Here is a 56,863-nt window from a genome sequence, read left to right as displayed (position 1 = left end):
GAGAGAGCAAAGCTTTATTTAATTGAGAGAATGAATCAATAACAGCTGCGGCGCTTTGTCAGAGAAGGCCGTGCGAAATGAGCAAGTAATTTAATGTGGACAATCCAAGGCCAGGTGGATGGTTGATTGAAGGAGTGTATTCGTGGTGGAAGACCATCAGCTGTAGCTAGATGCAGGTGGGCATCTTAAAAACTTAACAAGTTACAAGGACAAGCACTTCCATTGACGCTACGTTTTTAGTTGTGGCTGAGAAGTATAGCTGTTCTTTCTCCTCACTAGATGATGACAAGATCACTGGCTGCTTCTTTGTCTCTTAACATATCTTGACCAAATATTCTTAAATCCACAATTAAGAATGTGAAGTTTCAGAGTATCCATCCAAGTGATGCCGCTTTAATGGTAAATAACAATCCTCCACTTCATCCTGATAGGGATATTTTTTTTCTTCTTGATCTAAGTTTCTGGAAACTCTTTTTCTCTGTTAGAACAGTTCTTACTGTTTATAAGTAGAAAGAAAAATAGTTTTTCCTTGCTAGTTACATCTTACAGTTCAGTTTCATTGTTGCTGGATGCTGGCAAATGTTTTTTTTTTTCTTCAGATCTCACGTATGCATCATTGCTCTCAGGCCATCACTGAAATCCTTTCTAGAAAAATCAATCTTTAAGGTAAATTAGTCTCCCTGCGCACTGGCAGGCATCCCAGTATGTAAATTCATGTGCTAATTCACAACATGATTTCATTTCAACTTTCAAGCAAATGAGATTTTAATTGAAAATGAGATCTTCCATAGAGTTTCTCACTGGAGATGTGCAGCAGGGGAATGGTACTTTTCGCAGATTGTTTTAAGAGGCACGAACACTTTTGTTTTTAATCTTCCGAGCCATTTTGCAAAAAAAAAAAAAAAAAGAAAGAAATACACACACACACACACACACACACACACACAAAAGACATTGCACATTTCTCAGCATTTCCTCCACAACCTGCAGGTTGGCGAAAAGGCAATGTGAAATTAACATTGCGCTTCAGCTCCTTGTCCGTATGAAAAGGTGGGCTATTAGCGTATGTGTGTGTTTTCATTATGTTAATGGTGTTAACACATGGCCGCAGATTGCCACCAGTGGTGCAGTAATTTTGTCTTGCTGATCATAAAGTGTCCGAGTGGGTCATTTTGATTATGACACGCTAATTACATATTGCTTTGCCTCTTTGTGTATTCTTCCCCTCAAACTCAGAGCGACCTACAGTCTTTAATGGTAAGCTTTTATGCGTTGGAGGGAAGAAAATAGCAGGAAAAGATCTCTGTCTATGTTCCTGACGGCTATGCTGCATGCATGCTTCACTGCTTCCCTTTAAACTTCCTAAATTGTGTTTCACAATAAATAGATGCCCAAGCCCTTAACTGCCAGTATTAGATTAGATACCATTAGATGTAATAGAAAATTCTCTCCCTGTAATATTTTCATAAGAGTTTGAGGCATTTGATTAATCTGACCACATTTTATTGCATTAATGATTTTTTTTCCTTCCCACTCTGCTGTAAAGACATTGTATACAGGCTAATGCTGTTTTCTCTCTCCCCACTCTGCTCGCTCTCATTCATCCTCAGCCGTTATTGCAATGCATTGTTGATGAGGTGAGTCGGCGTCTTATGTGCTTTCACTCCTAAAGTCATTCCTAATGGAGTGGAAACCTTATATTTTGTTTCCTAATGAAGCACAGGAGTGGCAGACAGCTCCGCTTGGGCTGTCCTTTGGCTGCCTGCAGGTTGAAGCCACCGGGCCGAGCCTCGCTGCTCTGAGGGAGACAGCGGGGGATGCTGGGCCGGGGCAGCAGACAGCTTATGCATGAACTTATACACAGGATGCGGGAAGTCTTAAAGAAAAAAATCTTTTAAAATACTCCATTGGAAGTAGAGGTGCGGATTTAGAATTTAACTTAAGTAAACATATGAACTTCAACACTCTGGTACAGTGGTTAGCAGCGTGGCCTCACAGGAAAAGGGTCCTGGGTTTGAATTCACCCGCCAGCTAGAGGCTTTCTGTGTGGGGTTTGTATGTGCTCCCTGTTTATGGGAATGGGTTCCCTCCAAGTTCTCCGGCTTCCTCTCATAATCCAAAGACATACATGTAGTGTTAACTGGTTATTCTAAAACATCATTGGGTGTGAATGTAAGCATGAATGGTTGCCTGTCCAAGGTATACTGTGCCTTTTGCTCTATGATAGCTAGGATAAGGTCTAGGCCTCATGACACTTGACTCCTATGACCCTGAACTGGTCATACTTGGTTGGCTGGATGAAAGTGTGAGAGCAGCATCAGCAAAATATGCGTTAATTATGAGTAGTTAAAGAAACCATTAAATAGCAGATATTTTTATGAGTGTCATGTTTTAATGCCATAATTGGATGATCAGATGTTAATCAGATTTTGTAAACGAATCTGTGGTTTTGTGTCATATCTGTCTATTACATACATAATGAAGGTACAGCCAACATGATTTTACTTTAATTGAACTCGAACGCTGGGGGAAACAGCTAACCTTGCGTTGGAGAACAGCATCTCTAATTTAATTGGCACTAAAACTGAAGTGTAAAAATAAGTTGGCGCACTCACACGTGTTCTTTGTTCGTGCTAAGCTAAGCAAACTAGCTGCTCAGTCTAGCTGCAAGTGCCTTAATTAACTCTCTGATAACTTGTAGCTGCATCTGTCAGATGCTGTAACATCTCCATTTTAAACAGTGTAGCAAAGTAGAACACAGAAGAACTCAAGTGAAGTACAGCTCGCTTTAAATCGATATACTTTCAGCTATCAGAAACATCTGTAGTTTATAAAGGAAAGAAAATACAAGAAAAACTGAACCGTTGAGGGGTCGCTGCCTTTTTTTTTTTCTTTGTCTCTGAAAATTAATGCAAAGTTGTTCTGAGTGATCACCTGCTTCCTAAAATTAAACATTGTATTTAACACAGATCCCACATCCTGTGGGAGATAACGGATACCACTGTCCACAACAATTATCCAAAAATCCAGTGAAGTATCATCTCCTGAATAGTTCACATAATGGACCAACACCTCACTAACTAACTTTATGTTGTTTTTTCCCCCTTTTTTGTCACCTCTCTGCGCATCAGTGCATTAACACATCGGATTATTCATTCAGATCTGCATCAGAAATCGAGGATTTCGTGACCCCAGTCGCTGCTTTAATGCTGTGTTCAGCCAGAACTGAAGCGGTGATGGCTCTGCGCACTCAGAGTCTGTGGAAAATCTGAGCTATTCTGAGCTGAGGTTTCACAGCAAGGTCACTTTTAAAACAAAATGTCTCCCCTGCTATCTAGGTCACAGCACATTCTGTTACTTTCTCCGAAACTTCCTCCCTTCCTTCCTGCAGCTTATAATTAAACACACACAATTATCCCAAATTTAATGGGATTTCAGAACCAGGCTTTTATTTAAGAGGTAATGAATAATATTTTAATTGCATATGTAACTGTGAGATCGAAATGTGCTCCTCTCATCACGTGTAATTACTATGCCACATTTTTCTCTTGTAATATTCTATGAATGCGATCAATAACTGATGAACATCTTTTTGTATCAGTTATTAATTATGAAATGTTCCAGGAGGATGAAAAAGAAGAGGCATAGGTGCACTGAAAACATATGGACTGAGTCCTTTTGTTTATTGATCTCTGTAATTAATGATATAATGCATGTCACTGAAGTAGTTTGACCTCTGAACCGATCATTATTCGGAGTGTAGCAGCATCAATCAAACTGCGCTTTTCTCAGATCTATTTCTGAACACCCCCTCAGGGACAGACAAAGCACCCACTGTATCCTCATTTCTATTTAGCTGACCGTGGCCTTAGTATGAATGATTTAGACATCTGTACATCAGACACAGACAGTATGAGAAGCAGTAATGTGAGATTTTACAAGCCGCTGCTGAAGTTCATAAAGAACACAGTGTTTGCTTCGCTGCCTCAAACTCCCAGAGAAGAAAAAAAATCATTTCCTTTATAGGACTTTGGTGTATTTACTGATTTGTTGTTCTCTCTGTTCCACCTCGGAAACAACATGTATTTACTCGTCTTGGCGAGATGTTGTTTTTGTGTCCAGTAATGACAGGCTTAGTGGTGTTATTCGCCCTCTTCACATCATAATGACTATATGAATGTTTGCCTTTTGGATAGAGTGGCGGCCAGATTGTTTGGGCTATCCGGAAAAAGCGACATGCATCACCGCCCAGCCTGGGGTCTAGAGGTGGTGTGTGGTGTTTATGTCCCACTCCAGCAAGCGTCCCAGGCTCTCCTTGGGACGGGTGTATTAGAATAAGTCATTCCGCTGTTAATTTAAATGGCTTAATACATCACTCTAAGGTGGCAGAGAGATGTGAGCGGCAGAGGGAAGGAATATGAGAGAGAGAAGCCAAGGGGTGTTTCTTCAATATCAAATGAAATTGAATCCTGTGTTACCTCACTTTTGCTGTTTCTCAAGCAGCTCCCAGGCTATTAATGGAAACCTGGAACAGGATTGGTTCAGTCTTACGGTTCTTTAATTTCACCACAGCTCCCAGATGTTAGGTCTTTGTCTCATTGCTGATCCCTTGCTGATCTATGCTGTTGTCTTTATCCCGCCTCCAGTCCGCTGTGGCTGTGTGTTGTGTTATTGGGTCAGGTGAATCTATCAAGGACGGAGAGTTGGGCAGTTCACACACCAGGGGGATAATTACAGGGTGATTGGTGTCCTCACGCTCTCTGCTCTCACTATCTTTGTCTCCTCCCTGCTAGCCTCACCCTTACATGAACGCACACAGCATGCCTGGTATTGGAAGTCGACCAAAAAAAGGAAAAAAAGAAAAGCTTCTTAGTCCCGGGATCCCGGCCCTCTTACCTTCTAGATCTCGGGGGCCCAGTTTGAACCAGCTGTGTTTGTTTGACAGAAAACATGCGCGTCATTGTTTACAGATGTTTTGCACTTATTTACACCACCTCATTGTGCAGAACACAAGAGACAGCACACTGGATTTCTGCACTACCTCCACATCTGCTGCTATTATTACCCTAACCTCCTCCCATGGATAATTCATCACCCTTACCTTCCAACCACATTCTCTTTCTGTCTTACTCAGCCTTGATTCCTCACATCTGCACGTCCTTTCACGGTCATAATGACACACTGCTCAAGTTGAATTAATTACTTTGTAAAACCCATTCCAGTTTTCACTCTTTAAGGAATAGGTTGTCATTTTGGAGGATACCCACCTTTGCGGCCCTGGTGAGAGTTAGCAACTTAGCTTAGAGGACCAATGCCGCTCTTCTGTCTGTCATTCAGACTTGAAGCTAGAGTCTAGAGTCTTAGCTTAACTTAGCATAAAGATCAATAATAGCTGGCCTGGTTTTCTCCAAAGATAAATATACTCTGAGTGTGTTTCTAGTCAAGACACTTTCATCTGTTACCACGTGGAAGGTCAAAGATTCATGAGAAATTTTCAGTTGAGTCACCAGCATGCTCACTTTTAACTCAGGGAAATAGTGAAGAAACTTAAAGCCATGCAATAATTATTTGTTTTTATTTCAGTATGAACATACACAAGCCTAACCTCTTCACAAAATATACTGGGTCAGAAAACCCACCAGATAATGAAGTCGAAGCATCCCAGTGCAATTAAATATCTCTTCTGACTATCAACTACAATACAAATATTGTGAGGTCAAATAATCCCACCACCAGCTTGTGTGTGTGTGTGTGTGTGTGTGTGTGTGTGTGTGTGTGTGTGTGTGTGTGTGTGTGTGTGTGTGTGTTGTATTTTGTTTTCTTTTTTTAATATGTTTAACAAATACTTAGCTAACCGTGGTTAGGACCCCTGTCAGTCACGTGACCAGGCGGAGTCTCTGGTTTGTACCAGCTGCTTCCTCACCTTTGCTGTGCCGGTTTTATAGTGACAAGAATGTAAATCATGCACTTAAAAAAATGTTGTCCTGTGTTGTCCTTTAAGCAACACCTCTTTACTCTCCTGCGTGTTGGATGCACCTTGTATTTCATTGTATATTTATTCGTGCGCTTTTCAAAGTTTGTAACCTTGAAAACACGCTTTCTTTGGCGAGGGGAGGGAGGCTTTTATATTTTTGTGTTAGACATGTTGCTGACAAGTATGTTGCACGCCCTCTCACCTGCATGTGATCTTGATGGAAATCTCTGGTTTTTTGTTCACGCATACGCGCGCACACACTTTGCACTTCCCGACTTTGAAAACTGCCAATAGAGCAACAGCAGGCTGTTTCAGCACTCTGGACAGTTCCTCCACAGAGACCCGCGGGGATGTTTGAACCGGAGGCTCTCCTCAGCAACACCACCACTCCCACCCAAGTAAGACTGGGGACACCAAGGCTGAGTCCAGCACTGAGATTTGCCACTTCCAGATCCTGATTGTGTGTGCGCGCACGCACAGATGACTCCACTGGAGTCACACAACCCTTCCCCCACATACGCATATCATCCACCCAGAGCTATTCTATCTGTATGGAAATTTGGGCTCCACAGCTGGAATCCCACAAAGCACTGTCATCTACTAATAGTTATTATCGCTTTGGCCTGCTCCCTCACAAAAACCCTGCAATACAAGCACATCGCATCTTTATGGTAATGCCCTACAATAACAGCCCCAAGCTATGGTGCATAGACCTTTGTTATCATTACGATAATTCCCATTCTCACTTGACTCCTCATTACACTATTGAAACTGCTCGGGGTTGGATATAGACAAATTCCTGTATCTCCCTTTATTACACTGTAGCATACAGTGATAGTGCACAGAACTTAGGGTCCCTAAATACTCAAGCAGTCCCTATAATGGCAATTTAAGAGTTGTTCTTATGAATTAGCAGCAGAGAGATCTGTTTGCTATAGCATTAAGGCGCTTTTGAACTTGGTTCTTGTTGGGGATGAACAGCGTGGAGTTTAAATGCAGATTGGATTATGTTTGACAAAACTCTGTTTATTTTTATTATACTGTAGAAAAGAAATAGCAAAATTATTTTGAGGTCAACTGCTTTCTTCAAGGTCAATTTTACTTCACACATTAAAAAAACTTCTATGGTCTTCTATGGTTAAAAATGAATTAATGCATATTAGGTTGTTTCCAATGTAATTTAACACATATTTGCTACAGTGTTAATATCTAGAATATATTAGTATATTACTGTCTTTTTGTCAGCATTATTTTTCGGTACTGGTGGTAAATATAGCTTTACATATCTGATCTCAAAGTTAAGTTAAATGCTGCTACGACCGTTTGATTTCTTTGTGTATTTTTTATTTTTCTTCCTTGGATTTTTCTATTTTATTTTATTTTATTACTTTTTTGTCCAGCGTCGACCAAAATCTTCATTCGCTGCCATCAGGATCGTGAACTCTGTGCTCTGAACTCTGCATCTTCATTCATGAAGCTCATTGCCTTTAGTGACTGCTTTAGCTGCATGCTCGATCTAATTATATTACACATATTAGTATGGGCAAAATGCATCTTTGAATCAGTGTGATGTTTGCTCTCTGATGGGTGCAGAGTTCATCATGAGAAAAAAAGGATTTGAATTTGCCAGGTTTCTCTCTCTCTCTCTCTCTCTCTCTCTCTCTCTCTCTCTCTCTCTCTCTCTCTCTTGGCCTGTTTTTTCCAAAACAGACGAGTCTGTGATTTACGACACACGCCTTCTACGATGCGCTTCAGGTCAGCTCTATATTGCAAGCAAGGCTCAGAGAGACATGGCAGCTTGTGTCCTTGCATCTCTCCATGAATGCCCGCACAAGGCCTCTGGATTGCACAAAAAAGTAATTGCGGAGTGATGGGCACAGCTTGTCCCGTGCAGCCTGTGTCCCACACTTGAAGGCTCTCCTCGGAGCACCCTCATTGTCACATAGCCTTTTAGCACCTTTGTTCCTTCCTTCCCTCAGGACCTCACAGCTCACCATTGGCAGATGAGTCCCTGTCTGTGACAAAAGGGTCCCTGCGCTCAGCCTCATTTGATGCTGTGATGAACTCCCCCCCCCCCCCCCCCCCGCCCCCCCTCACTCACACTCAGCACACACACACTGCACACCTCCTCCTGCGAGAAGAAATGTTCCGTTTAGCGGTGGAGGATGTGGGGGTCAGGACCCAGGGGTGGGCTTTTAGGAGACAAATAAACATCAGAGCAGGAGAGGGGTGATGACTTGTTTACACATTAGCGAGCATTTAGCAAGTCTCACTGTTTTCAGCGCGTCTCTCCGGTGGCCTCTCAAACAGCTGATCTTTCTCTTTTGTTGTCCTTCCAGCTCACGATCAACACCGGTGGAATCATGTTGAACAGTCTCAACTTGATCTTGATGCGTACCTGATCAGTCCTGGATCACGTGTCTTTTATCCATGAATTACTGCGCATCGCCCTCTCAGAGAGAGCAAAACCGGGAAGATCCAGAATAATTAGCCTGCAGCACTTTTGCCAGTGATTGTCATCAAACAGTCTCTTGCACATTTTGCGCTGCTCTTACCCTTCCAGTGTTTTTTTTTAACCTAATCAGGCAAACACACACATACACGCATTTGAACACACTAACTCACAAACTGCATCTTTCTAATACCATCTAATGAGGTGATGACCAACCACTTGTTATAATTGCTTCAGTCTCCTTTTAATTTTCAAGCTTATTAATCATATGTAGAGTTATTTAAGAATGCATAAATTAATCTTAGATTAAAAAGCCTATCAAAGCTTCAAAACAATTAAAGAGTAAGGTAAGATTTCCCCTGGGCTGGCACTTTTATTTTAATAGAGTGTTCAGGTGATTATCATACTTTGATGCAGCACTGTGATTAATGCAGACACACTTTTAAACGAGCTGTTCTGGCTTGCACACATAAAAAGGTAGAATAAGCACGAACCTGACGATGACCTCACTGACTTTTTTTTTTTTTTTTTGGAGGGTGGGCTACTTTTCCCATTTCCTCGCCTGTAGGTGTGGTTGAAAATCGCTTTTTACACACCACTTCCTGCAGAGAGGGAGTCCTGCGAAATAAGTCTGTAGCATTAACAGGAGGTCGTTGTCAGTCTTTTGAATACTTGAAAGCATGCTCATTTGGAGTGGTTCAGTCTGTCAACACAACTTTTGATTCATCTGAATGTAACACCGGCTGTTAACGGGGTTTACTCTGCTGCTTCAGTGATCAACGGATATTGCCATTCAATCTGAATCTGGTTACTCATTTGAGATGAACAACACCATCGCATTCTCCTTTTTAGCAAAAATAAAAGAATATTTTTTTATCATACAATGTGGACATTAATCCCATTAATTTGCATTCGGCGAATATAAATGTTTCTACTTCCACATTTAACGCTGACTGGACAGAAATCTGCATTAAATTCATAATTCTGATATCAGTAATATGCATTTTTATTAGCATTTTGCAACTGTTTTATTATTATTATTATTATTATTATTATTATTATTATTATTATTATTATTATTATTATTATTATTATTCGCGTGGTATCACATGGTACACCTCTCAGAATAAGTGAACAATTACAGATACGTTGTTATTACCGCTCTGCCCCACTGGGGTCGATGGGGCCAACGGGATCGTGTCCTGTTACCTTCATTAATATTACATGACTGCCTGTCGCAGCACTTGTGCCAGATGAAAACAATTAATCCAAACCTTTATTGGCTTTTAAAGGGTAAATGTTGGTCGTTTATGGCACGAGGCTTCACAGTTTTCTTCTCGTGGATGCCTTTCTTTCAAAAAAGAGGGAAGGACCCAAGCGAGAGATCACCAAAGTGACCTTATAGAGCAGCTGGTGATTGTCACAGCGCGCGTTTAGGCCGGGGAGCTGGTAAACGGCGTGTCCGTGGGAACACAGCACATGATGAAGGCCTGAGCGCCGTATTCATAGGCGGACGCGCACAACAATGTGTTGGGGGGTCCCTGCTGTTTTTAGTGGAATGCCTGATCCCACTGCAGCCTCCTCCGTGCATAATGCCAAATAACCCTGAGAAGGAGCAAAAAATAATGAAACGCATGTAACCGACACCACATCATGACGGAATTATGATAAAATATTATATATTTTTTTAATTTAAATGTATTTTTATCATATTTAAAATATAAGAAAGCCGATTGCTTTAAAAAACAACAACAACAACAACAACGATTTATTCATTTATTTAATGTATCTTTTCTAAACACTTTACCCAATAAACCTCCAGGCTGCTTTGAGACTAAGCACTCAGATCAGCTCATCTTCATTGGTCATGAATCCATAGTTAATTCAGACTGCCTGTGTGAGTGGGAGTGTCTTGCCATAAGTTTTGCCGTCACTTGATTGCGATCGTTGTAGTGGAGTGGGGGGGCTGTACCACAGTCTGCCTGCCATGTGGACTCTGCTGCTGCTGGTGGCGCAACACAAACCATCCGCACACACTGAGAGGGGAGCAGAGAGGCGGGAGGGAGGCGGTGCTGCACGGACAACTGCGTCCCACTCCTAAAGCAAACATCTTCAAGTCCTCCAGCGCGGAGTTGTCATTGCTCCGACATTCACTTGATCACAGCTTTGTCGTTCACGGCGGAGGGGAGCTGCGCGAGCGTCTGAGGTGAGTTTGGGAACAGACTTTGGGCAGCAGATGCACTGAGTGTTTTTGGGGTGTTCCTTATTATTTACGCGCAGTCTCTTTGATATAATCGTGTTCATACACTGAAGAGGTTTAAGATATTAAAGCAAATATAATTCCGTGAACTTTAAGCGTGGAATAGCTTATATGATTTCTCTGCAATGTCCTAAACACGAGTGTCTGCTTTAAAGACTAATTTCTAAAAATAAAGCATCAGCTTCGTGTGTCTTAAATTAAAAACGAAGGCCTGCAAATGACTTGTCCTCGACCTAAAAACGCTGCAGTGAAAGCTAATTATAAAGCTGGAGTTTTGGCGTTCGTTTAACTCACGTGTTCATATCAAACCTTGCTTTTCTTTTTTTTTTCCCTGCAGCTTCTAGGCCTCCAAGGATGGACTCGATACCTGCGGGGCGAGACTCCACTTCCTCGCCAAACTCCAAACAAGAACTTTCCTACCCGAGCACTAACTTGAAGCCCAACCAGGTCGGAGAGACTGTGCTGTACGGAATACCGATCGTGTCTTTGGTAATAGACGGCCAGGAGAGACTGTGCCTCGCACAAATATCCAACACCTTATTGAAGAATTATAGCTATAACGAGATACACAACAGGCGTGTCGCGCTGGGGATCACTTGCGTCCAATGCACCCCTGTCCAGCTGGAGATCCTGCGGAGAGCAGGGGCGATGCCCATCTCCTCCAGGCGCTGCGGGATGATCACTAAACGCGAGGCAGAGAGACTTTGTAAGTCCTTCCTAGGAGCTCACTCGCCCCCCAAACTTCCGGAGAATTTTGCCTTTGATGTGTCCCACGAGTGCGCCTGGGGGAGTCGAGGCAGCTTCATCCCGGCCAGATACAACAGCTCCAGGGCCAAGTGCATTAAGTGCTCCTATTGCAACATGTACTTCTCCCCGAATAAATTCATATTTCACTCCCACCGCACGCCGGAGTCCAAGTACACGCAGCCAGACGCAGCTAATTTCAATTCTTGGCGGCGGCATCTAAAACTAACAGATAAAGGCAGTGCCATGGAGATTTTACACGCGTGGGAAGACGTGAAGGCCATGTTCAACGGGGGGAGTCGCAAGAGGACGCTGCCAGGCAGTGGGTCCGGGTCTAGCTCTCCTTTGAAATCACACGAGCCCAGCCGTCCACAAAGCTCCCCGGAGATCCCCGCAAAGATCCTAAGCTGCGAGGGCAGCCGGGGTGCTATGACGAGCACGCGCAGCTACCCGGTCATCCCGGTGCCCAGCAAGGGCTTCGGGATAATGCAAAAGATCCCACCGCCCCTCTTCCCTCACCCATACGGGTTCCCGGCTTTCGGCCTGTGTCAGAAGAAAGAAGACGGCATGATGGGCGAGCAAAGCAAAGGCGGCCTCCCGGGTGTGCTGTGGCCTGCCACCAAGGACAGCGCCTACCACTCCTTCCCCATGTTCTGGCCCGCGGCCGGCGCGCTGCCCATGCCCCCATATCCCCAAACCCACCACAAGCCCCCTCCAGAGCTGCTGTGTCCGCCCAGGCAGACTGACATGGACATGTCCGAGCACAGTGACCGCAGCACCAACACATCGAAAGACAGCGCGGTCGATAATGACCGATGCTCCAGCACTCAGTCTCTGCGCAACGAAGAAGACAAGTCAGGGGACGAGGGGAGGCCGGCGGAGGGGGTGCCGCTCCAGCCCCGGAAAATCAGCTACGTGTCGGCGTTCAGACCTGTCATCAAAGACGCTGACTGCATCGCCAAGCTGTACGGCAACAGAAGCGCGTACAACGGCTGTCGCACCGGTTACTTATCGCCCGACTTTTTAAGCGAGAGCTCGAGCTACCGCTCTGTGTCCCCGTGCGTAGACAGTGAGGGCGAGCCAGACGTGGACGTGGAGACAAACAAAACGCAGGACGAGGAAGAGGAGGAGGGCTCCCGGCCTCTGTCTTCGGTGTGTCCTCGGACTCCCCTAGCTTTGACACACACCGTTTCACCACACGATTCTGACTCTAAAGGCCTGCAGGAGAGCAGCCTGGTCGATTCCCAGAAAACGAGCCTGCACGTGGCCCAGTCCTCTGAAAGAGAACTGCAGACCAAGCAGTTATCAGAGAGCCACATAGCTGCACCTTTCACCGAAGTGAGTGACTTCAAACACGGGCGATAATTCAGAGCTGTAATTTTCCCCTGAAGATCGGGTTCTGTTCTTTTTGCCTGTATGTGTACGTTTCAGCAGAGAAATGTGTGCTTGTGGGGGAATTTCTGTCTATGTTAAAACAGTGTAACACAACAAAAGGCATTTCCACATCACTTAGGAGGGGGAATAAAATCTTTTATCGTTTCTCTAATAAAATATCTATACATTAATTAAAGGTTTTCATTATTCATTTTTTTTATGTTTTACTCCATTACAAATATTTTTTTTTTCACCAAACTTCAAAGAAGTGGTAATTCTTTTTCCTTTAGGTTTACACACCAGAGAGGAGTGAGCTGCAACAAAGGAGCAGTCCGTATCAATTCAGAGCTGCGAATTACCCGCCTGGAGTAGGCCTACTTACAACAAACGGTTAGACTTTTATTTTCCTGCCTTTGTTTAAAAAAAAAAGAAAAATGAAAAAAAAAGGGAGGGAAAAAATTATATCGACTTATTTTGTCTTAAGATGAGAGTGCAAGTAAAGAAGAGCCGTCTTCCACAGTGGAGGAGATCGAAACGAAATCTTTTAACGAACAAAGCAGCGAGGAGCACCAGCGAGAGCCGGATGAAGGTAAGTTACACCGAGGTCAGAAAAAAGGGATTTCAAACAAAACAAAACAAAAAGCTCAGTAGATGTGGGACTACATTTTTGCCGAAGAACTTAATTTATATTATGTGTACTCAGGCGAGGACGCGCCACCCAGAGCTCTACCAACACAAAGGGACATACAAAGTCTGGCAAAAGGTAAGCTATCTACTGCTTCTATTATTATTATTATTATTATTATTATTATTATTATTATTATTATTATTATTATTTACATTTGACGTAGCCTACATTATTGAGTTTTTCTCCATCACATACATTTATAAATATAAAAAAAAAAGCTCATGAGAGGTTGTAGATTAGCGGGCCTAAATTTTATAAATCAAGCAAAACTTGAGTCAGTTTCAACGTCCTGTCGCTCATCTGCACCTTCAGAGTCCTTGTATTTTCGAGGTGGAGCGACCTTTAATTAAAAAATTAGAAAAACTGAAGTTAAAGTTAATAAGACAACACCTCAGACTTTCCACTTTCATCTTTTGTTACATAAATGTGGGGTTTGGCGGGGGTGTCGTCTGCAGTCCAGGAAGACCTGCTCTGAATTTTCAGTGCAGATGATGATAATGATGTGCTCATCACTGTCATTAAAAATAGCAGAAGTGTCCTACATGGAAGCTGATGGGAAAGCCCTCATCTTTTCTCCTTCAACACCCGGCGTTTTTGTTTGATTTTGATTTGTTTCTTTTTCTGTGTTTATTTATTTGTTTATTTTTGCAGAAGAGCTACAAAAGCAGCTCTTGGAGCAGGTGGAGCTGAGGAAAAAGCTGGAACGTGAATTTCAACATTTAAAAGGTAAGCTAATCTCTGCCACGGTGCATGTAAAGGCAAATGTTCCTCCTCTCTGTGACTGAGGCCAAAACATAAGCCTTAATATATCAAATCCACCTCAGCAGTAGTTCCCATGTGCTGCAGCGGAACTAAATAACTGCTCCTTTTAATCTGATCTACCTTTGCCCCTTTTTCATATTGATATACTGAATATATGTTTTTTTTTAAATATATGTGGACAGCAGAAAAAAAAGGGTAACTTTAAAAAGTCAGTGTTTGATTTTTATGAAACACTAACTGAAAAATATCTATAATAATATAATTATATATAAAACGGTTCCCCATCCACCACAATGAAAAATGTTACAGAACATTCCCATCTGCAGTCCATACATTAAGACCATCTGGATATGACACTAACAGCTTCACACTGGCAATGTAAAGATCATGATTTTGAAAATGAAACTAACCATGTCCTCAAGAAGCAGCTGCATTCAGGTGATTAATCAGGTGAATATCAGGTGAGATATGAGCAAATATTTTTTTTGTAACTTAAAATAATTTTATCCACCTTTTCTTACAAACAAATAAATACCTTTTTTCTGAAACATATTATATAGCAATATGAATATTTGGCAGACTCATATAAAAATTGAGAATTGATGTAATACCCAAAATATGTGCACTGGTTGCAGTACAGGTAAAGATGAATAGAAATTAAGATAAACCTGCAAGAATGGAAACTAAACGATGTCACATACAGGTAGTTAAGTGATGATGAAGGCTTCCATATATAAAACTATTTGTTTTTCAAAATTTTTGGAAAGAAATTAAACCTATATGTGGCCCATTTAGCATATATATATATATATATATATATATATATATATATATATATATATATATATATATATATATATATATATATATATATATATATATATATATATATATATATTAAAATTATTATTAAAAATCTAGGGACAAGACAGTAAAACTTGTTAATGTTAACCCTGTAATATCATTAATATTGGAAACTTTTTAAAAAAATTTTTGATACCTAGCATAATCATCCTATTACTATATCTGAAAGTAAGACTGTTATGAATATAAGAGTGGTGAAGAAACATTATCAAACAAAAATCTGAGCAGATGTTATGATGTAACATATTTAAAGGGTATTCCGTTTATATTTCTCCTAATATAAACATGTCCTTGCAAATGCTTTTTTTAACTTTCATCAGTGGCATCAATATTTTAATTATAGGTCGGATTTATTTTCATTTAAATGCTATAAATAAAAAAAATTATTGTCATAAGAAAATGTTTTTGTTTCCAGCTGAAGGCATGCCCGGGTGTTTGCTACCGTTGATGCCCTTGGTTTGTAGCTTTAGCTTGAGAAGAGCGCCCTCTACTGATCAGCTGCCCGACAAGTTTAATACATGCATCTGTTATGAATGGCATCAGCCTCTTAAAAGCCTTAATTTATAAGAAACTATTGCCTCTCTCTAAACAAACATTCCACTTTGTTTGTTTATGCTGTGGAGGTTACATGATTGTTTAAAATGACAAAGATCAGAGGTGCAAACATTTCCTACATGGTTCTGTCAGTAACTTTGGGGACAGCGGTGGCTAAAATGAAGGGGGTTTTTTTCTGTCTGTGAAATAATTGTGGTTGGTTTACTGACTCAGATCTTTCATTTGCTTCTCAGATAATTTTCAGGATCAAATGAAAAGGGAACTTTCCTACAGGGAGGAGATGGTCCAGCAGCTTCACATAGTCAGAGGTGAGAAAAATAAAGCAAAGGCAGCGCGCACAACAGCGTTTCAAGATGTTTCTAACTGTGGGATTTACAGATATTTTATAGCTTATTTTTCATGTAAAATCACCGGCGACAGTCTATGTGCTCAATTAGGTTTATTTTACTGTTTTCATATATAACGGACAAGCCTGATTTTTCACATGATCTCTGTTTTTGGCATCGGGGGTGCAAAGTGGTGAACAGTATCATAACGTAACTTTATATCAACAGATATTAGTGGCCAGCTCTTGCCTCTTGCGTGCACACTTACCCCAGTGAATTGCTCCAGAAAGAGAAGGTCGAAGGGTAATTGTGGATGGACAGGCTATTTGAGTGGATGGTCCACAGCCTCTTTAAACGCTTCCAAACTACTTGTTTTGAGCAACTCCTACTCATATCATGAATCGATCATATCATCATTTAACTGTAAACGTGCAGTTGTGTTTAACTTGTCTTATGTAGGTCTAAATGTTTAAACAGCAGCAGCCTCTGTAATCCCCAGCAGGATGATTTACGCTCACATGCGCGTGCACTATTGATTGTTTGATCTCCTTCTTCATAGAAGCTCACGACGCTTTACACCATTTCTCCTGTAAGATGTTGACTCCTCGCCACTGCACCGGATCCTGCTCCTTCAAATCGCCTCTGCTACCACCGTGAATCAGACACAGGGGCGCGAGGACGCAGCCACAGCTTCTGTTAAAAACCACACCACGGGAGATTTAAAAACCACCATGGACACTCTGAGCCAAGCTGAAAGTAGTCTAAAGTGTAATTACCTGTAATATTTAAAAAAAAAAAAAAGTTAAAAAAAAGTGGATCTCCACCCTCAGCGTTTATGTATCTCGCATACAGTGATTTGTTTTATTGAAATTATCCCATCGATTATTATTATTTGTGGCAAAGTGCAATGACAATGTATGTTTGTTGTAAAGGTGGGTTATTATTTCTTCTTCTTCATTTTTTCCTCCCCCTATCAACAATAGCAGCTTTGATTAGACGGTTCATTGCTCCTTATCCTCTCAGTATTGTAAATAAGTCTACTAATTTTAATGTGTTCTTCCATGCAGGCCAGTAGCTCACTTTGGATGTTATGCACTTTAAAACGAGTGGTGGGAATTACAGTAAAAAACAAAGCAAAACAAAATACAAAAAAGCCTCCGCGTTGAAATACAGCATATTTATTTCTGTAGCGGTCAAACTATGCCTATTTGCTGTTGGAAATTTGAAAAACACAGAAATTAGTAGGCTGAATTAGTGCATCTGCGACCTTGTAAGCAGTGACATATCCTATTAAGAATAGTCTATTCCTCCATGTAATATTTGTTTTTGTCGCTAATGAATAAATCATTTTATTTAAAGAAGTGTGATTTATTTCCCCCCATATTTACATTTCTTTTTACCTTTTTGATTCCCACAACTTTTTTTTCTTTTTTTTTCCTGCAAGTAATCAATCAACACAGGATCTCGTGAGCCAGTGGACTCCTAATTTAGCAAAACCCACTTATGTGAGTGCACCTTTTACCTTTGTGAATGAATGAATGAAGCTATGTGCTGTAAGCGTTATTTAAATAACTGTTTGTGGAGGGGGAAATAATGCCATATCCATGAGAAAACAGCTTTCTACACGCGGAAAACAAGCAACCCGAGGCTATTTTGAGTGTGGAATATTCGTCTAGGTAATCGACGACTGAGACCTAGATCCAACTTCCCAGAGCCCAAGGAAACAACTTGAAATGATCAGGTGTTTAGTTTATATATATATATATATATATATATATATATATATATATATATATATATATATATATATATATATATATAAGTGATAAGACAAGGAAAAAGTGGCGGATTCCCAAGTTAAGATTGCCAATATTAATTACGTCTAAATGACTTAATTATAAGGATCAAATATTTCCATTGTCAGTTGACAAATTAAATAAAAGATTTACAAATTATAGCACGAATAAAGGGAAGAAACACTGCGTCTTAAGCCTAATTGCGACCCTGTTTTATCTTTACGTACTGCAGAGCAAGCCAACTAAGATCTGAAGGTGCGCCCTGCTTTTGTTCAAAGTAGTCTGTAATACCTCGGAGACGCCCTGTGGTCGTTTGTGTGCCAGCAGCGCCCCCTGCTGTGCACTGTGGAGAATGAAAACTGACTTTTTATGTTTCTTGAGGATGGCTGTTGCGCCTGCGCAACCAGTGTAACAAGATGGCGGAGAGTGCGGAACTGAAGGTAAAGCGAGTACATACGTTAGCTTGATAAATAAACGTTTCACACACTGAGATTTCAATTTCAGGTGTTAGCGCCGTTGACACTTAACAGTAGACACCCGAAGAGTGTTGTTATGAAGGCATATGATAAGAAAACAGCAGAGCAGAAACGACTAGATAGACAGTTAGCTGACGAGCTAGCTCGGTAGCACTAGCTTTGTTATTGTTGCACACTCTGCGTTAGGCTCTGTCTGTGGTTCACCTGCACTTATATAAGGTCGGATGTGGGCTTTAGCAAGAGATGAAGCTAATATTCCTGTCAGCGTGTGAAACCCACTGGCATTGTAATGTTAGCCTCCTAGCCTTAACAGTAGTTCGCCGTGCGAACCGCAGTGTGTGTTAAAGATGGGCTCTGTCTATTCCCTGGAATCCTAGTGCAGGTTAACTTGGATTGGCTATACTTTTGACATCTAGTCCAACAAATTACAGACACTGTCCACACTCCTGTTTTAGTGTAATCCAACGCGATTTGTTTTCAAACACAAGTTAACACAATGAAAAGTCTTGTTTTGTTTCAGTGAGGTCACACCAGCATCATGCGGGCGGTGTTAGTTAGTTTTTACTTATTAAACCACAGCGGTGTGTCCCCACTTTCTAATTTAATATTGTTAATGGATTATTATTTCACTGTGGATAATTACACTACATGCAAAAGGATTTCATTTTGATCTTCACTTCAAATGAACTAATATCTGCGATACTCACACGTTGCATTGCCAAAGGTGATCATATCAACTGTACTGTAGCAATCATTGAGGTTGATCAGTAAGTGTTACTTTTGTACAGCATAAAATGCATTTGAGATGAGCTCACTAAAGGTTTAAATCTATCTGTAATTTCTAAGAGTACCGCTTTTGAGTTAAGAGTTGGATTTGCGCAATACTGCAGTACACTTCTTTAATCTGGCTTCATCATTATGTAGGGAATGTGTTATAAAGGTGTTTTCATGCGTGATTCTGATTTGCACTGCTGGTGTTGCAGTTAAAAGAACACAGATTCTAACACTAATTAGTCATTTGGTATTTAAAACCACCAAGACTGTCTTTATTAGTGGTATATACTATACTGAGAGAGAGAGCTCTCTGTGATCCCTTATTCTTGAATATGGCAGGCACCACCCTGTTATGGGAGTGTGTTACAGAAAAAAGAAATGCCATTGTAGTCATCTCCAAACTATGTTTTAAGTTTTCTTCGGGGCGATCGTGGCTCAAGAGTTGGGAGTTCGCCTTGTAATCGGAAGGTTGCCGGTTCGAGCCCCGGCTCGGACAGTCTCGGTCGTTGTGTCCTTGGGCAAGACACTTCACCCGTTGCCTACTGGTGGTGGTCAGAGGGCCCGGTGGCGCCAGTGTCCGGCAGCCTCGCCTCTGTCAGTGCGCCCCAGGGTGGCTGTGGCTACAATGTAGCTTGCCATCACCAGTGTGTGAATGGGTGGATGGATGACTGGATATGTAAAGCGCTTTGGGGTCCTTAGGGACTAGTAAAAGCGCTATATAAATACAGGCCATTTACCATTTTCTCAAGCCAGCTTTAATAAGTACATATTATGCAACTTCACAGTATAATTTGCACCTCTAAGGCGTCATGAGAATATTTTCCATTGCTTAAATATTTATCCCGGGTAGGTCACTGATTGATTGTCAGAGGAGATTACCAAAATATTTGCATATGGACTATATGATTGCAGCCTGTCCTTTTAATGCTGACGTTGCTTTATTTGTCTGCAACGCAGTCATCCACAAAGATATTACAGCATGTAGTCAGCACAAGAATATGAGTGGAGGCTTTACAGTAGAATGTAAGATAGTAGAAACTATTTAAAATTGACTTTTATTCTCTCTGTGTCTCAGAGGCTGTCATGCAGGCTAGTGTTGTTGCTTTGCTTCACTGCATTTCACTCTAAAATATTTGTTTTGTTTTTAAACAAACATAAAAGAAACTCACGTCCTGCTAAATCCTTGAAAAAAATAAAACCACCATATAGTTTAATGCAGTCTGTTGCAGCGTTGCCACCTTCATTGTCAAACATTACCAGAGTTAGATTATCTTGGACAATGTCTCAAAAAGTTTCTGTAGTGGATTCCATTATTTTGTACAGCTGACCATGTCCACATCCTGTTTTACCACGAGCAACATGTGCTGATGTGTTATGAATTAAAAGTACAAAGACGTTGCATTTAGAAATGTGCATTTCTGCATCTAACCAAAAGCCTGTCTCTTCCATAGTCATCTCAGAGGGGCTATGTTTACAGACAAATATTAATGACTCAGTGAAAATGTTGTGTGTGGACATTGCAAGATAGCAAAGGATTTAAAAGCATTATTTATTTATTTAAAAATAAGAAGAAGAAGAAGAAATTATTTAACAGTTGTATTTAATTGACAAAATAGTTTTTTGTTTCTTTATGACAGATTAGAAATTTTTGTTTTTAAGTTGTTATAGATCTTCTTTTCCTCACTCTTCATTTTTCACCAGCAAATGGTAATGAGCCTTCGTGTTTCTGAGCTCCAAGTGTTGTTGGGATATGCGGGACGGAATAAGCATGGGCGCAAACATGAACTTTTGACCAAAGCTCTCCACCTACTCAAGGCTGGTTGCAGTCCCGCAGTGCAGATGAAGATCAAAGAGCTCTACAGGCGGCGCTTTCCAACCAAAATGGTTTCGCCAGTGGACCTAGCTCTTCCCGGTGTTCACGCTGCAGCCAGCTTGCCCACTGGCCTTGCCCAACTGGGGTTTGACAGCCACGGTTCCCCATCACCGCTGCTGCCTGTTTCCTTACTCGGGCCTAAGCACGAGCTGAGTCTGCCTCATCTTTCCTCCGCTCTGCACCCTGTACACCCTGATGTCAAGCTCCAGAGATTGTCATTCTACGATGTGCTGGATGAGCTGATAAAGCCAACCAGCCTGGGTGAGTCCACAACTTCCTGTTCAGCTTTGTTTAGTGATAGCACCTCTCCATTGCGTGCATCCCATGAAAGCACCGGGTAAAAGTTCAGCATCTGTTGACCTCAGTCGTTTCTGTAGGTTTCCCCACTGACTCTGTGTTTCTGGTTTCTTTTTCATAGCTTCAGACAACAGTCAGCGGTTCCAGGAAGCATGTTATGCCTTTGCATTAACACCGCAGCAAGTTCAGCAGATCAGCAGCTCCATGTAAGTGAGAAAGCTTCTTGGTACATTCGGCAAGTTAAATAAATGAGAAGGCAAATAACTGTCACTTTTAAAGCTTTATCGCTAATTAACCTTTTATAATTAAATATCGGAGAAAACCGAGTCATTCATGTGTTGTGTGTTAAATATTTCTTCTTTTTGAATTCTTCAGGGACATATCCGGGACCAAATGTGACTTTGCTGTTCAAGTCCAGTTAAGGTATGACTAAGATAGCCTTTTCTTTTGAGCATCTGTTTTAATCGGTGTGATGTGGCGGTGTGAGTAATGGGTCTGTTTTTAGCTGCTCTCCATTTTGAATCAGCCAGAAATAGTAATGTCACATGAACAAAAGTTTAGAGAAAAAAAGAGCAACTGTGCACACATCCAGACTAACTTTTCTTTTAAGTGACAGAACAGAAAAAGGTTTGAAAACTAAGTGGCTACAAGTAATAAGTGAACCCTTAAAACACTGATACACAAGCAACATTTTGATCCTCAAGCGTGCCAAAGAACAAAAAGCCTAAGAGAGCTCATGCAGCTGGAAACTTGTTTCTAAATGTTTTAATCCTGAACAAAAGTTACGACAGTTTTGTTTGTTTTAAGCATGCTGCTAGTGTTTTTCTTTTCAAATTTAAGAAATGAAAGCCTCAACCTGCTAATTATGATTTTAGTTATCGTTAATGATAAGTGACAATGATGAGATCCTGCCATCCATGCTCTTCTGCTTATCGTTATCAGGGTCATGGGGGGGGGGGGCTGGAGGGCTGGAGCCCATCCCAGCTACGCAAAGATAAGAATTGAGTTGAATTACATTGAGGTCAAATTTTCAAATGAACAGTGAAGGATACAAGGCATGTTTTTCTCTTGGGGGCTCAGGCTTTTGTTTATATTCACAACGGACATGAGGGATTACAAAAATAATCAAAGAAAAGTACAAGCATATTTGGATGTGGACACATTGTTACCACACTAAACAGTAAAGGGGAAGTTTGCTTTAAAGAACACATAATTTATCCAGTCTAGCCTGTAGGATTTCCCAAGCCAGCATATATATGACAGAGAATACTTAATGACATTAAAAACTGGTGAATGACATCCGTTAAGAAGTGCTCTCCTGTATCATAGATGGAGATGGCTGTACTTGACACAACCGAAAACCTAAAATAAGCAAGAAAGAAAGAAAGCCAGCCTTTTTGTCAAAGTGGTAACTGAACAGAAACAAATTGTGTTTGCCATTTTTTCCTCAACATCTGAACTTATCCTCGATGCAATTTGTTTTCTCTTATTTTCAGATTTTGCTTATCGGAGACAAGCTGTCCCCAGGAGGACCATTTCCCCCCAAATCTGTGCGTGAAGGTGAATGGAAAGCCTTGTAATCTTCCGGTGAGTCCTTGGTGTTTGTTTTGTTTTTGTTTGCTTGTCATAGAGCATTTCCAGTGTTTAATAATGTGACTGTGAGTTACTAAATTTGTTGTGTTCCTTATAGGGATATCTTCCTCCCACCAAAAATGGAGTTGAACCAAAAAGGCCCAGTCGCCCCATTAACATAACGTCTCTTGTCCGGCTGTCTACTACAGTCCCCAACACAATTGTGGTGTCATGGACTTCAGAAATTGGCAGGGTAAACACACTGGATTCTCATTTTTTTATGTTTAAACAAATGGTCTGCGGAGTTGTGAGGAGAACATGAACCATCAGCATGACCTGGTTTGCTTATTATTTCCTCTTTTTTTCAGTGTTTTTCCATGGCTGTGTATTTGGTCAGACAGCAGTCGTCAGCGGTGTTGTTGCAAAGACTACGGGCCAAAGGAATCAGGAACCCTGACCACTCCAGGGCTCTGAGTAAGTCACGATATTAATTGGGAAGTACAAAGAACTGGATCTGCCCCATGATTTGTGAGAATGACATTTAAGAAACAGAAATTTCATACAGTAACTCTGCTACAGTTTTCTAACTGGTCTGACCACAGAGTCGAAACAAAGGTAAAGGTACTTTTCTTTGCATTCCTCATATGTTCTCTGGAAAAGTCCCTCTGTTTGTTTATGTGAACAAAGGCCAACGGTGGAGCTTACATTTTCTGCTTCACAATTTTGTAGTCCTTACTGTATGTGGGACTCTACAATACTATCAGAGTAATTCCCCTGAATTTGCTTGTTTCAGTTTGGTTTTTAATGTTTAAAGTGTTTAGTTTTTACTTTAGCTTTGTTTGTTTTTTTATATTTGCAATATGAAATAATTTGTCAGTAGCAAGGTCACAATTGTTCCTTTAACACAGACACACTGGGAACAATGTTTGGTCTCAATAAATCTATGCAACAACATTGTGCTTCAGTTCAGTTCAGTTTTACTTCTGTAGCACCAAATCACAGCAACAGTCGCCTCAAGGCATTTTATATTCTAAGGTGAAGACTCTATTGTAATATAATGTTTTAAGAGCTTTTCTTTTATGTTTTTTTTTTTTTAAAGTTTTTCAATACATGTTAACTTTTTTCCACTTTTTTAGTTTTGTTATGTTTTTTTAGTTCAACAAACTATAATAACCTTAAAACATTGTTACACAAGCAACATTTTGAACCTTAAGTGTGTCAAAGAACAAATTCCATTAAACATTAAAAAGTTGTGACTCTAGCACTTTGTTTTGCTTACAGTCAAAGAGAAGTTGACGGCCGATCCAGAGAGTGAGATTGCTACCACAAGTCTAAGAGTTTCTCTCCTGTGTCCTGTAAGTACCATTCATCACTATCCTCCTTGCTTCTTAGTTGCTTCTTAGCCTGCTGTTAGAGCAACAAGAAATACGTTTACAGTTTTAGTGACCTGAGGTTTACGGTATTTGGATGTAAAGTGGTTGGGGACTGTTGCTTTTGTTCTGTGCTATTATATAGTATAAAACTGATCACTGTGTCAGTCAATGAAAGCGACATTTATCGAATTATCTTTCTTTTCTTTTCTTTTTTAGTTGGGGAAGATGAGGCTGACAATCCCCTGCCGAGCAATGACATGCTCACACCTCCAGTGCTTCGATGCTACTCTTTATATTCAAATGAATGAGAAGAAGCCAACATGGGTTTGTCCAGTCTGTGACAAGAAGGCACCATATGAGCACCTAATTATTGACGGGTGAGCACGTCTTTTTTTTTATTTTATTTTTTTAATGTCGGGTATGGTTCCATGCCCATCCGTTTAGTATGATGTAGTCAGAAATGCTCTCCTTCCTCTACTTTGTAGAAATGTTAATCCAGTCGTCTTCTGACCAGAAAGGGTGGAGCAGGTTTCTTTAACATTGGCAAAAAAGGGATGCGCTGAATGCCTTTTTAATTTGATTAAACCCACTTGTTCTGGGTGGATGTTGCTGATCAGACAGCTTTAGCAAAAACGGATGCAGTCATCTGGTTATGAAGTTAAAGTTGGCTTAACTTTAACATCCTGCATTCCTGATTTTTATCAGGATAATCCTGCAGCTTGTCTGACAGTTGTCAAGATAAATAATAATAAAACTGCATGCTGCATAAATAGCGTGTAGCTTTATAAGCAATTAAACTCAGTTAAACTTCTTGTTTTAACTTGAAACAGACTTTCTTTGGTTTGTGTTTTATTGTCTCCTGACTATCTTGAACACAGCTGTTTCTGGACTGGATTCCTGGACAGGAATTGCCAATAATACAAATCCTTGTTTATGTTTATTTAGTATCAGTTGCTCAATCTGCTCATGATGAATCACAGCTGTATTGTAATTCTGAAGTTTGACTTTTAAGTGACTCACAAGTACTTAAGATTATTGTAATAGAATTGGAATGGCTTGTTTTTCTAGGTTGTTCATGGAAATCTTGAATAGCTGCTCTGACTGTGATGAAATCCAGTTCAAAGAAGATGGAAGCTGGGCCCCTATGAGGTCAAAGAAAGAAGTGCAGGAGGTTTCTGCTTCCTACAACGGTGTAGACAGCGGTATGTCAGTTGATTTTAATCTTTAAATCTAATCTTCCCCATGATCTGGGAACGCAGACTGACATTGCTGTTTCCTTGTAGATCTGTCTGGAACCGATGCGCATGAGCACAAACGGTCTTCTAATGACAACTGCAAGAAAGTAGATGTGATCGATCTGACACTGGATAGCTCCTCAGAAGATGAGCTAGATGACGAGCCGCCTCCTAAAAGAGCCTGTCCCTCGCTGTCACCCGTCTCTCCACCTGCAAGCAAAGGGTAAGTCATGAAACTGCAAAGGAAGTGAGATGACTGTAAAAAATGTGTTCAACTCTGTCTGCTTTTGTCTCTAAACATATGATGTTATTTCCTCCCAGAGTACTAAACCTGCACAGCCAGGCCTCACCTGTGAGCAGAGCTCCCAGCATGCCACCTGTGGAGACCAGTTACATTCCTCCCCCACCACCTCTCATCCAGGACTACCGCCACTACTATCACACAGCCAGTGACCTGCCAGGTAGCCCCGTCAATTTCCCTAAAGGAAATGAATTTTATCTCACTGCCATCATAGCGTGTATGTGTTAAATTCTGTCATCTGACTACCAGCATGAGTGTGCCTCCTGATAGACAGAACTAGGGATAATGTCGCCATGTCATAGGGAGATAACTTCACAGTGATTATTGTAAGTCATTAAGTGTACATTAGTCACGTAGGTTTGCGCAAGGGTGAGACAGTAGAAACAAAAACCTGTTCGTTTGGTTGGTTGTTTTTTTTTTTTGTTCTGTTTTGTTTTCGTGCAGTGGTCAGTTGAAATTTTGTAACACTTTTCTTTTTTTTCTTTTTTTTTAAAAGCATGCTGAGAATGATAAGACTTTGGTTTTTGTTACAAAATTTTCCTTATCAGGACACATTTATTGTTGTACTGAATAATTTGGCTCTCTAATCAGATAATTTATCAAATGTACCAGTGTAATTAACTGGGGAAGGTGTTTTTACTTTAAATTTTTACTTTAAATGCTACTTTTCCAAAAAAAAACAAACCCAAAAAAACTTTTTCTCAGAACTTTTTTTTTTTTTTTTTACACACTGAGCGAAAAGGAAACTGAAAAAATGGAGAACATGGACGCTTTTTGGGAGGGATTAATAAAATAAAAAGATATTCAAATTACCTCCGTAAAAATATTTGGCTCTAATGTGTCGATTAAATTGAAAGAAAGGTTTTTGTTGTGGGAAATATTCCATATACTGGAGACCTGGGGAATTTTCATTGTAATACATCGGTTGTAAATTATTCACTTGTAATGACTTCATGCCTCTGAACGCAGCTTGTAAAGTCGTTTCTTTTTCTTACAGATCAAAATTTCTTCTCCTTCCTTCAAGGCGACAATCAGGTACAGTTACTCATTCTCATCCAGCGACCACAAACCCGCCTAAATAGATTGTAAAAGAGTGATATATTTTCAGTAAGACAAATCTTTAGATCTGTACATTGAATTAAATAAATTTACAGATGTTTTTTATCCAGTGATAGCTGTGCAAATCAAAACTAAGCTTTATTCATACATTTAGTGCTGTACATACAGCAACCTCACTTTTTCTCACATACTTAAGTTACTAAAGTGCTGTTTGAATTATTATCTCGCTAACAAATAACACTTGCAGGTAGGGCTGGGCCATATTATACCGTTCACGGTAATACCGGTATAATGTTAGGCAACGATAGGAAAATGAAATATCGCGATAGAATGGGAGTAAAACGCGCATGCGCAGTGCCTTTGTTTTCATACGCACATGGCCGATTGTTGAGTGAAACAGATGAACCAGAATTGGTTTGTAAAAATGGTGCAACTTCAGTGATGTGGAACTGGTTTGGTGTTTGTCCGTCAGATACACAACAAAGCACATTTTTTTGCAGAACATGCAAGCCGAGGTCGTTATTGTTGTATTTGTCGGACTAAGATGCTCTTAAATCTGGGAGTAATCTGGGTCCTAAACTCAGTATACTTCAGGTCAAACAAACACTGCAGCATCACTGAGAGTTAACTGTCTAAATTCTTTCATCTTTAATAAAACGATCAGCATTGCTGCTTTACCAGGTGTAACAATTCAGTTTAACTTCCAGGCATCCATGAAAACAAAATTTATTACATTTAACGGAGTTAGAAGTTAGCAGGAAGCTAGCGGAAGTTAGCTCGCTAGTTTCGCTAGTTACCTAAGCATGATATAGCATGTTCTGACTGAGAGATTTCTGAAAAAATTCAAACGTACAGCTCTGCTATCACTTCCAACATAAATGAAGGCAGGAAACTAAACAGCAGTGACGTTTGTAGGGTTACTGAAGTTGGGCTAGCTGGTATATAATGATGTGCTACGTGATCGCTAGCGACACAGCTATGTTAGCATAACATAAACAGTGAAGCTGGAGGATGAACACTAAGGTTCCTCATGGTTAGAGACAAATGCAATCGCATGGCAGGATGCTGTAAACGGACCAAACTTCAGTCAGGAGAACAACTGAGATAATCCATCCACAATACGAGGTTAGTCATTAATATACTGCAACAACATGGGAATAGAGCAGCTGCCAGAGAATTCAACATCAATGAATCAATGGTACAGAAGTTAGTGATGGTGAGATGAAGCCTCATGATGAACTGAAGCTTTCCATCCAATTGGTCGACTCATGGTTCGAAGCATTGTGATGATTCATTTGCTCTACTGCGCCATCAAGTGGACAATTCAAGTGAAGCGGGCTCTTTGATTATAATGATGTGTAAACCTTATGTACATCTGGATAATGACACAAACTAGTGTTTGGTGCTTCACTTTTTAATAAACTAAAAGACAGAAATCAGATTATAGGATGTGTAGTGTTGTTTATTTATATTTTGGTGTTTATCATTTGTGATATTTATTACTGTGTGCATACTTTATTAGGAGAGACAAAATTAAAAAAAAAAAAACATCTCTTTCTTACTGGTTCCATCGAAGAAGAAATGCACAAGTAACTATGTAGCACGTACGTAATCCAATTCCACAACACGGTGTGATGGGGAATCAGCTGTTTTCCTGCCCATGTTATTTCGAATCTGGCGCGAACCGGTGAACCAGTCCCTGAATCAGTCACGTGGTACGGACTGCCCGCGAGGCCTCGAACGTCACTGCATACGTAATCAAAGCAAGCCTCGATACGCGCTTCAGAAAAACGCCCCCGCGATTACCCGACGCACGATTCGAAGCTTCGACACACAGGACACATCACTAACAGAAGTGGAGGAAGCAAGAAGAATGAGTTTAATAAAGTTTGATTTATCTGACTGCTTTGTTTAGCTCAATGTGCCTTATAATCCCGTGCACCTTATGGTCCAAAAAATATGTACTGCACACTACAGTTTAATGTTGCAAAGCACCTCTTTTTAACTTCAGTGGATATTATATATGGTTATGCTCAGGATATGTCAGCCCATTTCTACTGGAAATGCCTTTTGGTTAAACTTTCAGCAAGGAATTTGCATTTGCACTGTTACATTTTTATAAAGCTTTAATGTACATAAAAACCAGCTTCTTGTTTAAGTGAAAATTAATGGAAGGTTGTCTTTTTGCGCTAGTAATGTTGTGGAGTATTTTGTCTCGCATCAATTATATCGTCAGTTATATCGTTATCGCAAATTTTCAAATGTATATCGTGATAAATATTTTTGGCCATATCGCCCTGCTCTACTTGCAGGTGTACGCTGAGGTCCGTGTCAAATCTGAGGTCATTTGGAAAACTGATTCTCAGATTTCTGCTAAAACTAGTTTTCTGTTATCCTCTTACAACAACTGGTGTCTTCATGTGAGGCGTTTAGTGATTGTCTTTGTAGATTGTTACTAATGAAAGTAACTTGGTTTGCATCCCTCTTTCCAAATTGCACGACTCTCTGCCCGCACATCACTCACACACAGCGCCATTCAACACCACAGGAAAACATGCCAGTGACATTTGGGAACAACCTTAAACTTAATATTCACTAAAACAACTTAATTTGCCATTTTGCTTCTATCTTTAGCAGCTGTTAGTTGAACTACTGTTTATTATATTAAAGCATGCATGCAGTCAGACAGGCACAGGTCTTAGTAGTTTGTCTTAAAACTAAAACTTGGTCATCTGTTTTTGCTTTTTGGTTTGTTTTATTCTCCCCATTCTTCAGTGTCATGAAGTTTTGTAAATATAGCACTAGGCTTTAACATATTTCTTCACAGTATGCTTGACTGTTGTCACTCTTCTTTGTCCTGTTAGCATTACAATATGGTGATGGCTGCTGCAGCAGCTGCGTCGGCTTCAGCCTCAGAGGATCATGACCTGCTCCTCAACCGTTTCCTGCCCTACAGCTCCCCTCAGCTCTTACATGAACAGCCAGGCACCCCGGGGAGCAGCACATTGGCTGCCACCAACGGAGGCAGCAACAGCGGCAGCACCAGTAGTTTGGTGTCTTCGAGCAGTCTGCGGGACCGCGACAAAGACCGGGATCGGGACAGAGACAGGGACAGCCATTCCATTTCAGGATTATCAAGGTCCTCAGTGGAAGCAGCAGCAGCTGCAGCGGCCATTTATGGCTCCATATCTGACATTATCTCTCTTGACTAGATCCACTCAGAACTGAAAGACAAGGGAGACCTCGAGAGCAGGAGTTCTTTGTAAATAAAGAAGAGGAAGATGAAAGAATACAGTGCTATGTACAGAGAGGAAAATCTATTTTCAATTTTACTTATCATATGTATATAAACTTAGGACGCTTCCTGTCCGGTGAGTTACTTCAGTTGATATTTTTCTGTGAATACTGAAGACTTTTTCACACCTCTTCATGTGGTCCTTTGATTAAATTGTACCTTTTGTACCTGTTTTTACGGTTTTGTTTCGATAATTCATGTCAATGGCATTATTTCAGTATACATGCACAGAACGCAGTGGGGGTCACAACCTTATGGAGCGTAATATTCAGAATATAAAGCAAAAGGGCATTGTTATAGATGTACAAAAGGCAAGTCTCAGCAAAACAGGAAAATGGGTAACACTTTCTTTATTTTCTAAATGGCTTTATTTCTGTTGACATGCTGTGGGCAGCAGAAAGATCGGCCATTTTTTGCCATCACTGTAGAATTTTTTCAGTAGAACATTCATGCTGTGGTCATTATTTTAAATAATTATTTATGATGTAAGTTATGTAGGATGTGTGCTGTTTTTTTTTTTTGTTTTTTTTTAAAGAAGCATTCCCTATGCCTCTAGGAACTGTTGCCACTAGAAATGCAGGAGTAAATGCTAGATCCTTCTATTGTCGTAAGTGCTCTCTTTTCCTCCTCACTTCTTTAACTCAAATCAAACATGAGCGATGTTAAATTGTTCAAACTGTACCTGGATGACATAAATTGGGAGAAGTCAGTATTGTTAAGACAACACTTTTATTTTAATTTTATTTTGTTGTTGTTGTGTGAATGAAGGGCACAGGTCCAGCAAGAACCACTATCGGACCTTTTATATAAGTCTTAGATTTGCAGTATTGTGTAATTTTTTTTCTCTCAAAGTGTAGTTGTTTTACTTTGCATATTATATTCTTAAAAACATGCACAAAAAAAACACAATTGATGAGTTGATACCGATAAATTTCTGCTCCACCGTCAATGGGAGACTAGTTTCTGGTCCGCGTGAGGTGAAATGCTATATTTGAAAGGTGTAAAACTGTTCACTGAGTGCAATTGGATTAAATACATTTCACTGGGTTTGATTTTAGCACTTGTTGCTTTTTGTTTTTTAATTTACAGAGAGCCTGTTTGGAGCAGTGAAGCATTACAATGTGCAATTGAGTAGTTTTCAGCTTTATGTGTGTCTACAAATTACCTGAAAGCTCACCTGTTTGAGTGAATCACAACACCCTTTTTTTTGGCCCAAAACTCAAAATCATCTATGTTACTTTGGACTCCTCCCTTTCCTTTATTTTGTTTGACTTGTGCTTACAGTTAGAATTATTTATTATCATATATATTTTTCAGCATTTGTTTGATTAATGAACATGCATTGCTGTCATTGTATGTGATCATTTCTTTTGTAATTATATATAATTAATGCTATTTAAAGATGTCATTGTTGCTTGACATGCATTGTAACATTTTCTGTTTGTCTGTTTTGCTATCAGATGATGTCAATAACTCAATAGAAGCTTTGATCGTTTTGAACGGCTGCGAGGTCTACTGTGCTGTTTGATATTTGTAAGAATTAAAACCAATACAAGGAAGTGCATGTTTTGTAGATGGCGTGAGGACAGCTCCGTTTGCTTCTCTGGTAGCTTTTGAGAGCATTCAGTATAGCAACAAAATCACTCGGTTGAATGTCGCCAGCAAAAATGTACCGTCTCTGAGGAGCGGCGTGGCACTTAAAAGAAATCTGCATTGTTTATGAAATTGTTTTTCAGTATCAAGGTCTTAGGTTACAAAAGGATAAAGCTACGTAATATCATTGGCAGTTATTATTAGAAGAAGAAAGAAAAGCAACATTGTACACATTTGCTTGTTAGTAGTTTTCTTGATTTTGGAGGAGTGGAAATGGCCTCGGGGTATCCCTGTGTTTTAATGGTTAATTTAAACTAGGAGTGATGGCATATTCAAAAAATACAAAATAACTGAAATGATATTTATGTACTTACAAACCAAACTAAACTAAAATATTAATGCATACATATACAGGAAATGTCACTTTTTAAGTCTTTCTCAATTTGGTTGAGTATGTAAACCTGACAAAGTGCCGCAGGCTTTCTGCATTTGTTTATTCATTCAGCATGGTCAAAGTCCACTTCCCTGCTGTGTTTACCATACAAAATACGTTATTTACCCTGTATTTAGAACTTTTTTTTCATGCAGTTGAAATGGACAGGTTGCCAGTCTGTGGCAGAGACTCAGACGAGCATTCATGTTCACATTCACACCGATAGTCATTTTGAAATCAGTATTATAGGACTGTGGGAAGAAGTCAAGGTACCCCATAAGGAACCCGTGCAGGCACAGGGAGAACATGTAAACCTCACTCAGTCATGCCCAACTGGGGGCTTTTTGCTATGAGGTGATTACCATGCAGTCCTTAAAAATACATCTGCCAGATGACACTCTGCCAGACAGATAATTTGAATTATAGATGATAGTAGCATGAGATATAAATTATTTCCTGTATCTGTCTTTGTGGTAGTGGAGCTGAATCAGTCTGTTACATAAGGTGGACCTCAGTGATATTCCTGTCCATCACAGCTTTAAAAGTTTCCTGTTTGCAACCAATCACAGAGCCACAGAAGCAGATGATTTCTTCATCTCAACAAAATCATTTACTAGTCAACAGTCAAACATGGTGGTGGTAGTTTGCTGGTCTGGGGCTGCTTTGCTGCTTCAGGATGACTTGCTGTAATTGATGGAACTGTGAATTCTGCTCTCTTCTAGAAAATCGTGAAGGAGAATGTCTGGCCATCTTTCCGTGCCCTGAAGCTCAAGCACACTTGATTTATGCAGCAGGACAACAATCCAAAACACATCTGCAAGTCTACCTTTGAATGTGCTGTGCTGGCCTAGTCAAAGTCCAGACTGAAATCCAAATCAGATACTTTGACATAACCTTACACAGGTTGCTCAAAAATGCTTAATTAAAACAGTTTTGCAAAGAAAAGTGAGCCAAAATTCCTTCCAAGTGATATGAAAGATCTATTGCCAGTTACCACAAATGCTTGATTGCAGTTTCTGCTGCCAAGGGGCACACAACTAGTTATCAGGTGTAGGGGACAATTTTAACACAGCACCAGTTGGTTTGGCTATCTTTTTCTTGCAGAGTAGTGACAATCTAATTTGTTAACTAATGCCATTGTGCAGTAACTTGCAGGTAGTGCAGTTACATACACATTTGCATTGTTTTTATTTATTTTCTATCTATTTATTTATTTATTCATTGCAATTTTTAATAACTATTGAAATTATAATTTTTGGGAGTATAAGAAAAAATATATGTTTTTAAACTTTTTTTTCTACCCTGGTCTCTGGTTTCTGTAAAAGAAATTAACTGGTGAACATTGTATACAGAATCCAGACACTAAACATGGCATACCTTGTTGACATTTTACCTCCTTTTTAAAATTATATTTAGTTATTTATTTACTGCGTTGGTTCAAATTTTATGTTAATTGTCATTTCATGATCAATATTATTATTTATTTTTACAGTATTGATATTATATTGAACTTCTGAAAACCTGCTTTTGGCAGTTATCCCCCACTTAAAAAAAAAAAATAATAATAATATTGAAAAAAACCCAAAAACTAACAGAAACCTGCCAACCCACTCTGAAACTTTTACTTAACGTAAACAAACACCAAATAAAAATAATATATATATAAAATCACCAGTCTTTGGAGCATCTGTTCATCATATGACACTAATTAATAGCACACTTGCGTTCGAGCCAAACCACAGGTCTGTCTCAGAGGACATGGGCACAACCAGCTGTTTTTAGCTTAAAGCCGTTTCATGACTTGTTGTCTAGCCTGCATTTTATTTTTTTTAACAGACACCGATGCTTCAAAAGTCCAGCAGAAGGCAGAAACGTGTAAGGTAAATGTGAAAAGAAATCCTGTTTTGCATTCATTGCTGATTTGGAGTGTGGATGTGGGTTTAGTCGGGGCATTAAAGCGTCATCGCGTCGGTCATGACGTTTTTAGAAAGCGGCGCCGCTGCAGACTGGAATGGGAGCTGGCGATTTTTCCCATATTTTGATAGTTTAATCCGTGAATGGCGCCGAAACAGGACCCGAAACCTAAATTTCAAGAAGGTAACAGTTTGTTTCCTTCTTGTTCTGTTAGGCTTGTACCAGCAGCGAGTGCTGGAGTCGCCGAAAAGCTTCAAAGTGTCAGCTAGTTACTGATCGTAACAAACAGCTAGCCGTATTAGCTCTCATTGTTGTTACTGTGAACACTAAATGGGACTCGGGAGTTTTTATTCGCCGCTTTGGTGGTTTATTTCGTCCTGTCATTACTACACAAACCAATTTCAGAAGTAAGAAGCTATATAAACTGTGTTTTCGAGATCTTTTATTGAACTGAAGGTTATATTTTCATTCATGCAGCGTTAGCTTCTCATTGACTGTTAGCTGAGTCCTAGCTAGCTTTTTTTGTACACGGCGTGTTAGCACCGCCTGCTGCTGACTTGGCGCTCATTTGTTGAATTATATACAAGTGGTTAAGTTATTAAATTAACTAGCAGGACTACGTTAAATTTATTTAGTAAAAGTCTTCCTTTTTATTATCAGTGACCAGAATGTTCTCTTGACAGTTAGTCATATTAGTGAGATAATAGTCGAGTTTTCATGTAAACTTCCCTAAATATGCAGTTGTGGTCAATGTTTATATGTAGTCGTTATGTGCATGTAATGCCATGGTATTTTTTTCCACCCTGGAAAACGAATGAGTATACATCATTAATGACTTTAACAACCAAGAACGTGGTACACAAAGTATACATACAGGCTCAAATGTATACATACATTCACTTAAAGCTTTTAAGTAGTGCTTAAGGTTCTACAGTGTCTTTTTAAATGACAAGACCAAGGCGCATTAAGTTCTTGTTGGTGATCATGACTGACTACAACTGGTAGTTTTTATTTTTTATTTATTTTTGTCTGGGGAAAACATTTGTTTGACAGCATTAATTGGGCTGACCAATACCAAAAAAATATGATCTTCTCGATCTATAAAGAAAAGGAAAATATTTAAATTAAGTGAATGTCTCTATTTAAAAACAAACAAAAAATTCATGATGTGATATTATAGTATATAGTATATCAGAAATCTGTTCACTATTTTTATTACAAATTATATCAGTAAGGAAGCTGACTAAATATTCACTGATAATTTATGGCAAAGGGGTGGGATTAAATAAGTGTATACTTCTTCCCACTCCCTTTCAACATGTAAATTAATCAGAATGTTTTTTTGTATGTAATTTGTATAGTATTTTTTTCTCTTATTTCTTTTCTAAATGTACTTGTGTATTGTTCACATGTTGAAATAAATTACCAATCAATCAATACTTTGAACAATGGGACTTTGATGGACCAGTTGGAGAAGTCTAAGTAACTAGGTAAAGATCTAAGAAGAAGATTATAATTTTATTCAAGTTGAAAAGTTGAACAACCCACAAACCACCAAGTCTCAAGCCTGCCATGAACTGGAAACCGCTGCAATACCACCATCACTGTGGTTTCACTGAGTTTTACATTGCTACGGACTAACAGGGTGCCGACCAAGAATAAGCCCCAGCTCCAAAATCAGCACCTTCAAGATCAACTGAAATTTGCAGTTGGCCACATGAACAAGTCAAATGTCTTCTGGAGAAGTTTTATGATCAGATAACTCCATCCCTAGTAAAAAGTTGTACCGTATGTCTTGGCCAGGAATCCAACAAATTTATATTGCCTCTACCAAGTCTGCTAAGAAGAGGGGTCAGATATCCAGTCAGAAGCTTGTTGATGACTACCAAAAGCATCTGGTTGAGATGGAGCTTGCTAAGAGACACAATCAAATATTAGGAGTGTATGTATACTCTTGAGCCTGTGTGGTTAGGACAACATCTAAAATAAATTCAAGTGTGTGTTCGTACTATCCTGGTGGGGATCAAAATCTGACATATACTATACTGGTGGGGAGTTTCTGCACCGTGGGGACCAAAATCCAGGTCCCTACGGGGTTGAAAGCAATTTTCACACTCAAAACGTGGTTTTAGTGCCAGGGTTACAATTAGGTTATGGTTAGGGTCAGGATTAGGCATTCATTTTTGATGGTTAGGGTAAGCGGCTAGGGAAAGCATTATGTCAATGGGATGTCCCCACGAGGATAGCAAACCAGACGTGTGTGTGTGTGTGTGGGGGGGGGGGTTCTTTCTTCTCTCCTGTCAATGCCTTACTCACGTCCTTATTTTGTTATCTTTTCAGGTGAAAGAGTGCTGTGTTTTCATGGGCCATTGCTCTACGAAGCTAAGGTAAGCTGCCTTAATTAAGCGTGTCTCTCATTCAGTCGTCTTCTTTGTGTCTGTGTTTGACAATGAGTCATCCCTCTCTTTGCAGTGTGTTAAGATAAACATCAAGGACAAACAAATCAAATACTTTATTCATTACAGTGGGTGGAATAAGAAGTAAGTTTTTGGTTCCAATAAATCCCGATTAACGTTTGTACAGGAACTGTTTAACAAGTGCTTACATTCTTTTGATGTTGTGTCTTCCAGCTGGGACGAATGGGTTCCTGAAAGCAGGGTGCTTAAGTATGTGGATAGTAATCTGCAGAAACAGAGAGAGCTTCAGAGGGCCAATCAGTACGTCAATACTCTTTTTCTATTCACTATCGACTTTGAACTGACTGTGAGTTCCTTATGACTGTTGGAGCAAGTTAGGCAAAATCCTTCATCCAATTTCAGTAGCACACAATGTGTGCTATGTTTTAAACGTATTGGGACACAACAGAGTTTTAGTCTAGCTCACAATGGGCCTCTATGGAGTCACTATACAAGTGAAGCACATTCAGTCTTAATAGAATATTTTCCTGTAATTTTATTTACACATTAATCTGTTATTTTTATGCTCGAGTAAATGTCCCACTTAGAACCCCCCCCTTTATTTGTGTACTAAATCCCTTTATGCAAGTGCCAACACTAATGTGTCATGCCTATTCATAGTACTACAAAAACTGTGTTGGGTCACGTGCTACAGTGATTTTTAAATCTTGTGAAAGTGTAGTGAGTGTGGTACAAATTAATTATTCCTGAATATCTGAACTTGTTTTAATACAGAGACCATTATGTAGAAGGAAAAATGAGGGGTCAAGCGCCAAATAAGAAGATACCTGCTGCATCGCAGAAAAACGATGTGTGAGTTTTTGTTTTGTTTTCCTCTGTAACATAAGCTGCCAAACTGCTTTTCATATTAACACTTCACACTTAATTAGCTCTTCTTTGTTTGTAGGAAAACCAAAAAGAACAAACAGAAGAGTAAGTACATCACATTGTCTTACAATGTTAGAATTTATAAATGCGATTCTTAAAATTGACTCATTATAAGGCAAGAGTGGCAGTTAATTAAAGCTGTGTCTGTGCAGCTCCTGGAGCAGGAGAAGGGACTAGTTCAGGGGGAGATCCAACCCATCCTCCACGCAAGAAAAGAGCTCGTGTTGACCCAACTGTGGAAAGCGTAAGTTCAGAATTTTGTTTCTGTTGGTAATGTCAAATAATACCAGACTGTGCGAAAATGAACAGGCTTAATGTGCCAATACACCTGCTGCAGTGGTCGCTTTGCTCACTGCCACGCCATCACACAGATGCAGCCATTTATGCCTGCAGTTAAGGCGCAAGAAGTTTGTAGTATTCTCCTAAATGATAGGTGTCGCCACTCAGACACTATCTTGTCATATGCGCTGATGGGGAGAAGTCAAACCGGGAAACCAAAGCTTTGTTTTGTTTTTGTTTTATTTGCAAAGTTCCTTTGACAAGCTCAGCCGAGCACAACGCACCAAGTCGCAAAAATCAAGAGGTGCACGACCGACCAACATGGCACAAGATGTGAAGTGAAAATTATCAAGAGACTACACAAGCGACGCGGCAACCATAAAAAAGCCCTAAGGCTGCTTTGTTTTCTCCTCATGTGGTTTATGAGAACAAAGTAATCGCACTTGGGTGCAGACCAGAGCAACCGCACTGAAACCCTTTGGGGGAGCTGATCTTTCTTTGGTTTCAAACAAACTTCAGAGCGGTTTGTTTATGGTTGTTTATAGGTTTGAGTGGAACACCTTGCTATAGCCGAGAATGCTTTGCATTCTGGAGTGTTGCAGCGTGTATAAACTGTGAAATATTAACCAGATAAAATACAAATGTTAGGACTAAATTTTCCATGTTATCCACTATTCCAGACCACAGCACCTGTTTCCTGTATTTACTTTTGTTGCTCTCACTCCAGACTCGAGTAAGCATACCGAACATTGTTGCATCGTTTTTAGTGACGCATTTTGGCTCACTTGGAGTTTGATTGGCATCTTCTGTGTGAAAAGAGACGAAACCATGGGAAAAAGCTACAAGTTTACAAATTCATGAACTGCATCAGACCAGAGTTAACAAACTATAGGTGTAAAAACGCCTTAATTCACTGCAGTTGCAGCAGTGTAGCAGGAACTACATTTGAAACCACTGTTTATGAAATGTTTCTGAGGCTTGGTTTCCATTTAGGTGTGTAAACATGATTGTTAAAAGCTTTCTTTTAATTAACTTTTTCTTTTTTTCCCCCCCGCACTCCTGTTTACTCAGGAGGAAACTTTCATAAATCGAGTGGAGGTCAAAGTGAAAATCCCGGAGGAGCTGAAACCCTGGCTTGTGGACGACTGGGACTTGATTACACGGCAAAAGCAGGTTAGTAAGCACTGACCTTAAACTCAAGTTTCACTTCACAGCATTTTATACATTGTATTTGTCTACAACATTTCCAAAGTTATTTCTTTCTATTTTGTTTTTCTTCAGCTTTTCCACCTACCTGCCAAAAAAAATGTTGACGCAGTCCTTGAAGATTATGCAAACTACAAGAAATCAAGAGGAAACTCAGACAGCAAGTAAAAACTTCTACTTTTCATCTTCTCAAGCAAAACTGTTTATGGTGCAAGCAATGCAGAGAGAGAAAATGTTTTATTTAAAATGTTTCTAGGACATGGTGAACAAATACTAAGAGTAAAGATTTGACTTTTCTGTTTTCTCTTCACTGATCAGGGAGTTTGCTGTAAACGAGGTGGTTGCTGGTGTCCGTGAATATTTCAATGTTATGCTGGGGACACAACTTCTCTACAAATTCGAGAGGCCTCAGTACGCAGACATCCTTGCCAACCACCCAGATACACCAATGTCTCAGATCTATGGGGCTCCTCACCTACTCAGACTCTTTGGTAAAAGCACTTACACATCATCATGTTTGGTGAAAGAACTAGACAATGAAAACTGTGTAGAAGAGCTAAAGATTGTCCTGTTTTCTTATCAAATTATTCATATAAAGCCATTAGCAAATGTATATTATAAAACTATCAGATGTGTGTTGTAGGTCTTAATGCACAAAAATGATTGAACATGTTTTTGTCTAAGCTTTAACATATTAAACACTGAGCTGTTTCTACCATAAAACTCCAAAGATGCAAAGATGCTTTTTTAAAAAAGATTATCTGCCTTTTCACTTGTGTTGAAAGAGCTGACTGTAAAATCTCTTGATGATTCAGTTGTTACTGGAAATTAACTCTTTGATCTGGGGGAGGTATTATTTCCACTGTAACCACAGTTTGAAGGCACAGCCAAAAGTTTTTCAACTTCATCATCTCTCAACTTGGACTAAGCCCAAAATAACTCCCTATTGGCATTGTCATAATTAAGGTTATAAAAGGTCAGATTCTTTTCTGGATTCGGTCCATCTTTTATGGATGCTTTGTGAAGATAAGATTGGGCCTAGACAGGTGTTTAGTGTCAGGGCAGTGCCCGAGAAATCAGAAAAATATATGCCAGCATCAATCATAAAAAGGAATTGATAGCTTGGAGGCTGTTTATACCCCATCTAGGGCTGGCATGGACAAAACACGAAAGGCATCTCTTTCCCAAGTTCCAAGGAGCCACAAAAGCCACTTGTTAAGTTGGTGAATTAACTCTGGGGTGAGCTGAGGCCAGAACATCAAGCAAATCTGTCCACAGATTCAAAATGGAGATAATCCAACCAAAAGAAACAAAAGGCAAAACGCAGCAATTCAATACCCAACTGACATAAGTATGAGAACTGTTCAAAATTGAATGCAGCCCACCCTTAGTTATTCACACTTGAACACAAACACATTGCAAGACCTACATGTGTGTGGCAGGTTGAAGCTTGCAGCCCCCCCCCCCCCCCCCCCAACGACCCTCAGAAAATCGGGGGCTTGATAGAAAAATAGCTGCAACTCCTAAATGATTTATACGTCTTGATAAACAGTTATAACTGAGAGTCTACACTTTAAAATAAATTAAGATATGACTAAAGTCTCCTGTGGCAGTGTACAGAGACAAAACTGCGAGAGGTTTGTGATTGGCCAAAAGCCTATGGCCCTGACTGTGATGCCATGTTTATTACAGGGTATGTTGTCTCAGTTAATTTCTTGTCATAACAAAGCATCATAAATAAAGTCAAATGACATAAGCTCGGTAAAACATTTGTTGAGAGAAGTGTTGCACACACACCTCCTTTAGATGGTGTTGATTTTTGCTTAAGCAGTAGTAGTGTAGAGGTGTTGACCTTCTCTGTCTAGTCCCGACTTTATCCTTTTGTGTGTGTGTGTGTGTGTGTGTGTGTGTGTGTGTGTGTGTGTGTATTAAACACACACACATATATATGCAAGCATCAACATTTAAAAATAAGGGCTGCTTTAAATTGAAAGTGTGCGGGTGAGGCATGGTTTTGCAATGAGCTGTTATAAATGAAACTGAGGTCAGTGGTCACATGACTTATAAAAGGCTGTCATTGTTTGGTTTTGAAAGTGAGAATCGGAGCCATGCTGGCGTACACGCCCCTGGATGAGAAGAGCCTTGCACTGCTGCTCAGTTACCTACAGGACTTCCTCAAGTGAGTATTCAGGAATCTTAACGAGGCTCATGATGATTATCAAAGCTCAGCAGAGATGAGTAAAATGTTTCTTCATTTCAGGTATCTTGTAAAAAACTCTGCATCGCTCTTCAATGCAAGCGACTATGAAGTTGCCCCTCCAGAGTACCACCGCAAGGCAGTGTAAGGTTTTTTTTATTTTCGGATCAGAAGGCTTTGTGTGTTGACGTTTGGAGACATTCTTCCCAGTTGAAAGGATGTTTTCACAAAACGCCTTTGGAGAGCGGATTGTGAGAGATCTGTTGACGATGTAGAGGAGAATTGGAGCAAGATGTCACACTAATCCCTGGACAAATCCATTTTCTTTCATGTGGAAAGCTGCTGATTATGCTGTTCCTGTACTGGTATGTTTTTGAGTACCACTTTGTAGTTTTTTTTTTTTTGTTTTGTTTTTTTTTTTGTTTGGGTTTTTTTCTCTCTTTAGAGAGAAGAATTTCACGTTCCCTGTTTTAATTCAGATGCTGGCTTAATTTGTCATGTAGGCTGTCACCATTTTTCTAATAAAACCATTCTCCAGATGTTTGTCCTTACATTTACATTTTGTTTAAAGACGTGTTTACGTGAAGATCCTTTGTTTTGTTTTTTAAATGTAGTGCTTTATGGGAGCGTTACAAAAATCAAAATGAAGATGTGATTAGTTGTTTACAACCAAGGTACAGATTTCTTTTCATATATTTTGTTGAAATATATGAAACCCGTTAAGACAAGTCAGTTGTATAATATGCTGTAAATATTTTTAATAGATTAAATATTATTTTGCACTTTTCGCTCAAGTTTAATTTTACTTGAATTTCACTCTTTTACCCAGCGTCATAGTTAATGAGCAAGGACCAATAACAAAGCTTTTCTTTTATGCAATGAATGTACGCTAGGACTTTTTTTTTTTTTTCCCTTAATGCCTTTTTAGGAAATGTGTACTTAATAGAAGATATTGGTTTTTTTTTTAAAAGATCCGTAATACAAATGGAGGTTTTAAGTGCAAACATTAGTGCTTGACAACTTATTTTCTCCATCTTTTGATTCTGCTCTCATTTAGTTTTCATTCATTTCAAGTATTTTATGTAAACATGTAAATTACTCAACACTGAAACACAGTGAGCTTTTAAATGCACAACTTGTACATTTAGTCATTTTAAAGACCAAATTTTTAATTAGTACATGGTGTTTAAAAAAAATAAAAAAATAATTTTTAGAAAAGTATTATGTCTGAGGTCTGCAGAGCCAAATCAGAAAGATTAAAGTTGCATCTACTTCTGTCATGTGAATGAGCCATTACTTGGCTTATCTAACAGTGTATGTGGGGCATTTGATGGTGTAACAAATGCAGCAGTGCCATTGCACTGAAATATTTAAAACCATATCTAAATATTTTAACGGCTATTTTGTGCCTGTTGTAATCTACAACATTTACTGTTAAAATACATTTATATAAAATATATGCTATAGAAAACAAGCTTTATACTGTTGTCACATTTGGCATTTGGTTGTCATTTTATCCTCTTGGCTACAATTTCCCATAATCAGATCATCTCAAACTGGTTTCTTGAACATGACAAAGTGTTCACTGTATTCAAATGGCCTCCACAGATCTCAGTTCATCTGTGGGATGTGGTTGAATGGGATATTGACATCATGGATGTGCAGCCCTCAAATCTGCAACGGTGTGATGCTAATATGTCAATATGGACTAAAATTTGGTATCTAGCCTGAAGATGGAGTTGACCACATGAGGTTTAGTCTTTTAAAAAGATCACCCTCTAAACTTTAGTGCTGTTCTTGGATAAATCACACCACATTGCACCCAAAGTCTGCACTAAATAACTGAAATAACTCCACTGACCATAACAGTTCTTCCAAGTGAATTATTTGAACTTAAACATTTGGATACCCAGAAATCTTTACACTCCATGAAGGAAGGGGGGAAAAAACAGATGCATTGTGTCATTACAACCAATTGCTGTTAATACTTTTTGTTCAAAGTTGAAATTACTCAACTTTATTTAGAAGAACATATGTACTTTACAAAATGACCTCTATTACATTTACAGAGGCATTGTGACAGGGCTGGTGTAGAAAATCAATTGTGCCTGAATTTCAGCTCAGTTTCAGGGTCCTGGTTTTGTGCACGCTGTCTCATTGTCATGACTCATTGTTGAGCTATCAGCAAGGTTAGTAGCAACACCTGTGCTTTTCTTATGATCAATCAAAACGCCTACTGTGAAAATATTTGTCTTCAGCTAGGATTAACAACGATTTAATTAGTCTTTTAAATCATCCTGTCTCGGTCTGTGCTGTTTAGACAGGGATATTTGAGTGTCAGCCACACCAGGCCTGTTCTGCTTTATTTCAGCTAAGTGCCGGATCAGGGCCGCAGCCAAGATTCCTTCTTTCCTGCAGAAATTAAATGTAACTGATGACTTACTTAGTATGAACTGGACAGATGGTCTTAATTTAAACACCTAAAAGGCTGTTCTCCGTGAAGCCTTTAATGCTCCACTTAAAGAATCATTTCAAACAAAGTGGGGTAATGTAGACACCTGTCTTTTTCCTCTCACGCTGGTTAAGATGATTCTCCTGCTCTGATGATCTGAACAAAGGGAGCAAACCCAACTCTTTTACTGCCAGCGGTGGAATAACATCTGTGTGATGGAAAGCATGTGCTGCGCTCAGGCCTAAGAACAGTTTCTGGCCACTTGAGGGACAATTTATAGGGCCGCAAATTTTCAAGCCTGTCTTAAAACAACAATCAGGGACCCGTGTGCAAATAAAGCCTTACTATATGAACCCCGAAACACGCTTTCATGCTGTAATCATTTCACCTTGTTGAGGTAAGAAATATAATAATCTATCCACATCCAGAGAGCCTTCCTCCACTCACCTCTCTCCACTGTTCAGCACAGTCCCCTCCAGCTGGCTAGTCTTCCACTGTTGTGACTGAGTCGACATGAAAAAGAGAAGCTAAATATTAGTTTCAGGCTGATTTGTGGTTTCATCTGTCAGCTGCTTGCAGTTGTTATGGCAAGAACGATGCCGAGCGTTTCAAGAAGAATTTCTTTAATCCAATTTCCCCCGGCCTCAACCAGAACCATATGTGTTTTCACTGCAGTGCGCTCTGAGATCACAGCGCCCTGATGGCTTTTAACAGCCCATCAGGAAGACTGACATGAAACTAAGACTTCTCTGCAGATCCGTTCAGGGAGACACCTCAGCGCCTGCTTCTTGCTTTGGCGTCATTTACTGCTGTGATTAACGCGTCACGCTCCCAGACAGAGGTCGGGTCACCGAGAGGTTTCCTCTGGTGTGAGAGCTTTCATTTGACCCAGGTGACAAGTAGCCTTAGTGCTGTCATTATCTGACAGATGAGAGAGACATGTGCGCAATGTGGCCTTCACCAAAATGGGAAAGATTTAAGTCTGAGTGATGTTTTTTTTTTTTTTTTTCCTTCACGTCTGCTCTGATCTGCCAAGTAAAAGAGACACTTCAGAAAGGTCTGCAGAAACCACTTGGATCAGAGATCACAAAACGGCCCGAGTTCACTGCCCTTTGGGAATGATCAGAGTCAGGATTTACCAGAGTATTCCAGCAACGACTTGTGGTTGTGTTTTATATATTAAAGCAAATTAGCCTTTCCTCTTGTGGAAAAGTTTTTACTTTTACTCGTCCGCATTTTTCGTTGCTATATTAAAAATATAATATAAAAGTTTCAGCTCAACCAAAACACTATTTATATTTACCTCATATACTCACATTTTTGCTCCAGATCCTCTGGAAGAGCCCGTTCAGCACTCTTAAGTGCAATTTGCCCGTCAGCTGCCTCTGCTATTTGTATTAAAATGTTCAGTGGTGAGGATGTGGGTTTGTATTTCAACGCTTGCTCACTCGAGAATCTCACCAATATTGTTTTGATAGTAAACAAACATTTGTCTTCTGTCTTGAAAAGATCATTATGTTGTCAGTGGAAAAGATGCAGGTCGAAATCCTGATCTAATCTATTTAACTACAAAATCCCCCCATTTTTTGTGCCCACCAAACAAGCTCACTGTAATGTTTCGTGAGAGCCACCAGATGGCAGGATTTCACAGGATAAGTGCAAAGCCAGACAAGACCTGAACGGTCCAAATCAAGATATTCTAGTTTGCGGTATACTTATCAGCTTTGCTGGTTGGTTTGCTTTTTTCTCCCAAATAAAGTTTTCTCTATCAGAAGCACATGTGAGGCAATCACTCCAGAGAAAGATTAAGTTACTGTAGAAATGTAATGCCAATAAAAAAAAAAAGAAGACTGTCATCCAGTCGTCTTCTGTCCAAACTGTCTGTCTGCAGTCCAAATTGTAAATTCGAGACAAACTCCTGCAGTGATGGCAGAGAACCCCCTATTATTAGAAAACAAATGTTATCAGTTTAACTGACTGATGAAAGGCATTTGTGCTCGATTACTCCCTCAGAACGCATCCATCTGTTTCAGGCTCTCTGAGGTGAAAGACTGTCAGTGTTTAATGTGGTTGTGAATGTTTCCCCAGACTAGGATTTAGTGGTAGACTAATTACACAATGGGCAGGCAGCCTCAGCAGCACACTGCTGCCAGAGTCTTGTGTGACTGTATGTCATTAGTATTGGAACAGAGCGTTTGCCACAAAGGGCTGCGGTCACTCTGAGCCATTAAAACATGAAAGACGCCTATCCCACTCTTCTGGAGAAGGAATTTGCAAGACATAAACAGCCTGTAAAATGGAAAACTACATCTGTGTCCATTTGTTTTCCTGAAAGGCGGCCAGATTTGGTAATTCGTACTGAGATTCTTTCCAATAACAGAGCGCAGTCCAAATAAAGGATAAGGACTATTTGATCCATCTGTTTTCAATGTGGCATAGTAGTGGTTTTGTGCACAGGATCTCGATCCAGTGGGAGAGTAAGGAACTGTGAGGGCTTCAGAGTATGTTGGTGCCTTTGCTCAATTTGCACTCAGAGGTTTAGTACATGTGTGATGTTTCTCAAGTGAAACACGAGCCACCCCAGTGCATTGCTGGAGAGTAACCCATTTACTCGACTACTGTATTTGGGTCTATTTACACTGTTGTATTACTGCTTATACAGGCCTAAAGTGAACATACCAGCATTTTTCCAGGGAGTCAAGAACTTGCATAATACTTTGCAGAATCCGAGGAATGTCATCGTTACATTTGAAATTTTCCATTTCCATAAAAAAAGAAGAAGAAAAAGAGAAAGTTTGGGGCCTGTAATAGCTGTATTTATTTTGTTAAACAGTAACTGTATTGTCTCTTTTAACCACATCATAGTCATTTTGTTATGCTCTAAATTTAACTGACAGCTGTATGAGGATAGGTTTTCTCTCTCTGGCAATCAGTCCTTGTTATTGCAAGGGAACCCTTGATTTTTGTATTTCCAAATCCTGCGAGTTGTGTTGCCTATTGAATGCCTTCTAGGTGATGTATTTTGGGAACATGCTGGAGAGATTATCTATCCTGGCTTGCCCTGGAGAAACCTCTGTATTCAAACAAAGAAAAAAGGAGATGGTAAAATGGTAAATGGCCTGTATTTTATATAGCGCTTTACTAGTCCCTAAGGACCCCAAAGCGCTTTACATATCCAGTCATCCACCCATAGGTGATGGCAAGCTACATTGTAGCCACAGCCACCCTGGGGCGCACTGACAGAGGCGAGGCTGCCGGACACTGGCGCCACCGGGCCCTCTGACCACCACCAGTAGGCAACGGGTGAAGTGTCTTGCCCAAGGACACAACGACCGAGACTGTCCAAGCCGGGGCTCGAACCTGCAACCTTCCGATTACAAGGCGAACTCCCAACTCTTGAGCCACGATCGCCCCTGGTAGGCAGGTAGGCAGAGAGAGGGAAGTTTGGGATAGCTACGCTGCCCCGCGATCCATACCCAGATAAGGAAAGGATGGATGCACAATCACTGGAACTGATTTTCAATTTCCAGAGCAGCATATCATGACCATACCGGTTTGTGGGCCCTCTTCTTACTGATTGTTCAATCACTAACTTTTTGCTGTTGTTGTTTGCTTAACTATTTGCTTTTCCCAGAGTTTTCTGGAGTAAATTATTGCTTAGTTTTACTGGTCTACCGCCATGCCAACAATTTTGTAAAAACTTTGATCATTGTTAAGATGCTTACAATCAGAGTCACACCTGTAAAATCGGGCTATATTTTGTGCTCTTGCTTGAACCCCAACTGACCATAAATGCACAAAATCTGATAGTAATCCATCAAAGGCAGCGTGAAAATCACAGGAAAGTTAGTGAACTTCTATTCATCCTTTTGTTAATCTTCTTTTAGACCTCCTCAGATTAACCACATGACTCCTCAAGGCGCCGATCTTTGCCCTCAGATTGGAAACCCGTGAACAGTACTCACTGAAGTGTGAAAGCGTTGAGAGGAAAATGTAAATGAGCCCTTCAGCGAAACAGTTAAACGTTAATTTAACCTGCAGGGACTTCACTATATTAGACATTACCTTGCCAGAAAATTCAATCTTTCTTTTGATGTTGAGCAGGGGTGTAAAAAGACTGTGAACTGGCAGCTCTGAATATCTAAAAAAGATAAGCCGGTGTCTCTCTCCCTCATTAGGCTGAATGCTGAGCTAAAACAGCTTTTCATGTCACCTTAGTAAACAGTTTAATGTGCACCTCTTTCATCTGCTATTCCCCCCCGCAGCTTTGATCCACGCCTCAGTGTCTGGGTACGATTGCACCTCTTCACTGTAGATTTGTCTCTATGCTAATTGAGATTTTTTTTCATGAGCTTGTTCTGAAAACACCCACTGAGATAATAAATGAAAGGCCGGAGTGTCGTTTAACCTCTGACTCCTCTCGAGATTGAGATGGAATATCCTGATCGTTCATTGTTCTTTCATTTTATTTTTTCAGTCAGATCACATCAGGAATGTGTGCACCTTCAACATATTTTAGCAAATCACCATAAAACAAATCATAGGGAGATTTAATTAAAAACAAATACGGCGTATTGTGATGACTAACAGGACGGTTTAATAGTTTAAAGTTTCTCTGTGAGGATGAGGTGCTGTGCTTTAGTGCTGTAACCTTCTTCTATAGATTGTCACTTGAAACAGTAGGGGGGCAATTAGTGGCAAATCTAGTCAGCTCATGACCTTCTGAGCGGCCTTCTTCTTTAGTGATGAGTGAAAATGAGAGAACCACTTTCACGTGACATTTCATTCATTGCACAGTGTCAGGGATCGAACCATCGGCGCTCCAAACTGCTCCACTTTCCTGAGCCGCAGCCATAACCGAGATAAAATTCGAATTAAAAGTCAGCTGCATAAAACTATTTACTGTGAAATCAAAATCAGGTGGTAAAGCGGTCATATTTGTAACCTGCAGAGGGCAAGCTTGGCTGAGAAATAAGCATCAGAGCTGAGAGCCACACTCAGCAGCCACTTTATTAAGCACCCCCAGCTAACGTATTTCTGTATATTTAACATAGTCCTGCATCAATTTGTGTCTTTTTTTCTCTGATGTCAGCCTCTTTGCAGTGTTTACTTTTTGATTAAAGTGTTTCAAGTATTTTATTTTGATATTTTTTTTACACCTCATTCATCTGATGGTAGATTAGATCTTAGAATTAACAACACCAGCTGTAGCCTCAAAAATTAACTACAAAGGTGAAACAGCAGATCTCTAGGACATTTTTTAACACAGCTGAGCATTATTAGATTCATGAAGGTTGAATTGACAACAGAACAGCTGCTTTGTATTGGTTTTTTTTAATCTAGAATCTCAAACTATCTGGCATTCAAGTGTATGATGTACTTTGTGGTCCACTGCTAACAAGGTAACAAGATCCAGCTTTCTCAGGATTCAGCTTCAAGAATCAGGATTTATATTCAATAAATCAACACATAATCTTATTAGACTGTGGTAAAATAGAAGGCTTATGTTTTATATTTTAAAAAATAGTTGCTTTTCTGAATGCATTTCTCAACAGGAGATGTGATGACGTATTTTAGGTTTGCAGGAATCTAACAGCGATATCTCATTAGGAGGCCTGTACCGAGACAGTTACATCTCCTCCGACTGTGCTGCTGGTCAGTTCTAAGCTGAGTGATTTTTCCTGACCCTGACGTGCCACAGCAGTGCCCTCGGTGCTCAAACTATCCATGTTGCTTGTTGACAGCAGCTCCTCTTTGGGGCTGCCGGAGATTGGCCCGAGGCTGACCTCCCGTCAGTCTGCTGGAGGAAAGCAGGAGACTAGTTTGGACTGGGAAGACAGGGTGAAGCCTAGAGGAATAATAAGGAGGGGAGGGGAGAGCCCGACACACAGACAGTGCACTGCGCATACACACATTTGACAGAGTTGATCTGAGGTTTTTCTAGGCTTTCCTCCCACACATTTCCACCGCGTGAGTCAAAGGGCAAACTGTTAATTTATTAAATTACTACTTTCTTTTTTGCTTCCAGGTATGTTTTCAAATGCTATAATTAACTGTCAGGTGTATAATGACACAAATATTTTGATGGTTGTTATTCATTTTGTAAGTTGATCTAATGGTGCATGAGCTGTCTTCATGTCTAACTGGGTTTGTTGACTGCAGGAACAGGACAGCACTGTGTTATTATGATTTGAGAGGAAATGTTAGGTTTCATCTGCGCTCATAAATAGTCTATCATCACAGAGCAGCACATAGTGGGGAAAAATTAGTGCATATTTTTGTGCTGTAGATCAAAGAAAAAAATGGCACAGAATCAATTAATGATTAATATGCCATCTGTTGGTGGTGGCGTTTTGAATATCAATATGACTCCCCTCGGATGTTTAATCACCTGATACCATTGTGTTGGAACACAACAACGGAGCTGTTGAAAGTGCCGTAGTGTCAGAGAGCCCAAATGTTTTGATCCACCTCCACGATATCATAAGATATTCATCGCTCCAGTGGAGAAACACGTCTTCGGGGCCCCGACAGCAGAGCACACATGCAGATATCTGCTGTGCGTGCAGGGCTGCTGTAGAGATCCCACCCAAGGCAAGGCCCCATTCGCTCTCCAGCACGGAGGATGTTGTCGATATGGCCTTGACAGCGCGTTCTAACCCTGAGGCCCAAAGAGGGACAGGAAACAGTTGGCTCTTGATCGACTGAAGTGGTGCCTGGGACTTTCCCACACGCCTCGGGATGCTCCTCGTTGAGCCTGGTCTGTGGTTGGAGCGTGTGTCTGCACCACTTCACACCAGGGAGAAGAGGGAGGGGAGGGAGAGGAGCGGGGCACACTCAGCCTTACTGTAGAAGTTGGAGAAAACTTTTCAGAGGGGATTCATCGCCCCTTAGCTGAGAGAACAGCATAAATTATTTGCGCTGGCAGATGTTCACAGACCCAAATATGCATGAATTTGTAGAGCTGGCAGGCTTCCCTCAGTCAAACGTACTAGTTTTCACGATGCGTGCAGGAGCAGTTGTTATTCTGGCTGTTTTACAGAGAGCATTAATCTGAGCTGTCAGCACCACCAACCACTTTGGTGGAAATTATTTCACTCCTTAATAAGGGAACTCTGGTGCTGTATTACATATGGCGGTCAGGGTAACATTCTTGGTGGGTCTGTCATCATGTAGCTGCTCTCCAACAGTGAGCCTTCTGTGTTGGGCCTGCAGCACACTCTCTAACCCAGAGATGAAAAGAATACTAACTGGGAATTAAACGGAATAACTACCTCTCACATTCTCTCTCGTGGCGAAGATGAAGAAAACCTCCTGCTAGGAAGAACGAGAAACTCAATATTAGTACTATATTGACCTATTACTGAGCTTCTCTTATTATTTATTATGTATTATATGTTTTTTTAATGTAATGTGACATAATACATTATATAAACCCAATTTAAACAAATTTAAAAAGTTGGGGCGCTGTCTAAAATGGGGGCGATCGTGGCTCAAGAGTTGGCACTTCGTCTCGCAATCGGAAGGTTGCCGGTACGAGCCCCGGATCCGTCAGTCTCGGTCGTCGTGTCCTTGGGCAAGACACTTCAAGTCATGCAGTTTGCGGTTTAGCATTGTCTTGCTGAAATATGCAAGGCCTTTCTTGAAAAAGATGTCATCTGGATGCGAGCATATATGCAAAGATAGAATTTCGTATTTCGTTCAGAACTGATGGTGCCCTCCCAAATGTGCGAGCTGTCAATTTCGAAGGCACAAATGCATACGATCAGGAATGCAGGCTTTTAAACAGAGTGCCGATAACAAGCCGGATGGTCCCTCTCCCGCTTCCAAAAATATTTAAACAGTTTTTATTTGTCTGACCACAGACGTTTTCCACTTTGCTTCAGTCCATTTCAAATGGTTCATACACAGCTTCTTGTTGGTGTGATAGAGCTTCAGCCTTGTTTATGGATGACACGGTGAACTGTGTTCACAGACAGTGATTTCTGAAAGTGTTCCTGAGTCCATGCAGTGATTTTCATGACCGACATCACGTCTGTTTTAATGCAGTGCTGCCTGAAGGCCCGGAGGTCCGAAGGTTAGGATTTTCAGCCTTGCTCCTTGTGCACACAGATTTCTCCAGATTCTCAGAATATTTTAATGATATTGTGGACTGTAGATGGTGAGATTGTCAAAGTCTGGACAATCCTACATTGAGGATCATTATTCTGAAATTGTTCCGTAATTCGTGGATGACATTTTTTGCAGATTTCTGAACCTCCTTTACTTCCGAGAAGCTCTGCCTGTCTAAGAAGCTCTTTTTTATTCCTAGTCCCGACCTGTTTCTGGTTACTTAGCCTCCCAGCTTTTTTTTTTTCTTTTTTTTACTGTTTATAATTGTTAAAAATAAATTGTATGCTTCTCATTTCTTTCTCCTCTCTTATGTCATCTCTTAAGCAGCTCAGGTTTTAGCTGAAATGTACAGGCCCCTTTTCAGCCAAATGCATAAATCTGAGTACATATTTTTCTTATTTATTGTAAAAACAAAGTAAACCCCGGATGCCTCCCAGGCCAAAAAAACTTTAGTCCCGATGATTTATTTTTATTTTTTACTGCTGATCATTTTAGCATTACAACCTTCACAAATGTGCTATTTCTGCAGGACTGCTGTAATTACATAAGACCACAAATGTGCTCACTACATATGGGCATAATGAAAAATAGATTAGGGAAATGCATATTGTGGTGCCTTCTGTGGTCGGTTATCCTGGCCACTCTAAGCACTCTGGTCATTATATGGGTTCTAATGTAGCATTTTGCCGCACATGGAAAGCCAACGTTTGCAAATGATCATGTTTCTATTTTCCAGCACCTTTTATAGGCATGCAGTCATCAACTAAAACCGTGTGACACCTGAATGTGAAGCACAAAACATTAGACATTGTATAATCAAGCTTTCATCGGCGTTCCAAGAAGTAAATAACAATAATAAAGGTGGGTGAGACAACCTGTAACTGTCACGCTGTATCTAACTGTGGAGAGAGAAGTGACTTAGAGCCTTTCCAACAGGAGGGCTTTGGCAGACTGCCACTTAGTGTGGTCCCCCTGAGGGCCCTTACTCATGAATCAGAGAAAATGGGAATTACACATATTAAAGAGGGTAAACGTCAGTAATCACAGCGCTGGGAAGGATGCTTGAGGACTCATCAGGCCCACTGCTGCTTTTTTAGAGACACTTGTTTCAAGGAGCCACTGTGTTTAGTGGCTGGCAGCAACACTGCGACAGGCTAAATTACAGATTTCACCTAGAATATTCACCGTCAGCACACCTGCATCTACTCCCAAGCCTCCACGAGTCTCCGTCTCCACGCTGATGGTGCACACCACAATAACGCCGTCTGACTGCTCCCCCACTCCCCGAGTCACGCAGCAGGCAGGTCGAGTTACAGCCTGTCATGTTCGTTATTGTCTTCTGTGCATTGGTATTTCCAGCATTTTTGTCCGACATCGACTGCCTTGTGGTCTCTGATAGAGATGGGCTTGGTAGTTTTGACACGGAAAAGTTTGTTTGTTTGTCTGTCTGGTCAGCAGAGGTCACGCAGCAGTATGTTTGTTTGGCGGGTCAATTGAGTCTACTAACAGAGGAGGCCAGTGAGGAGAAGTGATGGAGGGAGAAGTGCTCATTAGTGGCCCTTTCCTCCTATGTGTTCCTCCTCTGGTGGAGATGGGAAGACCACCAGGCCCTTTACCCTGACTCCCAGATAAGATGTCTGGAGTCGCTCCACATGACTTAGTGTTGTTGGTACTTTGACAGAAAACAACCCTCAAGGGAAACTCAGGCAACCATAAATATTTAGGCACCAAAGAGGTTTATGGAGTTTGTTGTAAAAGGATTTATAGCAGCCTGGGAGGCAATGCATCAGTGTCTGAGGGCCTTAAGCATCCAGTGTTTACAGGACCCCGTATGAATCCTCCCAAAACTCTCAGCCAAGCCTGGAGAATTGGACCAAATAAGCACTCCAGCACCAGGAATGCAAACACCACAACTCCTCCAAATGAGTTTCAGAAAACAGGTGTGAGCGCAGCAAAAAAAGAAAAGAAACGAAAAATGACCTACAGATGATTATTCACAAACAAGTCAAGTTACTGGCCTTATATGGATCGACTTGGAAATATTGGTTCTGTGCCTTGTGAGGATTTGATGCAATTATTCGCTGTGTAAACTGAGACCAACAGCTAGAAAGGCCATCAATAAGCTTGTAAAAAATACATTTGGGGTTATGAATAGTTCAGGATCTGATTTACCTAGTTCAGCTGTGTATTGTTTAATGTAATATCGGCACTTGCTGTCTGTGTCAGATAGGAATTTCACCCCTGGACAGAGCCGAGCTTGTTGCTTCCCAATTTTGCCATCTTTAAGCTGAGCAGAACGATTCGAAAGATCTGAGCTGTGTTCAACAGGGAAGCTAAAAAAATGGTTATTTTTTGCAATAACTCATTTTTGGGACAAACTTGTATGCTTTAACCATCCAGCAGACACTGAGCAATGTTAGCATCCGTTTAGTCGCCTGCTTCCCCCACCCCCCCCACCCCCCAATACACTCTTTTTGGTCACTTGTGAGGCAAATGTTTGTGTCTTTAGCTGCTTACCCTTTCTGTCTGTCCATTATTTGGTGCTAAGCAGTCAACACTCACTGAGTTTTATAATGGTTTTCCAATAGAAATTTCACAAATGTAGAGAAATTGTAGAGATATTTTGTGGACTTTTCACAAAGCTTTGCACCAGGAGGCCCTGTGGTGCATGGAGAATGTTATGAAAGTGAGAGTGTCTTAAGTGCTTACAGTCTTGCCTTACCACACCAACGTCAGCCAAGGATCTGCATAACTTGGATCTAAAGTTTGACTCCCCCGATTCAGACTTTTTGAGAAAGGGAGCAGAAATCAAAACAGTTACATTGTGGGCTGTAAGGCTGAAATTTGAACATATGCAAACTTTTCAGACATGTGGGAAGTTTGGTGATTGCTCTCTCTCTTTAGTGTAAGTGACACCTTTCACATACTGGTTGAAGTGTCCCCTGTTAAAGCCACTTAAATCACTGGAGAGCTGTTTGTTATTCAAATTCAGCCTCAGCATGCCATGGTATGACGTGTTACACAAAAAGCCTTTATGGATATACGCTCTTATAATAATGGCTCGTTGAACCAGGCGTAAATAAACAACCGTGGCAGGTAGCTGATTAGTTATTGTTTCCTCTGTGGCAAACTATTGTTGCACTAAAACAACTGCACTCTCTAAACAAATCACTTGTAGCAGCAGGCTGTCTGGGCAGCCTCCACCGCAACTCTTCCTTTACATTCACTCTCCTCATCAATGTTGCATGAGGGTGTTATCTGCATCCCTCTCATCTCTCCCTTCCTCCCCAGGTTTTTATCTGACCAAGCTCTTTCATCTCTATCCTTAAGGGGAAGCCGGACATCTCGGTCCACTATCCACGCCACCCCTGTCTCTGCTGGCCTAGCTGCTCCTCTCTTCATCCTCCCATGCTGCCCTTTACTACCTCCCCGCAGGGTCACAGGGCTGCTTTGTCCCAGATTGCTGGAGGATCAGGATTCCTCATTATCCCTTTAACTGTACATTTATCTGACAAGACAGAAGAGAGAGAGCGACCCCCGGCATCATTAAGCTTTAATAGACAGCCAAGAAATGAGGGAGAAGCCATAAAAGCAGGAGCCGAACCAGAGTTTCTCTTTAATGTCTCTGATCGTCCTGACAGGATTATTAATCAGGAACTAAAGGAATTTAAAACCTTTGCTCTTGGCTTCCTCACTTAGAGTCTTTAGCTTGCACCATTACATAGCAACCCAGGGTCAGGAGGTCTGTAGCTAATTGGTTCTACAGGGTTTTGAATAACAATGAGCTGAGCCCAATTACTGAACTACAGAGAGGCGGAGATGAGAAGAGAGGGAGGGGGACCCGGTGGAACAGGCACAAGGATGCAGGGAGGAGGCGGAGGAGGAGATGAGGTGGGGGGGAGGCTTTTTCACGGCTGCTGTCTCCCTCCTCCTTAGAGTGGGGATATTAATGAGATCAGTAAATGAATGCTGGCATAGAGGGGATGTGCTGCTGTAGAAAAACAGCCGCCCTGCCCCTGCAGGACAGCAGCAGCAGCAGTTCCTCATTCACTATTCCATTTGACTCGCACGAAATGTGTGCGCCACGTTCTTTTTGTCCCAGATTTTTCCCCCTTCTTTGCATCACATGTTCGTTTATTAGTGATGTATTTTCCTTTCTTTCCTCTGACACAGGGGATCTGTTTCTGTGGTCTTTTGATAGCTCGGCCGTATAGCAGTCTGCCTTGTTGAGCCTTTAATGTTGTCTTCGGGGGTTTGTATTCAGCGGTGGCTAATGCAGTTAGTCCCAGCAGTTTAGAGGCAGTTTGGTAGTAAATTCACAGTCACTCCGAGGCATAACAGCTGCCGATTGTTCCTTATTTTTGTGACCCCTTCTGCTTTGGTCCACATCAAGACTTGTTTTTCACCCTCTTGCTTACCCATCATAACGTGCTGCTGCTGCTGCTGCATATCCAGTGGGTAGATTAAGCCGAGCTGTATCCACACAATGTCTCTCCACTCTAGTGTGTCATGGCCCGTCTTGCCTTGCTTGTGCTGATGAAACTAGTTTGGATGGAAGCATTATCAGATTTAGAGAGCTAATTTGCTGCAGCGGCAAAAGGACCGTTCATCCTGTTCAAGGGATGCTTTTTTCACTTTGGTGGTGCTCCGTATTTTTTATTTTATTTTTTTTTTAGCCCTTGAAACATTGCATCAGTGCTGAGCTGTAAGACTTTTAAATTGATCTCTGCTTAAATAATCTCTTTCAAATTCATGAATTCACATCGAGCAATCCCCTCTTCTGAGCATTCATCACTTTCAATAAACCCCCGAGAAGCTGTCATTATGCCTCCACCTCCTCATCGTGCTCTAAACTGCTGTTCAAGGGCTGCAATTTGGAAATGTGATTTAAATATTGCTTGAAATGGATAGCTCGTATTTACCTAAGCCCCCCCCCCCCTTCACGGTGCCAGAGTCTGTCATGCGATGAAAGCCAGAGGATGTCAACTGCACTTCCTGTGCATGAGTTGTAGACATTAATTGCTGCTAGCACAAAGTTTAGCCCCGACCTTTCCAGATCACAAGGCAAACAGAATTCTCTGTGGGCCTGCTTTTCCGCACGCTTTTGTCACTCCTTCTTCATGGCTGGATTTCTCCGAGATGAGAAAGGATTGTCTTTGCTTACACTTTTAATCGGCTATAGAGCGCTGAAATACTCCAGCTGGAATGAGAAGGAGATAAAGGCCTTCTTAACTCCGGGCTGCAAATGAACTACAAATCCTTGAGCTGGATTGCTGTTCATTC

At 40.5% G+C, this 56,863-nt stretch overlaps 3 protein-coding genes across 5 annotated transcripts; all 3 read left to right on the top strand.

The window, feature by feature from the left end:
- Positions 1-10,379: 10,379 nt before the first annotated feature.
- On the top strand, positions 10,380-17,357 carry skor1b (SKI family transcriptional corepressor 1b). 2 transcript variants are annotated; one of them, XM_026175806.2, is made up of 8 exons: positions 10,380-10,632; positions 11,024-12,768; positions 13,095-13,194; positions 13,289-13,393; positions 13,508-13,567; positions 14,144-14,218; positions 15,907-15,981; positions 16,562-17,357. In XM_026175806.2, the coding sequence occupies exons 2-8, from the start codon at positions 11,041-11,043 to the stop codon at positions 16,654-16,656; spliced, it is 2,238 nt and encodes a 745-aa protein (XP_026031591.2). In that variant the 5' UTR covers positions 10,380-10,632; positions 11,024-11,040; the 3' UTR covers positions 16,657-17,357. The 2 variants fall into 2 exon arrangements, with proteins under 2 accessions (XP_026031591.2, XP_026031590.2); XM_026175805.2 differs by having other exon boundaries at positions 16,559-17,357.
- A 757-nt stretch (positions 17,358-18,114) lies between these two features.
- pias1b (protein inhibitor of activated STAT, 1b) lies at positions 18,115-30,223 on the top strand. 2 transcript variants are annotated; one of them, XM_026175803.2, is made up of 14 exons: positions 18,115-18,235; positions 20,861-21,179; positions 21,337-21,421; positions 21,591-21,638; positions 22,712-22,802; positions 22,906-23,040; positions 23,156-23,261; positions 24,069-24,142; positions 24,377-24,537; positions 25,229-25,362; positions 25,444-25,618; positions 25,717-25,856; positions 26,694-26,731; positions 29,620-30,223. In XM_026175803.2, the coding sequence occupies exons 1-14, from the start codon at positions 18,212-18,214 to the stop codon at positions 29,965-29,967; spliced, it is 1,878 nt and encodes a 625-aa protein (XP_026031588.2). In that variant the 5' UTR covers positions 18,115-18,211; the 3' UTR covers positions 29,968-30,223. The 2 variants fall into 2 exon arrangements, with proteins under 2 accessions (XP_026031588.2, XP_026031587.2); XM_026175802.2 differs by having other exon boundaries at positions 18,119-18,235; positions 20,747-21,179.
- Positions 30,224-34,022: 3,799 nt separating this feature from the next.
- morf4l1 (mortality factor 4 like 1) lies at positions 34,023-41,555 on the top strand. The gene is made up of 12 exons (XM_026175801.2): positions 34,023-34,173; positions 36,331-36,377; positions 36,463-36,530; positions 36,621-36,707; positions 37,182-37,259; positions 37,354-37,379; positions 37,487-37,578; positions 38,685-38,786; positions 38,895-38,983; positions 39,138-39,310; positions 40,914-40,998; positions 41,080-41,555. Exons 1-12 carry the CDS (start codon positions 34,134-34,136, stop codon positions 41,162-41,164), a joined length of 972 nt encoding a protein of 323 aa, XP_026031586.1. The 5' UTR covers positions 34,023-34,133; the 3' UTR covers positions 41,165-41,555.
- Positions 41,556-56,863: the final 15,308 nt, after the last annotated feature.

The sequence above is a fragment of the Astatotilapia calliptera genome, chromosome 7, assembly GCF_964374335.1.
Source record: "Astatotilapia calliptera chromosome 7, fAstCal68.1, whole genome shotgun sequence".
Classification (NCBI taxonomy): domain Eukaryota; kingdom Metazoa; phylum Chordata; class Actinopteri; order Cichliformes; family Cichlidae; genus Astatotilapia; species Astatotilapia calliptera.
The sequence above is the reverse complement of the archived record's forward strand: the minus strand, read 5'-3'. Positions and strand labels throughout refer to the sequence as shown.

Coding starts and splice junctions, on each gene's coding strand:
- skor1b (XM_026175805.2), top strand. CDS start 11,041: ATGGACTCGATACCTGCGGGGCGAGACTCCACTTCCTCGCCAAACTCC. Junction 13,394..13,507: donor CCAGCGAGAGCCGGATGAAG/GTAAGTTACACC, acceptor ATGTGTACTCAG/GCGAGGACGCGCCACCCAGA. Junction 14,219..15,906: donor TGAATTTCAACATTTAAAAG/GTAAGCTAATCT, acceptor TTTGCTTCTCAG/ATAATTTTCAGGATCAAATG.
- pias1b (XM_026175802.2), top strand. CDS start 18,212: ATGGCGGAGAGTGCGGAACTGAAG. Junction 18,236..20,746: donor CGGAGAGTGCGGAACTGAAG/GTAAAGCGAGTA, acceptor ATTTTTCACCAG/CAAATGGTAATGAGCCTTCG. Junction 25,619..25,716: donor TCTCCACCTGCAAGCAAAGG/GTAAGTCATGAA, acceptor ATTTCCTCCCAG/AGTACTAAACCTGCACAGCC.
- morf4l1 (XM_026175801.2), top strand. CDS start 34,134: ATGGCGCCGAAACAGGACCCGAAACCTAAATTTCAAGAAG. Junction 36,708..37,181: donor GAGCTTCAGAGGGCCAATCA/GTACGTCAATAC, acceptor GTTTTAATACAG/AGACCATTATGTAGAAGGAA. Junction 37,579..38,684: donor TTGACCCAACTGTGGAAAGC/GTAAGTTCAGAA, acceptor CTGTTTACTCAG/GAGGAAACTTTCATAAATCG.